This window comes from Trichomycterus rosablanca, chromosome 2 (genome assembly GCF_030014385.1).
Source record: "Trichomycterus rosablanca isolate fTriRos1 chromosome 2, fTriRos1.hap1, whole genome shotgun sequence".
In the NCBI taxonomy this organism is placed as follows: Eukaryota; Metazoa; Chordata; class Actinopteri; order Siluriformes; family Trichomycteridae; genus Trichomycterus; species Trichomycterus rosablanca.
In genome coordinates, this window is record NC_085989.1 from 14015421 (window position 1) to 14087509 (window position 72089).

The following is a 72089-nucleotide window of genomic DNA, read 5'->3' on the forward strand; positions in this document are numbered from 1 at the left end:
TGTGTTTTCCTAGCCGTACCTGCTGTGTCCTATTTGTCAGAAAGTCCATGATCCACCGGCAGATGGCATCCGGCACTGACAGCTGGGACAGTTTGACCTGCAGCAGCTCTGGCACTATGGTGTTAAAAGCCGAGCTGAAGTCCACAAACAGAACTCGAACGTAGGTTCCAGGACTGTCGAGATGCTGTAGCATGAAGTGCAGGGCCACGTTGACTGCATCATCGACAGATCTATTTGCTCTGTATGCAAACTGCAGGGGATCCAGTAAAGAATTTGTGATGGTCTTCAGGTAGGCTAGGATCAAGTGTTCGAAGACCTTCATGACTACAGATGTCAGGGCTACAGGTCTGTAATCATTCAGTCCAGAAATGTTCGTTTTTTGGGGGACTGGTATGATGGTCGATGTTTTGAAGCATGAAGAAACAGAGCAAAGTTCTAATGATCTGTTAAAAATGTGAGTGAAGGTGGGTGCCAGTTGATTGCTGCAGTGCTTAAGGGTGGATGGAGAGATTCCGTCTGGCCCAGGAGCTTTTCTCACCTTTTGTTTCTTAAACAGTCTGTTAACGTCCCGCTCGTTGATGGTTAAAGGAGCCGGGGACAGAGGTGAGAGAGCCATGGTGGAGGAGGAGGATGAAGAATTGGCTGAGAATTGTCCTTATTGTATTCGAATCTGCAATAGAACTCGTTCAGGTCGTTGGTGAGTTGTCATTCAGGAGAAGGGGGGGTCTTTCGCACCTTGTAGTTAGTGATCTCTTCGAGGCCCCTCCAGACTGAAGTTGGGTCGTTAGCAGCAATCTGGCTTTTCAGCTTTTCTGAATATTACTTTTTTGTTGATCGGATACCTTTCTCCAGCTCTAGATGAGGAGTGCATGATTTTAACAGTACTGTTGCATCTTTACACCAGCATTCATTGATGTAAAAGCACAGTCCTCCTCCTCTTGTTTTGCCACTGAGCTCCGCGTCCCTGTCCGCTCGGTGCAGCTGAAAGCCGGGGAGATGCAGCGCGCTATCCGGGGTCAGCTCCGAAAGCCAGGTCTCCGTAAAGCACAGCGCAGATGTATTTGAAAAGTCCCTGTTAGTTTGGTTGAGCAGGAGTAGTTCTTCCAGTTTGTTGTGCAGAGATCGCAGATTGGAGAGGAACAAAGACGGTAACGGTGTTCGGACTCCACGTCGCCTCATCTTTACGAGCGCTCCGGCTCGTCTGCCTCTCCGCCGCTTTCTTGCCAGGTTGAGTAGAGCCAGCGCGCCAGTTGTGAGGATTTCCAAAAACTCTGAAAGATTTTGAGAAAACTCCGGAATAAAAGTTGGTGAAACATTGTCTCTGAAGGTCAGTAACTGTTCTTTGCTCCAACTGACCAGTGATAGCTCAGTGGTTAAGGTACTAGACTAGTAAAGAGAAGGTTGCCGGTTCAAGCCCCGCCACCACGAAGTTGCCACTGTTGGGTCCCTGAGCAAGGCACTTAACCCTCAATTGCTCATTGTGTAAGTCGCTTTGCTGAAAATGTAAATGTAAAACTGACCGAGTTTGACGCACAATAAATAACAACAAACAAAAACCAACACAAAACATAGAGAGCTCTCACCGAGGCAGCCATCTGCGGCACCATCCTACTACACTATAACATTTAATCCTACTATAACATTTAATATTAAGATTTGTGTCTGTCCTGATAGCTGCATAGTTGAGCCCTTGTTCCTATTATTTTCACTCACTAAATATACATGATGTGAATTAGGGAAATCCACATCCTTAAAGTAAATGACAAATTATTGTCTCCCAATTTATTTCATAACCCAGTATTATTTAGCACACTATTATTTTGCCACACAAAAAAAAAAAAACGTTTAAAGCTATCCATAACATAATTAATTATAAAGCTATATGTTTAGGCTCAGGGTTTCATTTGTTTTCTTTTCTAATTTAATAAAATTCAACACAGGTAAGCAGTTTTCTTTCATGACTTTTTCCCAGTAACATAATTGTGGCCTCTAGTCAAAGAGCCAGGAAGTTTAGCTTTCTGGTGAAAAGTAGTAAAACTAAAAACCTTTCCAAGGAAGCTGTTAGTGTAAGTCCTGGTCTATGCTGTTTTATTCATTTTTATTGTAATGTTCTAGATGTGTGCACTGCCCTTAAATTAAGCAGTAATAAACTTCATTACCTGGGTCTGCCCTGTGGTCTTTGTCCAGAAAGACATGCCTGCATCTCAAGATACTCTTTTCCAAGATAGTACCATAGCCTCAGACTTAAAGGTGCTTAAACTTTTCTGAGCTGCTTTACACTCAGCAGAAAAGCTCTCGTCTAAGGTCTGTCTGCAATGCTGATGGACAGATTCAAAAGGACTAGAAATGGTTTGGACTAGTAACAGTAGTCTCTACATTTACTCACAACATGGGTTCTGGTACTAAACTGCTCGTTGGTGGGTGGTCTCATTCCTTCTCTGAAGTCCACCAAGGACCCCCTAGGTTTGAACCTGAATGTTATTAGACTTACTTGTGGCATTTTCCCAACAATTATGTTTTAATCTGCATATTAAATGGTATTTATGAAACTTTTCAGTCAGGATTTTGACCCAACAATGTCCAGTACTGAAACTGCATTAATTAGGGTCATTAATGATCTATTAGACAAGCTCTGCACTGGTGACTCACTGGTGACTCAATCCAGTAGCTGAGTCCTCTTCAGGAAATGGTCCTGGCACTTGCTGGACTTTCTTGGGTGCACTGAGGCCTTCTTCAAAGCAATTGAACCTCTCTCCTTGAAGTTCTTGATGGTTTAATAAATTAATTTATTTATACTTAATGACCAAGATGGCGGCGCGTGCACAACGCGAGGCTCAGCGTCTCTCCAGACTTTGCATATTAGTAGTTATTAGTCTACTGTTTTTTAGTTTTTGCGTTCCATACTGCCAGGCGAGCATCTCATATAGCCGGCAGACACTGATTAATATTGGTTTAAATAACTTAAACGGTAAATTTGATCTGCAACTTCCTCTGGAAATCTCCGGATCACCGTGGACTACGGAATCGACTCACTCAGCTGAACGAAGCCGGCGCAAGCGCAGAGAACGTAAACAAAGGCGAGGAAAACGCGGAGGGCTACGGGCTAAGCTAACGCTAAACCCGCATCGTACACCGGTTCCCAGCATTTTTCTCACCAATGTACGATCTCTGTCTAACAAAATGGATGAGCTGCGACTCTGGACTACAACACACAAGTGGATCATGGAATGTAACATCATGATTCTGACGGAGACGTGGCTGAATTGTAACATCCCCAGCAGCGCGGTGGAGCTGGATGGACGTAGCATGTTCAGAGCGGACAGAGTGGCAGCAAACTCCGGTAAGAGTAAAGGAGGAGGTCTGTGCATTTATGTGAACAAATCGTGGTGTACAGACTCCATTGTAACTGAAAGTCACTGCTCTGCGAACGTGGAGTATCTGATGATTAAGTGCAGACCTTTTTATCTACCGAGAGAGTTCTCCACTGTTGTTGTTACTGCAGTTTACATCCCACCTGATGCCAATGCCAAGTTAGCTTTGGAAGAACTGAGTACAGCAGTCAGCAAACAACAAACTGCACATCCAGACGGATTATTTATCATTGCGGGGGATTTTAATCACACCAACCTGAGGACAGTTCTACCAAAATTCCATCAGAATGTCTCATTCTCCACTAGAGGAAAGAACACCCTGGACCATGTGTATTCGAACATTGCAAAAGCATACAAAGCCACCCCCCTCCCCCACCTGGGACAGTCTGATCACCTCTCATTGTTCCTGCTTCCCAGGTACAGTGTATCACAAAAGTGAGTACACCCCTCACATTTCTGCAGATATTTAAGTATATCTTTTCATGGGACAACACTGACAAAATGACACTTTGACACAATGAAAAGTAGTTTGTGTGCAGCTTATATAACAGTGTAAATTTATTCTTCCCTCAAAATAACTCAATATACAGCCATTAATGTCTAAACCACCGGCAACAAAAGTGAGTACACCCCTTAGTGAAAGTTCCTGAAGTGTCAATATTTTGTGTGGCCACCATTATTTCCCAGAACTGCCTTAACTCTCCTGGGCATGGAGTTTACCAGAGCTTCACAGGTTGCCACTGGAATGCTTTTCCACTCCTCCATGACGACATCACGGAGCTGGCGGATATTCGAGACTTTGCGCTCCTCCACCTTCCGCTTGAGGATACCCCAAAGATGTTCTATTGGGTTTAGGTCTGGAGACATGCTTGGCCAGTCCATCACCTTTACCCTCAGCCTCTTCAATAAAGCAGTGGTCGTCTTAGAGGTGTGTTTGGGGTCATTATCATGCTGGAACACTGCCCTGCGTCCCAGTTTCCGGAGGGAGGGGATCATGCTCTGCTCAGTATTTCACAGTACATATTGGAGTTCATGTGTCCCTCAATGAAATGTAACTCCCCAACACCTGCTGCACTCATGCAGCCCCAGACCATGGCATTCCCACCACCATGCTTGACTGTAGGCATGACACACTTATCTTTGTACTCCTCACCTGATTGCCGCCACACATGCTTGAGACCATCTGAACCAAACAAATTAATCTTGGTCTCATCAGACCATAGGACATGGTTCCAGTAATCCACTTTGTTGACATGTCTTCAGCAAACTGTTTGTGGGCTTTCTTGTGTAGAGACTTCAGAAGAGGCTTCCTTCTGGGGTGACAGCCATGCAGACCAATTTGATGTAGTGTGCGGCGTATGGTCTGAGCACTGACAGGCTGAAACCCCACCTTTTCAATCTCTGCAGCAATGCTGACAGCACTCCTGCGCCTATCTTTCAAAGACAGCAGTTGGATGTGACGCTGAGCACGTGCACTCAGCTTCTTTGGACGACCAACGCGAGGTCTGTTCTAAGTGGACCCTGCTCTTTTAAAACACTGGATGATCTTGGCCACTGTGCTGCAGCTCAGTTTCAGGGTGTTGGCAATCTTCTTGTAGCCTTGGCCATCTTCATGTAGCGCAACAATTCGTCTTTTAAGATCCTCAGAGAGTTCTTTGCCATGAGGTGCCATGTTGGAACTTTCAGTGACCAGTATGAGAGAGTGTGAGAGCTGTACTACTAAATTGAACACACCTGCTCCCTATGCACACCTGAGACCTAGTAACACTAACAAATCACATGACATTTTGGAGGGACAATGACAAGCAGTGCTCAATTTGGACATTTAGGGGTGTAGTCTCTTAGGGGTGTACTCACTTTTGTTGCCGGTGGTTTAGACATTAATGGCTGTATATTGAGTTATTTTGAGGGAAGAATAAATTTACACTGTTATATAAGCTGCACACAAACTACTTTTCATTGTGTCAAAGTGTCATTTTGTCAGTGTTGTCCCATGAAAAGATATACTTAAATATCTGCAGAAATGTAAGGGGTGTACTCACTTTTGTGATACACTGTATGTGCCACTCATCAAATGTGTGAAAACCACAACAAGGACAGTTAAAGTGTGGCCAGACGGAGCCATCTCCTCCCTACAGCATCAGTTCCATAACACTGATTGGAGCATGTTTTCGTCTGAAGCATCCATGGATATAGACTTGGACACATACACATCATCTGTAGTAAACTACATCAACACGTGTATTGATAATGTCACCTCTGTCAAGCATGTGAAAATCATCCCCAACCAGAAACCCTGGATGAACGCTGAGGTTCGACTTCTACTGAAAGCACGACACGCTGCATTCAGATCGGGTGACACTGAGGCCTACAGCTCAGCCAGGGCAAATCTGAAAAGGGGCATCAGATGAGCCAAACACACCTACAAACTGTCTGTTGAGGAGCACTTTCACAACTCTGACTCCCGTCGTATGTGGAAGGGCATTCAGACACTCACCAGCTACAAACCCTCACATCCAACCCCTCCATCCAACAGTGCGTCCCTCCCAGATGAGCTTAACAGGTTCTACGCTCGCTTTAACTACAATGGACTTCACACCACACAGAGTCGACTACCTGAGGACTGCAACCTCCTTACACTCTCTACAGCTGAGGTGTGTTCAGTACTAAGTAAAGTAAACGCGAGGAAGGCTGCCGGCCCTGACGGCATCCCTGGACGTGTCCTGAGAGCATGCGCTGAACAGCTAGCCCAGGTCTTTACTAACATCTACAACCTGTCACTGGCCCAGGCTACTGTTCCTACGTGCTGGAAGACATCGATCATCATTCCGGTGCCAAAGCGTACTACTGCAGCTTGCCTGAATGACTTTAGACCGGTAGCACTCACACCTATTGCAATGAAGTGCTTTGAGAAACTGGTTCTCTGCCATCTGAAAGCGGCGCTTCCACCAGCACTGGATCCCTACCAGTTTGCCTACCGTGCTAACAGATCAACAGAGGATGCCATTTCCACTGCACTTCACTCCGCTCTCACCCATCTGGACAATAATGACACCTACATACGGATGCTGTTTATTGATTTCAGTTCCGCCTTCAATACGGTAATCCCAACCAAGCTGGTAGCCAAGCTCAGTGACCTGGGAATCAGCACCCCCATGTGTAACTGGGTCTTGAACTTTTTAACAAACAGACCCCAGTCTGTAAGGTTGGGTAGTCAGGTGTCCTGTAGCCTGACTTTGAGCACTGGTGTTCCACAGGGCTGTGTGTTAAGTCCATTGCTTTTCTCCCTGTTCACCCACGACTGTGTGCCGCTGCATAGATCCAACACCCTCATCAAGTTTGCAGACGACACCACAGTGGTTGGCCGCATCAAAGACAACGACGAATCGGCCTACAGGGAGGAGATCCAGCACCTGGTGGCGTGGTGTTCCTCCAACAACCTTCATTTAAACACAGATAAGACCAAAGAGCTCATCGTGGACTTCCGGAAAACCAAGAGCTGCACACATCTCCCTGTCCTTATCAATGGTGACGAGGTGGAGCGTGTCTCCAGTTTTAAGTTTTTGGGCATCCACATCTCTGAGGATCTTTCCTGGACCCACAACACATCCTGTCTGGTGAAGAAAGCGCAGCAGCGCCTTTACTTCTTGAGGAGACTAAAAAAGGACCATCTGTCTCCCCAGATTCTCACAAACTTCTACCGCTGCACCATCGAGAGCGTACTGTCCAACTGTGTGACAGTGTGGTACGGCAGCTCCACTGTGGCTGACAGGAAGGCCCTTCACAAGGTGGTGAGGACTGCTCAACGAATCATCGGTACACAGCTCCCCACCATCGGAGACCTTCACCACCAGCGCTGTGTGCGCAGAGCACACAGTATCATCAGGGACCCCTACCACCCCAGCCACACACTGTATAACCTTCTGCCATCTGGGATAAGATACAGGAGCATACGTGCCAGGACCAGTCGGTTAAAAAACAGTTTTTTTCCCACCTCAATAACTTTATTGAACACCACTATTCGCCGTTAACACACATTCTGGACATTCTGAACTTAACACTGGACCTATTTATTTATTATTTATCATTGCACTGTTTGGATTACACACTGGACTGTTGTGTTGTTATTTATCATTGCACATTTCTCATTGCACAAGTTGCACCTGCACTTTAACATCACCCCGGACTGCACGCTGGACTGTCGTAATTATTTATCATTGCACCTGCACTTTACACAACTGTCATACATATACAGTGTATCACAAAAGTGAGTACACCCCTCACATTTCTGCAAATATTTCATTATATCTTTTCATGGGACAACACTATAGACATGAAACTTGGATATAACTTAGAGTAGTCAGTGTACAACTTGTATAGCAGTGTAGATTTACTGTCTTCTGAAAATAACTCAACACACAGCTATTAATGTCTAAATAGCTGGCAACATAAGTGAGTACACCCCACAGTGAACATGTCCAAATTGTGCCCAAATGTGTCGTTGTCCCTCCCTGGTGTCATGTGTCAAGGTCCCAGGTGTAAATGGGGTGCAGGGCTGTTAAATTTGGTGTTTTGGGTACAATTCTCTCATACTGGCCACTGGATATTCAACATGGCACCTCATGGCAAAGAACTCTCTGAGGATGTGAGAAATAGAATTGTTGCTCTCCACAAAGATGGCCTGGGCTATAAGAAGATTGCTAACACCCTGAAACTGAGCTACAGCATGGTGGCCAAGGTCATACAGCGGTTTTCCAGGACAGGTTCCACTCGGAACAGGCTTCGCCAGGGTCGACCAAAGAAGTTGAGTCCACGTGTTCGGCGTCATATCCAGAGGTTGGCTTTAAAAAATAGACACATGAGTGTTGCTGGCACTGGGGAGCTGCAGTTCATTGAGGGAAACATGAATTCCAACATGTACTGTGACATTCTGAAACAGAGCATGATCCCCTCCCTTCGAAAACTGGGCCTCATGGCAGTTTTCCAACAGGATAACGACCCCAAACACAACCTCCAAGATGACAACTGCCTTGCTGAGGAAGCTGAAGGTAAAGGTGATGGACTAAACCCAATTGAGCACCTGTGGCGCATCCTCAAGTGGAAGGTGGAGGAGTTCATGGTGTCTAACATCCACCAGCTCCGTGATGTCATCATGGAGGAGTGGAAGAGGATTCCAGTAGCAACCTGTGCAGCTCTGGTGAATTCCATGCCCAGGAGGGTTAAGGCAGTGCTGGATAATAATGGTGGTCACACAAAATATTGACACTTTGGGCACAATTTGGACATGTTCACTGTGGGGTGTACTCACTTATGTTGCCAGCCATTTAGACATTAATGGCTGTGTGTTGAGTTATTTTCAGAAGACAGTAAATCTACACTGCTATACAAGTTGTACACTGACTACTCTAAGTTATATCCAAGTTTTATTTCTATAGTGTTGTCCCATGAAAAGATATAATAAAATATTTGCAGAAATGTGAGGGGTGTACTCACTTTTGTGATACACTGTATATGTATAGTTATAGTTATTTTTTTCACCATCCTTATATAGTTATAGTTACAGCTGTATAGTTATTATTTACACATCCTTTAGCCCAGTACTGTTATTACTAATATATACCTAACTAATCTTATTATTATTACTGTTATTATTATAATACATATTCATTTTTACTAATATGCTTATTGTTATTATTGCTATTATGTATATAGTAATATGTACATAGATATAATTTCATATATGTAACTAGCTATAGTTATAACTCTATATTCATATTAATCATAGGTATATGTTACTAATATTCTCTGTCTTTTTGCACAATGCTACTATTTGCACTTCTGGTAGATGCTAACTACATTTCGTTGCCTGTACCTGTACTAAGCAATGACAATAAAGTTGAATCTATCTATCTATCTAATAAATTAATTTATTTAGGTAAAGTCTTACAAGTAGCAATGTACTTGCCTGTAAAGCCCTTTTGCCGCAAAGAATTGAGGACTGCATGTGTTTTTTGGAGGTAAACACATAGTGCCAGCGTATTTATATTTAAGTTAAGTCAAGTCAACTTTATTTACATAGCGCTTTTTACAACAGACATTGTCTCAAAGCAACTTTACAGAATCCAGGACCAACAGATACAAAAACCCCTGTTGAGCAAGCCGAGGGCGACAGTGGCAAGGAAAAAATATCCTTAAAATTACAGGAAGAAACCTTGAGAGGAACCAGACTCAGCAAGGACCCATCCTTCTTGGGTGGCCTGGAGGATACTTTAAATATATAGGATTTACACAATATCATACACACACAAATTAAAATAAACTAAAAGTAATAACTAGCAAAAATAATTGGAGTTATTATTCAGTCCAGTGTGTGATAAAGTCTGTAGTGAGTTCTTGACATTGTTGGTGCAAATACGCCAGGTTTCCGTCACATCTGGCAAGAGCAGCATTGTTGGCATGGCAGTCTCAACTTCATTCCTTAACCAGGTGGGTAAACAGGTTTCCATCAGAACCACCTCGGAGTAAAACAACAGGAAATGTAGTTAAAAATGTGAATTAAGTAAAATATCAGTTTTACAGAGAGTAGCTTTAGACTCCGGCACCCCTAATTATTACAACATAACTAAAAGGGAGAGCGAGCAGGTAACAAGGTCATGAAGGCCAACCTCCCCACCGTCATCAAACCTGAGTGATCGGACAAGAGAGGCATAACGACAGCAACCCAACATCCCTGATCACAAGAAGTTTCTATGACCATGAACCCCCAAGCTCTGCGCCTTTGTCTATATTCGGGGTGGACAGCTCCGGCCCCAGAGTCCAGAAGCCAACACGCAGCGCCAGCAAATCTGACAAAACATGCGAGCAACATACCCCAGATCTCCAGGACCGGAGCCACACACCCCTAGTCTGGAAAAAAAATATTCAAAAGCCTGAGTAATTAAATATGTTTTCAGTCTAGACTTAAATATTGAGACTGTGTCCAAATCCCGAACAGAGACAGGAAGACAACAGGAAGTTGTGGAGCATTGTAAGAAAATGCTCTTCCACCAGCGGTGATCTTTTTAATTCTAGGAACTATAAGTAACCCTGCATCTTGTGAGTGAAGTGGACGTTCTGGGTTGTAGTGATCAATAAGTTCACTCAGATACTGTGGAGCCAGACCATGTAGCGCTTTATAAGTTGGTAAAAGTATTTTGTAATCAATGCAGAATTTAACTGGCAGCCAGTGTCGAGATGACAGAACAGGAGTAATATGATCAAACTTTCTAGTTCTAGTTAGCACTCGAGCTGCTGCATTTTGAACCAACTGGAGTTTGTTTATGGATCTACCAGAGCATCCAGTGAGAAGAGCATTACAGTAATCTACTGTAATCTACGGTGGTACGCACGCTGAGACGCTAGCCTAGTTGTTTGTTTGTAGCCTTTAGCTAAATAACTTTTTATATACGTATGTTTTAAACATATAATTTATACGTTAATCTTCCGTGTGTTGTTGATTTAGTTTTATTTTGTTTATCGTAAAAAAGCGCTTGTGTTTACTAACGTAAATTCATGCTGTGTTGGAAACTAGGAAACTTCTGCTACCGGCATCCGAACGAAGCCGGTTTTGTTTGTTTTTGTACTTCAGCGCATAAACATCATAATTATCCAGAATTAAAACCGTTTTCGGTCCGCACGAAGCGCGTTTGTGTTTGGTTGTGTTCTGTATTTCAGCTCTTAAAACACCTCTGTTTTGTGGGGAGTTATAACCGTTTCTGTTCGTAGGAAGCGCGTTTATTTGTTTTGTACACCAGCGCATAACACCGTTCTCCTTTAGAATTACAGCCGCTTTTGTCCGAACGAAGCGCGTTTGTGTTGGTTTGGTTGGTGGTTTTTGTATTCCAGCTTATCATCGCCTGTTTCATCCGGAATTAAAGCCGTTCTTCTGTGACTACCAGCAGAAGCGCCGGTGAATCCAACATAAACATCATCTCCAACTCATCTTGTAAAGCTAAGTATATTTCTTTGTTACTATGGCCCCAGCAGGAGCTTTGTATCCATGTTCCGAGTGTAATATGTTCAGTTATTCCTTCTCCGTGTTTAGTGATAACTTTACATGTGATAAGTGTAGATTAGTTGTTAGTCTGACGGAGAAGATCTCAGTGTTAGAAGGGCGCATTCGGGCTTTAGAACAGACTACTACTAGTGAGAGCTTAGATTTAGCTGTAGCAGTCCCGAATGCCAGCAGTTCAGGTACAGAACCCCAGACTCCGGCATTAGAGCCCTCACAGCGGGGCGACTGGGTGACGTCTCGGCGACATAGTCGTAGGGAAAAGCACCGACCATCTCAGTTGCACGTGTCCAACAGGTTTTCCCCACTCAGTGAGCCACCCGCTGAGAAGCCTGTTAATGTAAGTGCTCTGGTTATAGGAGATTCTCAGCTCCGACACGTGCGTATTGCAACCCCCATAGAGACACCAGCAACCATAGTCACTTGTATTCCGGGGGCCAGGGCGCCTGACATCAGAGCAAACCTGAAAGTGCTGGCTAATGCTAATCGTAGATTTTCGAAGATTGTTATCCACGTCGGCACTAATGATGTTCGTTTACGGCAGTCTGAGGTTACTAAGAGTAATGTTAAAGAGGTGTGTGAGTTAGCTAGGTCGATGTCTGAGGCAGTAGTGTGCTCTGGCCCCTTACCGATTCGACCCAGTGGCGAAACCTACAGCAGGTTGTTGTCGCTGAACCGCTGGATGTCTAAATGGTGCTCAGAAAACTGCATTGATTTTGTAGATAACTGGTCCACCTTTGAGGGAAGGCCTGGTCTTTTGAAGCGGGATGGTGTCCACCCCACGTGGGAGGGTGCTGCTCGCATTTCTTGCAGCATAGGTGACAGGCTTTACCACCGCGTTAGTGTAGCGGCAGATAGTGTTAAATGACTATCCAGAGCCAAGACCAGGCAGCAGACTAACAGGCCTAACCGACTGTCTGCGAGTCGCCATCGGACGTCACCCGGAATCCTTAGGTCACAAACCATTGAGACTGTGTCTGTTTACCGTGGCAGGTGTAAGCCAAAACAAAATCAAAAAGTATGTCATAATAACTTAATTAAAATTAATCTAAATGAGCATCATGAAAACCCTAGTAAAGTTAAACTAAAGTTAGGACTTCTAAACATCAGGTCACTTGCATGCAAAACAGTAATTGTAAATGAAATAATTACAGATAATTGTCTTAGTGCCCTGTGTTTAACCGAGACCTGGGCTAGACCTGATGAGTATCTAGGTTTAAATGAAGCATCTCCTCCGGGTTACAGTTATGAACATAAGCCACGTCTTAGCGGTCGTGGTGGAGGAATAGCCACAATTTATGATAAAGACATAGGTCTTACTGTAAAATCAACTCCCATAACAAACTCGTTTGAAGTTCTTATCTCTGACATAACCAATAAATGTTCATCTGATAAAAATAGTATGTTTAAACTGGTTACTGTTTATCGACCCCCTGGTCCTTACTCAGAATTTCTTAACGAATTTGCCGATTTTCTTTCTAAATTAGTCTTATCAACTAAGAAAGCTCTAATTGTTGGTGACTTTAATATTCATTATGAGGATAAGTGTAATCCACTCAAAATTGCGTTTGACTCTATTTTAGAATCTTTAGGCATCACCCAAAATGTAACAGGACCCACTCACCGCTGTAAACATACCTTAGATTTAATACTTACTTATGGTATAAACATAGACAACCTGGAAATTATACCACAGAATGACTTAATCTCTGATCACTCCCTACTAATATATGAAGTGTCCCTGTCCAATAATATACAGCAACCAAATCGTTTTAAATGTAAGCGCACTATTACATCTGCAACTGCAGCAGCGTTCATAAACTGCCTACCAGAATTACCAAATATATCAGCATCAGAACCTAAAGAACTAGATCAGGCAACTCAAAACCTAGAGACCGTACTGCGCACAACCTTAGATAACGTAGCCCCACTCAAAACTAAACTGATTAGGGAGAAAAAACTTGCTCCATGGTACAATGACCACACATGCGCACTTAAACAAGCAGCACGAAAATTAGAACGTAAGTGGCGTCACACTACACTGGAGGTGTATAAGATTGCTTGGAAAGATGCTCTAACTGAGTATAAACATGCACTTATAAAAGCTAAATCTGTATATTATTCATCCCTAATAGAGAAAAATAAAAACAATCCTAGATTCCTTTTTGAGACAGTGTCCAAATTAACTAAAAACGTCAATGAAACTGAATCTAATATACCACCTGACTGTACCAGCGATGATTTTTTAAAATTCTTTAATGACAAGATAGAAAAAATACGACTTCAGAGTCAGAGTGTGTCACTTGCCAATGTTAAGTATGGACTCACTCCGAGCAGCATTGGTGATAATAGTAACGAGTTAATCCAACTAAATTCCTTTAATCCAATCTCCCAAAATGAACTAACTGTGTTGATTAAATCATCGAAGTCATCATCGTGTATACTCGATCCTGTTCCAACTCGTTTACTTAAAGATTTACTCCCAGCTATTGTAGAGCCCCTGCTTACATTAATCAATGCATCCCTTAGCCTTGGGTATGTACCTAAATTGTTTAAAAGTGCTGTTATTAAACCCCTGATTAAAAAACCTAATCTTGATCCACATGTTTTATCTAATTATAGGCCAATTTCAAACCTTCCTTTTGTCTCAAAGATATTAGAAAAAGTCGTTTCCAAACAGCTATGTTCTTATTTGAATGAAAATTGTATTCATGAAAAATTTCAATCAGGATTTAGACCCAACCATAGTACCGAAACCGCATTAATTAGAGTAGTTAACGAGTTGTTAATGTCTTCTGATAATGGATGTGTCTCTTTTCTTGTTCTATTAGATCTTAGTGCAGCGTTTGATACGGTCGATCATTACATTTTACTGGAGAGGCTAGAAAATACAGTAGGTGTTAAAGGACTCGCACTCTCTTGGTTTCAATCATATTTGACTGACCGCTCTCAATTCGTTTATGTAAATAATAAATGCTCAGAAACTACAAAAGTAAAGTGTGGTGTTCCACAGGGGTCGGTACTTGGACCGCTATTATTTACACTCTATATGCTTCCACTAGGTGAAATTATTCATAAACATGGCATAAACTTTCACTGCTATGCAGATGACACACAGCTGTATATATCAGCCAAACCAAATGATACTGACACAATCAGTAAGATAGAAGATTGTGTAAACGACATAAAAAACTGGATGTCGTGTAATTTTCTTTTACTTAATTCAGATAAAACTGAGGTTTTACTTGTTGGCTCTAAAGCTGCAAGAGACAAGTTGTCTAACCTGGTGCTAAACTTAAACACGTTCTCTGTTACTCCAAGCCCAGATGTAAAAAACTTAGGTGTCACAATAGATTCAGATCTCTCCTTTGATACACACATTAATAATATTACTAGAGTTGCTTTCTATCATTTGCGTAATATCTCTAAAATAAGAAATATACTATCTGTTAATGACGCCGAAAAACTGATCCATGCGTTTATAACTTCTCGGTTAGATTATTGTAATGCTCTTCTAACTGGATGCTCTGGTAGATCCTTAAACAAACTCCAGTTAGTTCAAAATGCAGCAGCTCGAGTGCTAACTAGAACTAAAAAATTTGATCATATCACTCCTGTTCTATCATCTCTACACTGGCTGCCAGTTAAATTTCGCATTGATTACAAAATACTTTTACTAACCTATAAAGCGCTACATGGTCTGGCTCCACAGTATCTGAGTGAGCTTATTAATTACTACAACCCAGCACGTCCACTTCGTTCACAAGATGCAGGGTTACTTACAGTGTATCACAAAAGTGAGTACACCCCTCACATTTCTGCAGATATTTAAGTATATCTTTTCATGGGACAACACTGACAAAATGACACTTTGACACAATGAAAAGTAGTCTGTGTGCAGCTTATATAACAGTGTAAATTTATTCTTCCCTCAAAATAACTCAATATACAGCCATTAATGTCTAAACCACCGGCAACAAAAGTGAGTACACCCCTTAGTGAAAGTTCCTGAAGTGTCAATATTTTGTGTGGCCACCATTATTTCCCAGAACTGCCTTAACTCTCCTGGGCATGGACTTTACCAGAGCTTCACAGGTTGCCACTGGAATGCTTTTCCACTCCTCCATGACGACATCACGGAGCTGGCGGATATTCGAGACTTTGCACTCCTCCACCTTCCGCTTGAGGATGCCCCAAAGATGTTCTATTGGGTTTAGGTCTGGAGACATGCTTGGCCAGTCCATCACCTTTACCCTCAGCCTCTTCAATAAAGCAGTGGTCGTCTTAGAGGTGTGTTTGGGGTCATTATCATGCTGGAACACTGCCCTGCGACCCATTTTCCGGAGGGAGGGGATCATGCTCTGCTTCAGTATTTCACAGTACTTATTGGAGTTCATGTGTCCCTCAATGAAATGTAACTCCCCAACACCTGCTGCACTCATGCAGCCCCAGACCATGGCATTCCCACCACCATGCTTGACTGTAGGCATGACACACTTATCTTTGTACTCCTCACCTGATTGCCGCCACACATGCTTGAGACCATCTGAACCAAACAAATTAATCTTGGTCTCATCAGACCATAGGACATGGTTCCAGTAATCCATGTCCTTTGTTGACATGTCTTCAGCAAACTGTTTGCGGGCTTTCTTGTGTAGAGACTTCAGAAGAGGCTTCTTTCTGGGGTGACAGCCATGCAGACCAATTTGATGTAGTGTGCGGCGTATGGTCTGAGCACTGACAGGCTGACCCCCCACCTTTTCAATCTCTGCAGCAATGCTGACAGCACTCCTGCGCCTATCTTTCAAAGACAGCAGTTGGATGTGACGCTGAGCACGTGCACTCAGCTTCTTTGGACGACCAACGCGAGGTCTGTTCTGAGTGGACCCTGCTCTTTTAAAACGCTGGATGATCTTGGCCACTGTGCTGCAGCTCAGTTTCAGGGTGTTGGCAATCTTCTCGTAGCCTTGGCCATCTTCATGTAGCGCAACAATTCGTCTTTTAAGATCCTCAGAGAGTTCTTTGCCATGAGGTGCCATGTTGGAACTTTCAGTGACCAGTATGAGAGAGTGTGAGAGCTGTACTACTAAATTGAACACACCTGCTCCCTATGCACACCTGAGACCTAGTAACACTAACAAATCACATGACATTTTGGAGGGAAAATGACAAGCAGTGCTCAATTTGGACATTTAGGGGTGTAGTCTCTTAGGGGTGTACTCACTTTTGTTGCCGGTGGTTTAGACATTAATGGCTGTATATTGAGTTATTTTGAGGGAAGAATAAATTTACACTGTTATATAAGCTGCACACAGACTACTTTTCATTGTGTCAAAGTGTCATTTTGTCAGTGTTGTCCCATGAAAAGATATACTTAAATATCTGCAGAAATGTGAGGGGTGTACTCACTTTTGTGATACACTGTATATTTCTTATTTTAGAGATATTACACTAATGAAAGAAAGCAACTCTAGTAATATTATTAACATGTTCCTCAAAGGAGAGATCTGAATCTATTGTGACACCCAAGTTTTTTACATCTGAGCTGGGAGTAACAGAGAAAGTGTTTAGGTTTAGCACCAGGTTACACAACTTGTCTCTTGCAGCTTTAGATCCAACAAGTAAGACCTCTGTTTTATCTGAATTTAGTAAAAGAAAGTTACACGACATCCAGTTTTTTTATGTCGTTTACACAATCTTCAATCTTACCGATTGTGTCAGTATCATTTCGTTTGGCTTGTAACACTGAAAGCCTCTGTGTGCTCTGGTGCTCCTGATGTGCCACACACCCCTCTCCATGAGCACACTCTGTCTCCTGCCACGCCCTAGCCATTGGGAACTATTGGTCTTTGGTTGGGCTTTGTTTGGACTTCTGGACAGGACTCAGTTTGGCTCTGTAGGCTCTGTTAGCTCTGTTAAAAGCTCTTGTTTATGGTCATGTTCCTAGCTCTTGTGTAGAGTCATGTTAATGGCTCTAGTTTATAGTCATGTTCCTAGCTCTTGTGTAGAGTCATGTTCCTAGCTCTTGTGTAGTCATGTTCCTAGCTCTTGTGTAGAGTCATGTTAATAGCTCTTGTTTAGAGTCATGTTCCTAGCTCTTGTGTAGAGTCATGTTAATAGCTCTTGTTTAGAGTCATGTTCCTAGCTCGTGTGTAGAGTCATGTTAATAGCTCTTGTTTAGAGTCATTGTGTTTCTGTTCATGTTTTGGTTTGTTTTAGTTAGCTGTGTTTAGTTTTGTTTCTCCTTGTTTCGTCTTTTGTTATTAATAAATCCTTGGTTTCGTTACATCTCTGCGTGTGTCCGCCCCTTTGTCTTGTCCGTTAGCCCCCTCGTGACATAATAGCTCCCCATATAGGACGCAGCGAGATGTTTCTTGTTCATGTATTCCTGGATTTTAACTCCATGAGGTTTCCTCAAACCTTACCGCTTAGTAGGCCAGCTCTATATGATGGAAGTGACTCATTTGTCGACGGCTTCCTTCTGCAGAACCAGCTCTACCTGCAGCACCTTCTGGACGCCCAGCCGGCTGAAAGCCCAGCCAGCTGAAACCGACAAGGTGCTGTTTATGATGTCTAGACTGAGGGGTGCCGCTCGTGAGTGGGCCAGGCAGCTGTGGTCTGACAGGGGAGCTGTGCTGAACTCGGTTAAGGTGTTTGAGGGCCTCATGAAAGCCAAATTTTCTCGCAGCAAAGCGCCCACTGCAGCTTATACCCGGCATCCAGTGCCCACTGGGGAGGTTGAATTTCCCCCGGTGCTCACTGCTGATGTGGTCCGGGTGCCAGTGCCCGCTACTAATGCTCGTGACCGTCCCACGTCCATGTTAGGAGCCAGTCAGGATCGTTTGTAATGCTCCTTGTAATGACCCCAAGGGCTCCATGGGTCCTCTTGTTTGTTCGTCGGCTTCAGTTCCAGGTACTCAGTTTTGTGTCAGTCCTCTGCCAGTTCGGTTAGGTTCATGTTCGCCAGTGTCAAGCTCGGTCCAGTCCATGTCATGTTCGCTAGTTCAAACTCGTCCAGTTAACTCTGTCAGTCCACCGATCTTGCCTGTTTCTAGTCCGTCTGTCCAAGTCTGTCCTGTGTCTGTCAGGTTCAGTAAGTCCTAGTTTGTCTGGTTATGCTTGTTCGGTCAGTCATGCTGTCCGTCTGTCCAAGTCCATCATGTCTCTAAGTCAGGTTCCATGAGTTCTAGTTTGTCTAGTCCTGTTCCGTGTTCATCTGTCTCTGTCGGTTCTAGGTGTCAGTCAGCAGGTCAGGGTTTCAAAAATGGTCTGTTTGTACGTTCGGGCCCTTCTGCCACCCAGACAGAGTTCAACAGTTCCAAGTCCTCTCCAGTTCTGTTTCCTGTCAAAGTTTCCAGCTTTATGTTCCAGCCTGCAGAGTTCAGGCCACAGTCTACTACAGACAATTCTCCTTCAGCTCTGCTGCTGCCGCCTCCAGGTTCCAAGCAGCTGAGTCAAGAAACCTCTTCAGGTTCCGAGCAGCTGATTCAAGAAGCCTCTCCAGGTTCCAAGCAGCTGAGTCAAGAAACCTCTCCAGGTTCCAAGCAGCTGATTCAAGAAGCCTCTCCAGGTTCCAAGCAGCTGAGTCAAGAAGCCTCTTCAGGTTCCAAGCAGCTGATTCAAGAACCCTCTTCAGGTTCCAAGCAGCTGATTCAAGACATCCCTCCAGGGTTCAAGCAGCTGATTCCAGACACATCTCAAGGGTCTAAGCAGCTGATTCAAGAACTTTCTCCAGTGTTTTCGCAGCTTATTCCGGACGCCTCTTCTCAAGGGTCCTCGCAGCTGACTCCCGAAGCCTCTTCGCCAGGCTCCACGCAGCTGACTCCCGAAGCCTCTTCGCCAGGCTCCACGCAGCTGACTCCCGAAGCCTCTTCGCCAGGCTCCATGCAGCTGACTCCCGAAGCCTCTTCGCCAGGCTCCACGCAGCTGACTCCCGAAGCCTCTTCGCCAGGCTCCACGCAGCTGACTCCCGAAGCCTCTTCGCCAGGCTCCTCACAGCTGACTCCCGAAGGCTCCACGCAGCTGACTCCCGAAGCCTCTTCGCCAGGCTCCATGCAGCTGACCCCCGATGGCGCTCCTGTTTCCGAGTTGGCGCCCCCCGATGGCACTCCTGTTTCCGAGTTGGCGCCTTATGATGGTGCTTCTGTTCCTGAGTTGGCGCCCCCCGATGGTGCTCCTGTTAAGTCAGCACCCCCAGAGGGTGCTTCTGAACTCTCGTTGGCTGGTTTTCCGTCAGCAGCCTGTGTTCTGACGCTTTTGTCATGCCTGCCTCAAGATATACTTAATGACTTCAAATTTGCCCCGCCAGGTCCAGGACCTCCTTGTGTTTTTTGTTTTCTAGGCACTCCAGGAGGAGTGCCTTTAGGGGGGGGGGTTATGTAACACTGACAGCCTCTGTGTGCTCTGGTGCTCCTCATGTTCCACGCCCCCCTCTCCATGAGCACACTCTGTCTCCTGCCACGCCCTAGCTCATGATTGGTTCCCCTGAACTGATTAGCTCCAGCTGCCCTCCATAAAGGAGGAAAGCTGGAGGACTCATTGGGAACTATTGGTCTTTGGTTGGGCTTTGTTTGGACTTCTGGACAGGACTCGGTTTGGCTCTGTAAGCTCTGTTAGCTCTGTTAATAGCTCTTGTTTATGGTCATGTTCCTAGCTCTTGTGTAGAGTCATGTTAATAGCTCTTGTGTAGAGTCATGTTAATGGCTCTAGTTTATAGTCATGTTCCTAGCTCTTGTGTAGAGTCATGTTCCTAGCTCTTGTGTAGAGTCATGTTCCTAGCTTTTGTGTAGAGTCATGTTCCTAGCTTTTGTGTAGAGTCATGTTCCTAGCTCTTGTGTAGAGTCATGTTAATAGCTCTTGTGTAGAGTCATGTTCCTAGCTCTTGTGTAGAGTCATGTTAATAGCTCTTGTTTAGAGTCATGTTGGTTCTGTTCATTAGGGTTAGTTTAGTGGACCTCTATTATTTTTACACTCTTATCTGCTACCACTAGGAGAAATTCTGCATAAACACTGCGCATCCCATTTGTCACTCGCTATGCAGATGACACAACCATATCCTTGGTTTCATTACATCTCTGCGTGTGTGTCTGCCCCTTTGTCTCGTCTGTTAGCCCCCTCGTGACATGGCTGATATATACAGATGTGTGTCATCTGCATAGCAGTGAAAATGTATGCCATGTTTATGCATAATTTCTCCTAGTGGTAGCATATAGAGTGTAAATAATAGAGGTCCCAGTACTGACCCCTGTGGAACACCATACTTTACGTTTGTAGTTTCCGAGCATTTATTATATACATAAACGAATTGAGAGCGGTCAGTCAAATAGGAATTAAACCAAGAGAGAGCAAGTCCTTTAACACCTACTGTATTTTCTAGCCTCTCCAGTAAAATGTTATGATCGACAGTATCAAAAGCTGCACTAAGATCTAATAGAACAAGAAAAGAGACACATCCATTATCAGAGGACATTAATAAATCATTAACTACCCTAATTAATGCAGTTTTTGTACTATGGTTGGGCCTAAATCCTGATTGAAATTTTTCATGAATACAGTTTTCATTCAGATAGGAACAGAACTGTTTAGAAACTACTTTTTCTAGTATCTTAGAGACAAAAGGAAAATTTGAAATTGGCCTAAAATTAGATTGAACATGTAAATCAAGATTAGGTTTTTTAATTTAATAATAGCACTTTTAAACAATTTAGGTATGTACCCAAGGCTATGTGTTGATGTGTTAGAAGCAGGAAAAATGAGCAAGCGTAAAGATTTGAGTGAGTTTGACAAGGGCCAAATTGTGATGGCTAGACTGGGTCAGAGCATCTCCAAAACTGCAGCTCTTGTGGGGTGTTCCCGGTCTGCAGTGGTCAGTATCTATCAAAAGTGGTCCAAGGAAGGAACATAGGTAAATTGGCGACAGGGTCATGGGCGGCCAAGGCTCATTGATGCATGTGGGGAGTGAAGACTGGCCTGTGTGGTTCAATCCAACAGACAAGCTACTGTAGCTCAAACTGCTGAAGAAGTTAATGCTGGTTCTGAGAGAAAGGTGTCAGAATACACAGTGCATTGCCATTGCAGGGCTGTTTTGGGGGACCAACACTATCAGGAAAGTGGTCATAATGTTATGCCTGTAAGTGGCTGCAAGAAGCTGTGGCAGAAAAGCAGTTGGTGCTTCTTGTGGTGGCAACCATAGCGCTTTTTGACCAGAAAAACATGTTCAGGCTTCTTCGTACCTTGGTACTTTTTTCTCTTGGTACTTTTACCATACCACATTTCCACCAGTTTTTGGGAGCCAAGGATGCGTCAAGTATGCTAATCAACTTTGGTTTGATATTGGTCTCTTATTAGATAGCACATATGGATTAAGATTAGATTTCTTAATCTGGGGTTTAATGACTGCACATTTGAAAGATTTTGGTACTTGTCCAAGGCTAATTTATTTATTATTTTAAGCAATGGTTCTGTGATGAGAGCATATTAATTGATAGGAATGTGGTAGACAAATATTATTAGTTAAACTTAGTTTATGTAATAAGAGACAGTGATTCAAAATAAAGCAATCTGTGGTAAAACAACAAGATTGCTAATGTCAATACCAAATGATAATGTTAAGTCTAAGGTATTGTGGCAACTGATCGATTTGCTGTTATATAAGGCGGGGGGGGGGGGGGGGGGGGGGTTCTCTTGCCTGCATCATCGGTTGTGGGTGCATGGCATCCCAGAATGGGCATTAAAAGTGGGTTTTGTGGTTAAAATAGCGTTTTGCTTACATTTACCTAGTTATTTTTTTATTATGTGACTATAGATGTATTTGGTGTTTATGTAGGTAAGTTACCCTTTAATGTTATGTGAGTTACATTTAGTGACCTGTCCTCACGCTCATGGCCCAACGGACAGATGTGCCACTGCTGTGAATGTGAAAGTTACAATGGTTTTAGACTAAATGGAAAAAACGCTGCCCTTAAAGCTCATCATGTTAGTTTAAGTTACCATTCATGTTGTGTGTTACGTTTAGTGACCCTACTGTGCTGTGTACTTGTTAAAGCATAGTAGGAGTGGTCTGTGTATTGCAGATCTAGCCTCTTCTTCATACTTTTGTATTTGCTCAGAAGCATTTGAATAAATAGTGCTGCCTCCAACAGTTTAAAGAGCAAAAATGTTTCCTTCTTTCTCGTCCACGCCACAGTACGCTTATAGAGGGGTGAGTAGATACCATTACATTGTGATACCCATAGATTCTAAGCTACATTCAAATAGGATTTTAATTGGCTAATGAATATTAAAGTCTCCAACAGTTAAAGCCTTATCAGCCATATAAGTTGTTTTTACAGTAAGGCCTATGTCTTTGTCAAAAATTGTGGTTACTCCTTTTTCATGACAGTTATGATGTATCTTATGTACAGTATGTATTCAAAAAGAGCTGCTTCATTTACCCCTTAATGATTATTAGGACTAGTCCAGGTTTTAGTTAGACAAAGTGCATCGGGTACATGTCAGAACCACCTCTAAGATAAAAATTTCAAAGTTAAAATATAACAGCACCAACCTTGCTGGCTCACACAGAGCGAAAACTCTAAGTTCACAATGGTAACCAAAAATCTTTAAACATTTACAGATGTATGGCATAAACAGGTGATTTACCCTCCTAATTGCCTCTAGTTTTATTAACATGCATGTTTTTCCATCTCTCGCCATCCTTCTCCCACTCTGGACCCTTACCTGGAACCCTTGCATCTGACTGGCTTGCACATAAAGGTAAAAAAATGTTAAACTTTTAATTGAAACATTTTTTTTATTCAAAACATTATAAAATTATTTTCATTTTTTTAAAAACTCAAAATATTTAAATATATTATTTATGTCCAAATTTTAATCTGGCTACATCCTCCCCTTTCTAACTTTCTTGATGTCCTCATCAAAGATTAAACATCCTTTTATCACTAAATATGAACTAAATTATGCGTATTTGCCCATCTACTGACAAAAGTCAATTGTTGCCCAATTTGATCATAATGCCTTGTCTGAAACTGTGTAAGAGTTTCATTAAGTGTAATGTCCATGTTTGCCTGAGGTGGAATATAAACGGTGCTGACAATAAATTTTAAAGTAAATCACAGAGGAAGGTAGAAAGGATGAAACTAAAACTTAGGTTGGGTGTGCAGGAACGTGTAACAGTAACAACTTTGGTATTATCGCACCAGCTGCTGTTTACCGTTAGACACAGTCCAACCTCCTCTTCACTTTCACGACTCCATTGTTGTCCCTGGAAAAGATGTCTTCTTGAAGGCAGCATATGCTGCTCTAAAATTGTACTTTTTTGCATTAATGCTGCACAGAAGTATAAATTACCTTTGCTAAGGGTCTGGATGGTCCTCTTTCGTATTTGGTCCAGAGCACACAACACCCATTCTTTCAAAGAAACAGATTCATCTGACTACAATACATGTTACCACTATGCAGAGTTCCAACCCAGATGCCTCCAAGCCCAGAAAACTTGACATGCTTCTAGATGTGTTTTACATTGGCTTGGCATAAAGTTGCATGCAACCTCATATTGCATAGATGCATTCCCATACCATAATAGATGTTAGCATTTTACACCTTTTACATATAAATTGGTCTTTTAGTCTTTGGCATAAAGAACTTACATGCATTTCTAAAAATAAGCTCATGCTGTTCTTGCATAGATGCAGGAAAATATTATTTCTTTAATTATTTCTTTATAGATGCCCAGCCAGTTAATAGCATTGCTAAGATTTTAATCCAGATCCTATCGGTACTGTAGACCAACAGACACAATTTGATATGTCTGAGGAGGGGAGGCCAAAGTCCTTCAATGGTGCCCTTTTTGGTCAGATGTGGTCTGTGCCTTGAAACTCTTTTTATGAATGCCATTTTGCCCAGAATCTTTCCTATTGTGGTATCATGTACATTGACCTTAATGGCAGATGAGGCATGCAGTTCTTTAGATCTTTGTGTCCTTGGAAGGTTCATTACTGTTCCAATGTTTCTCCATTTGTGAATAACGGCTTTCGGTATAGTTTGCTTGAGAACCAGATTCTAAGCAATGACTTTCTAACCCTTTCCTGGGAGATTTCAGTGACTGTTTAAGACCTAGCCTGCTTTATGTTGCCAGACAGGTTGTGTTTATTTTTAGATTCAACTAGCCTGGCATTATTCATGACTTCCCAATGTCATGCCCTCCTTTTTGGGATCTGATCTCATTTTTTGGGGTTATGCAAGAGGCTAATTACCAACTGAAACCTGCTTTTTGATAAAAGCATTTTCTTTCAGTAAAGATTAAAAAATAATAAAATAAACTGCATTGTAAAATGCTTTTGGTTGATTTCTAATGATGTATGTCTTTAAATTAACTTCATTTCTTTTAAAAGCCTTTTGGCACGTTACTTGAAATTGATGTTCTGTCACTTTAAATCGACCAGCGAATAGCGGGTTTGCGATGGCGTTGGGAGAGGAGACCGTATAGCAAGTGAACTGTTTATATAGCACGCTAACAGCTTTGGACAAACACAGAAAAGTAATCACGGCGATGGGGATCAAGTTATATTACACGACTGTCACCGCTTCCAGAGAGGTTAGCATGAAGCTAATTATTTTTACTGTCATGTCGTTGTTTTGGAAATCCGTCAAACAAAACATAAGAATTAGACACACCCATCCTTTTACTAATAGCTCCAAGTTATCTTTTTCAAATTTATTGTTACATTTAGACAGTCCTAGTTTTAAACGTTTTAATTAGTCTGAAAATACTCATTTTTGAGCATTATCAATATTTTTTCACAAAATATTGAAAGTCAAAGAAATGCAGCTTCATTGTGTATTAGTCCGGAAGTCATAATGGCCGAAGCATATCTGTAAATTTCTAGAGTTAAATTGGTTTAGACATTACGTCTGAATTATGATAAACAGAACTCTTAAACAGCCTCATCGGTTTCACAGCCTTACGCTTAAGCCCATTAATACACATAGCTCCATTATCTATATCTCATGTTTCAATTGTAAGGTTTAGTACATTATTCGTTACCGATATAAGTTTACCATTGCAAATTAAACACATTAACTGATGCCTTTTTATGAAGCAGTGACTTTTACTTATGCATGCATCAGAAAAAAGACATTTAAGCCAACTCTACGAGTCACACAAGTATTTAAGGATTGATTCTTTCCCTAATCCTTATTAAACTTGGCTTATCGTTCATTATTAGTTGGCATACATGGGTTTTATTGCCAAAAGTAAGTCATAATATTTCGCAGCTACATGTAGTACAGAAGGCGCACATTCTTAAGCAAGGCCGTAGCCATTAATATGGGGGGAGGGGCAACTCCTCGACGAGGGGACTTCTTGCTATTCAATAGTATTTGAAAATTCACTAAAGCTTACTTTTTATTTTATTTATTTATTTATTTATTTTTTTAACTTTTTACAATTATGACTAATAGTTGACACATAGTGTTTTGTAATGGCAGAGATAAGGGATTAATATAGCACAACTATAACCTGTATGGTATAAATCTACAACCCCAAATCAGAAAAAGTTGGGACAGCATGGAAAATGCAAATAATAAAAAAACATTATTACATTTACTTTGACTTTTATTTGATTTCATACAGGATGAACATGAGATATTTCATGTTTTGTCTGGCCAACGTTTTGGCACTGAGGATACCAAGCAATTTAGTGTTTCAGGTTTTATTTTGTCCCATTCTTCCTGCAAACACGCTTGAAGATGTGCAACAGTATGGGGTAGTTGTCACATTTTTTGTTTCAAAATTCTCCACTCATTCTCTGTTGGGGTACGGTCAGGACTGCAGTCCAGTACCCGTACCCTCTTGTTCCACAGCCATGCCTTTGTAATGTGTGCGGCATGTGGTTTTGCATTGTCTTGTTGAAAAATGCATGGACATCCCTGGAAAAGATGACTTCTTGAAGGCAGCATATGTTGCTCTAAGATCTCAATGTACTTTTCTGCATTTATGCTGCCATCACAGAAGTGTAAATGACAAGGGCACTGACACAGCCCCATACCATGACAGACCCTGGCTTTTGGACTTGTTGCTAATAACAGTCTGGATGGTCCTTGTCATCTTTGGTTCGGAGTATTAACAACATACAAAGGAAACTAATAGCACACAGAACGAACTGACTAACCCAGAGGTGGGCAGTTTTTCCTTTTTCCTTTCCTTAAATTTTCCAAGGGCCCACATGAGAAATTGGGACTGTTGTTAGAGGTCCTGAACAATAGACTGAACTTAATTCTGCTCAATATTATTGTACCTCAATATTATTGTAAGCTGTTACTGTTAAGAATAGATGTTACAATCAGGTAATGAAAATGAAAAGCAGGCAGAGTAAAAACATCAACATTATATCACTATTTAATCGACTTTCACCTAAACAATTGTGAACAAAATGTGCAGGTTTTTTAAATGAACTTTACACAAAGTCCTATTGCTACTTTGTTTGGAGTCTAATTACATAATTTGCTGTTTTTCAGCCCTTTGTTCTTGTTGGATATTTTTGCAAGTCTTGATTGCACTAGTGCTGGATGTGTAAAACTTAACAAAAAGTCCTTGTTGCTTTTGCAGTTTGGCAAGCAAAGCTTTAGATGCGACCACTCTGTATCATTAAAGTTCTGGTGTTTCTCTGTGTGTTTAGCACCGTAATGGCGATTGTAATCCCTAAACATGGCTTTCTGTTCACAATAAATTAAACACATGGCTTTACATCTGACTTCAGTTAATAAATACTTGGACCACCTTTTTTGAAAAACATAGAGACTGGCTATTATACACAAGATGCTGCATCATACACACTCGACTCAATAGTACTTGATAAGGGGGGAAAAGGCCCCTCTATAGCCTCTGTCGAACTCCAATAAGGCATGCCCAACACCGTAAGACATATTGTGACAATTACCTAAATACAATAGACAAAGACCACAACTAGCTATGACCAACTCAATGTGATATATATACACCAATCAGCCATAACATTAAAACCACCTCTTTGTTTCTACACACATTGTCCATTTTATCGGCTTCACTTACCATATAGAAGCACTTTCTAGCTTTACAATTACTTACTGTAGGCCATCTGTTTCTCTGAATGCTTTGTTAGCCCCCTTTCATGCTGTTTTTCAATGGTCAGGACCACCACAGAGCAGGTATTATTTGGGTGGTGGGTCATTCTTAGCACTGTAGTGACACTGACATGGTGGTGGTGTGTTAATGTGTGTTGTGCTGGTATGAGTAGATCAGACACAGCAGCGCTGATGGAGTTTTTAAACACCTCACTGTCACTGCTGGACTGAGAATAGTCCACCAACCAAAAACATCCAGCCAACAGCATCCTGTGAACACTGATGAAGGTCTAGAAGATGACACACTCAAACAGCGTCAATAGATGAGCGATCGTCTCTGACTTTACATCTACAAGGTGGACCAACTAGGTAGGAGTGTCAAATAGAGTGGACAGTGAGTGGACACGGTATTTAAAAACTCCAGCAGTGCTGCTGTCTGATCCACTCATAACAGCACAACACACACTTTCACACCACCACCATGTCAGTTTCGCTGCAGTGCTGAGAATCATCCACCACCTATATATATATATATATATATATATATATATATATATATATATATACAGTGTATCACAAAAGTGAGTACACCCCTCACATTTCTGCAGAAATTTAAGTATATCTTTTCATGGGACAACACTGACAAAATGACACTTTGACACAATGAAAAGTCGTCTGTGTGCAGCTTATATAACAGTGTAAATTTATTCTTCCCTCAAAATAACTCAATATACAGCCATTAATGTCTAAACCACCGGCAACAAAAGTGAGTACACCCCTTAGTGAAAGTTCCTGAAGTGTCAATATTTTGTGTGGCCACCATTATTTCCCAGAACTGCCTTAACTCTCCTGGGCATGGAGTTTACCAGAGCTTCACAGGTTGCCACTAGAATGCTTTTCCACTCCTCCATGACGACATCACGGAGCTGGCGGATATTCGAGACTTTGCACTCCTCCACCTTCCGCTTGAGGATGCCCCAAAGATGTTCTATTGGGTTTAGGTCTGGAGACATGCTTGGCCAGTCCATCACCTTTACCCTCAGCCTCTTCAATAAAGCAGTGGTCGTCTTAGAGGTGTGTTTGGGGTCATTATCATGCTGGAACACTGCCCTGCGACCCAGTTTCCGGAGGGAGGGGATCATGCTCTGCTTCAGTATTTCACAGTACATATTGGAGTTCATGTGTCCCTCAATGAAGTTTAACTCCCCAACACCTGCTGCACTCATGCAGCCCCAGACCATGGCATTCCCACCACCATGCTTGACTGTAGGCATGACACACTTATCTTTGTACTCCTCACCTGATTGCCGCCACACATGCTTGAGACCATCTGAACCAAACAAATTAATCTTGGTCTCATCAGACCATAGGACATGGTTCCAGTAATCCATGTCCTTTGTTGACATGTCTTCAGCAAACTGTTTGCGGGCTTTCTTGTGTAGAGACTTCAGAAGAGGCTTCCTTCTGGGGTGACAGCCATGCAGACCAATTTGATGTAGTGTGCGGCGTATGGTCTGAGCACTGACAGGCTGACCCCCCACCTTTTCAATCTCTGCAGCAATGCTGACAGCACTCCTGCGCCTATCTTTTAAAGACAGCAGTTGGATGTGACGCTGAGCACGTGCACTCAGCTTCTTTGGACGACCAATGCGAGGTCTGTTCTGAGTGGACCCTGCTCTTTTAAAACACTGGATGATCTTGGCCACTGTGCTGCAGCTCAGTTTCAGGGTGTTGGCAATCTTCTTGTAGCCTTGGCCATCTTCATGTAGCGCAACAATTCGTCTTTTAAGATCCTCAGAGAGTTCTTTGCCATGAGGTGCCATGTTGGAACTTTCAGTGACCAGTATGAGAGAGTGTGAGAGCTGTACTACTAAATTGAACACACCTGCTCCCTATGCACACCTGAGACCTAGTAACACTAACAAATCACATGACATTTTGGAGGGAAAATGACAAGCAGTGCTCAATTTGGACATTTAGGGGTGTAGTCTCTTAGGGGTGTACTCACTTTTGTTGCCGGTGGTTTAGACATTAATGGCTGTATATTGAGTTATTTTGAGGGAAGAATAAATTTACACTGTTATATAAGCTGCACACAGACTACTTTTCATTGTGTCAAAGTGTCATTTTGTCAGTGTTGTCCCATGAAAAGATATACTTAAATATCTGCAGAAATGTGAGGGGTGTACTCACTTTTGTGATACACTGTATATATACATACATACAAACAATATTTGCCATATTTACTTTTTTTCCCCAATATGCCAATATGGTTGATTGATTTTATTTTTTTTTCAGTTCAATTGTTGTTTAACAAATTGTAGTGTTGATTGAGTTACTAATCTTTTTGGACCAATTAGGCAGTGGTGGGGCTTAAGCCAGTGACCTTCTAAACATTAGCCCAGTACCTTAATTACTGAGCTACCACTGCCCTATTAAGTTGTGTGTATTATATGGCAATTTACTACATAAATAGTTCTGCAAATCATAGATGCTTAAGTCTGTTAGAATTAAGCTAAATAAATGGATATACCAGTTAAATTGTGAAATAATAGATAAAACTACAAATAAATAAATATATGATGAACCACTGCTGTTTTTTAGGTAAAGTCACAGCAAGCTGAAGTGATGCGCATCTTGGAGAGTAAGAACATCCAATTTGAATTGATTGACATTTCGGTGGGTGGGGAACTCAAAGATGAGATGAGAACCAAGTCGTGTAACCCCACTGCAGTCCCACCCCAGATTTTTAATGAAAATCAGTACTGTGGGGTAAGTACAATGACTGAGTTTCACAGAATACCAATGTACCTTTTTGTGAATTAAATTGTGATGTTGCAATTTTGCAGTCTTGTCATGCTAATGTCAAGATATTTTATAGCAAAACTATTTTACACTTATAAAATAGTTTTGCTACAAAATATAAGCCTTTTACAAATCAGTGTGACCACAAAGGGGTTGGTTGAGTGAGGCAGCAATAAAATCTGCAAACCCAATACTAATAAGACCTGGGGTTTAAATCTCTGATGGTTGTCTACACAGAAATGATTAGATATGTCAAAAGGCAAACAGCCTAGCCCTTTTGAGGTGCACTTGTTAGTGCGCTGTCTGTGCTGGACCCAAACTTGGCTAAAATAAAGAGAGCTGCATCAGGAAGGACACCTTGCACCTTGCAATCAGGTATGAGAGCAGCTGAAAGAAAAAAATGTGACCACAAATATGCAATATTTTTTCTCATTCATTTTTACTTAACCGCTTCATCTGGTTGCAGTAGTATAGTCTCACAATTATACTAGACTAGGTAGAAACACATTTATAACTGAGCAGTTCATGACAACATACACATTCACTCACACCTAGAGGCAGTTTAGAATAGGCAATGCATTTTCTAGATGTTTTCATAAGGTCAGGGAAACCCAGAGGAAACCCCAAATCATAAAAGGTTGGGACAGCATGGAAAATTAAAAAAAAAAAAAAAAAACACAGTTTCTTACATTTGCTTTGACTTTTATTTTATTTCAGACAGGATGAACCTGAAATATTTCATGTTTTGTCTGGTCAACTTCATTTCATTTATTAATAAATTGAATTGCTGCATTTCCGGCCTGCAACACATAAAAAAAGTTGGGACAATAAAGCATTTACCACTTTGTTATGTTGCCATTTCTTTTCACCACACTTAAAAGACATTTTGGCACTGAGGATACCAAGTGATTTAGTGTTTCAGGTTTTATTTTGTCCTATTCTTCCTGCAAACACGCCTTAAGAGTACGGGGTCGTCGTCGCATTTTTTGTTTAAAAATTCTCCACACATTCTCTATTGGGGAGACAGGTCAGGACTGCAGGCAGGCCAGTCCAGTACCCGTACCCTCTTCTTCTGCAGCCATGTGCGGCATGTGGTTTTGCATTGTCTTGTTGAAAAATGCATGGACGTCCCAGGAAAAGATGACTTCTTGAAGGCAGCAAATGTTGCTCTAAGGTCTCAATGTACTTTTCTGCATTAATGCTGCCATCACAGAAGTGTAAATGACCTTTGCCAAGGGCACTGACAAAGCCCCATACTATGACAGACCCTGGCTTTAGGACTTGTTGCTGATAACAGTCTGGATGGTCTTTCTCGGCGTCCATTTTTTCCAAAACAGACCAGGAATGCTGATTTATTTGTTGACACACTGGAGATCCTCTAACCATCTTTGCTCATCAACCGAACCTTGATTACAATCACCTGCTGACATCACCTGTTTGGAATCATTATTATCATTATTTAGTTTTTTCACCTCATTACTAGCCCTAAATTGCCCCCGTCCCAACTTTTTTGGAATGTGTTGCAGGCCTGAAATACAGAAATGGAGGTAAATTAACAAATGAAATAAAGCTGGGCAGACAAAACATGAAATATCTTAGGTTCATACTGTCTGTGATTAAATAAAAGTCAAAGTAAATGTAAGAAACACTGCATTTTTATTTTATTTGCATTTGCCATACTGTCCTAACTTTTTCTGATGTGGGGTTGTAAGACAAACATGCAAAAAATGCCTAGAAATGAGAATCAAGCTCAAGTTTAAGAGATTTTCTTTTGTCATTTGAAGAAACTTCCTGGAGGGAAGTTGTTTCATTTCAATATGTACTCTACATAGAAGTATGTACAGAGTACATATTGAAATGAAACAACTTCCCTCCAGGACCATGGTGCAACACAGAACACAAGTGCAAACAATACAGCATACATAATGGAGATACAAAGCAAAACAATGAACAAACTACACTGAACACAAAGCACATTTTGTAACTTAGGCAGTGAATGGAATGGGACCGAAAGGACTGAAAGACAGGTGTGGCATTGGCCTGTACACACGCCTGTACACACACACACACACACACAGGTATAGGTGTATATAAGTATATATGTACAAATAAAAAAGAAATTCGGCATCTGTAACACACACAGCCAAGCTGGAAAGTCTGCACACCCCTTTCACCTTCCCCACGTTTTATGATGTTACAGACTCATTCTATTATAGATTAAGTTCTTTTTTTGCCTCAAACATCTTTCGTTTATTTAGGGGTTACATATCTGTACACACCCTTAGCCTAATACTTGGTTGATGCATCTTTGGCAGCAATTACAGCTTCAAGGCATCTTGGGAAAGCAGTTACGAGCTTGGCACACTTGTTTCTGGACATTTTTGCCCATTTCTCTTGGCATATCCTTTCAAGCTCTGTCAGGTTGGATGGGGAGCGTCGGTACACAACCATTTTCAGCTCCTTCCACAGATGTTGCCTTGGATTCAGGTCTGGGCTCTTGCTGGGCCACTCAAGCACATTTACAGACTTTCTCCAAAGCCACTCCTTTGTTCTCTTGGCTGTGTGCTTCGGGTTGTTGTTATGTTGTACGATAAACCTTCGCCCCAGTCTGAGGTCCAGAGCGCTCTGGAGCAGGTTTTCTTCAAGGATTTCAGTGTACTTAGCTGTATTCATCTTTCCCTCTATCAGGACTAGTCGCCCTGGTCCCATTGCTAAAAAACACCACCACATCATGATGCTGCCACCGCCATGCTTCACTGTAGGGATGGCATTAACCAGGTGATGAACGGTGCCTGGTTTCCTGCAGACGTCCAGGCCAGAAAGTTCCATTTTGGTTTCATCAGACCAGATAATCTTGTTTCTTGTTGTTTGAGAGTCCTCTAGGTGCCTTTTGGCAAACTCCAAGTGGGCTGTTATGTGCCTTTTACTAAGGAGTGGCTTCCATCTGGCCACTCTACCATAAAGGCGTGATTTGTGGAGTGCTGCCTGGATGGTTGATCTTCTGATGGGTTCTCCTATCTACACAAGGATACGCTGGAGCTCTGTCAGAGTGACCCTCAGGTTCCTGCTCACCTCCAAGGCCCGTCTTCCCCGATCGCTCAGTTTGGCTGGGCAGCCAGGTCTAGGAAGATTTTTGGTGGTTCCAAACCACTGTGCTCTTTGGGACCTGTACAGCTGCAGCAATTTTTCTGTACCCTTCTCCAGATCTATGCCTTGAAACAATCCTGTTTCTGAGGTCTGCCGATAATTCCCTTGACCCCATGGCTTGGAGTTCGCTCTGATATGCACTGTCAACTGTGGGAGCTTATATAGGCAGGTGTTGGCAATCCCCAATCATGTCCAATTCATGATTATTATATTTATTACACTGAACACATGTACATGCATATATGACAAAAAACCATTTCTCTACTAGATTACTATCACTACGTACTTACACAAAAAAAAGACATTCCTCTGCTTGATTACCACTGCCATCTACTTACCAACTTATTTTTAGGAATTAATGTTCATGATGATTTTTTTGTTTTTATCAACAGAACTATGAGATGTTTTCAGAGGCAGTGGAGGCAGACACAGTCGAGCAGTTTCTGAAGATTGCATGAGACATACCTGCTGACATCACTTACCTCTTCCTTCTTGTCCCTTGACCTTCAGCTGTGAAAAGACCTTTTCTCTACCGACTTAGTGTCATAATCCCATGTTAACATGCCAAAAACATTACTCCCTTTTAATGCAGTGATTGGAAAGCACAAGTGTTTACCTACTTTATCAGATTTATTCCAAACACCTTTCTTCATGTTTATTTTGTCTTAAACATATTAACTGGTTTGTATTATAGGTATATTAATGAAGTTCCAGGACTCATAACCATACATTTTTCACTTATTTAATCAACTTTTCAAAAAACATGATTATCTAAATGCTGCAATGGGATCAATTAAAAAAACTGAAACTGTCTTATTGTGCTAGTTGGTTATCTAGATAAAGCATGTAGTATGTGACTGATCAGCATGCTAAACTAATTGTTTGTTGTTACTCTATCAACTTTACAAATATATATACAACAAATGTGTATTTGACTGTTCACACTCTCAAAGAAAATTACAAAATTTTTACTGTTTTTGTGGCATTTTTTGTAGCATTGTGTGGCAGCATTACCAACGTTCTTTAAGTAGCAAGCATTCCATTGTATTAAATTGTGCCAATAAGTTTCCTTAATGTTTTTCATACTTCAGTGCTGTAAAAATGTTTTTGCCCTCACCCAATTTCTTTTATTTTTGCTAATTTGTCACATTTAAAAGTTTCACATCTTCCAACTACTTTTTTATGGAGGATAAAGACATCACACGTAAACACAAAATGCAGCTTTTAAATGATCATTTCATTTCTTAAAAATTCATTTTTATTTAAAACCAATGTGAAAAAGTGATTACATCCTAAACATACAGTGTATCACAAAAGTGAGTACACCCCTCACATTTCTGCAAATATTTTATTATATTTTTTCATGGGACAACACTATAGAAATAAAACTTGGATATAACTTAGAGTAGTCAGTGTACAACTTGTATAGCAGTGTAGATTTACTGTCTTCTGAAAATAACTCGACACACAGCCATTAATGTCTAAATGGCTGGCAACATAAGTGAGTACACCCCACAGTGAACATGTCCAAATTGTGCCCAAAGTGTCAATATTTTGTGTGACCACCATTATTATCCAGCACTGCCTTAACCCTCCTGGGCATGGAATTCACCAGAGCTGCACAGGTTGCTACTGGAATCCTCTTCCACTCCTCCATGATGACATCACGGAGCTGGTGGATGTTAGACACCTTGAACTCCTCCACCTTCCACTTGAGGATGTGCCACAGGTGCTCAATTGGGTTTAGTCCATCACCTTTACCTTCAGCTTCCTCAGCAAGGCAGTTGTCATCTTGGAGGTTGTGTTTGGGGTCATTATCCTGTTTGAAAACTGCCATGAGGCCCAGTTTTCGAAGGGAGGGGATCATGCTCTGTTTCAGAATGTCACAGTACATGTTGGAATTCATGTTTCCCTCAATGAACTGCAGCTCCCCAGTGCAAGCAACACTCATGCAGCCCAAGACCATGATGCTACCACCACCATGCTTGACTGTAGGCAAGATACAGTTGTCTTGGTACTTCTCACCAGGGCGCCGCCACACATGCTGGACACCATCTGAGCCAAACAAGTTTATCTTGGTCTCGTCAGACCACAGGGCATTCCAGTAATCCATGTTCTTGGACTGCTTGTCTTCAGCAAACTGTTTGCGGGCTTTCTTGTGCATCAGCTTCCTTCTGGGATGACGACCATGCAGACCGAGTTGATGCAGTGTGCGGCGTATGGTCTGAGCACTGACAGGCTGACCTCCCACGTCTTCAACCTCTGCAGCAATGCTGGCAGCACTCGTGTCTATTTTTTAAAGCCAACCTCTGGATATGACGCCGAACACGTGGACTCAACTTCTTTGGTCGACCCTGGCGAAGCCTGGGCTATAAGAAGATTGCTAACACCCTGAAACTGAGCTACAGCATGGTGGCCAAGGTCATACAGCGGTTTTCCAGGACAGGTTCCACTCGAACCTGTCCTGGAAAACCGCTGTATGACCTTGGCCACCATGCTGTAGCTCAGTTTCAGGGTGTTAGCAATCTTCTTATAGCCCAGGCCATCTTTGTGGAGAGCAACAATTCTATTTCTCACATCCTCAGAGAGTTCTTTGCCATGAGGTGCCATGTTGAATATCCAGTGGCCAGTATGAGAGAATTGTACCCAAAACACCAAATTTAACAGCCCTGCTCCCCATTTACACCTGGGACCTTGACACATGACACCAGGGAGGGACAACGACACATTTGGGCACAATTTGGACATGTTCACTGTGGGGTGTACTCACTTATGTTGCCAGCTATTTAGACATTAATGGCTGTGTGTTGAGTTATTTTCAGAAGACAGTAAATCTACACTGCTATACAAGCTGTACACTGACTACTCTAAGTTATATCCAAGTTTCATGTCTATAGTGTTGTCCCATGAAAAGATATAATGAAATATTTGCAGAAATGTGAGGGGTGTACTCACTTTTGTGATACACTGTAACTGGTTGTATCAAATGCAGACAGTGTTTGCAATAAGTTACATTTAAAGATTTTCAGGTATAATCTTCCTGTTTAAGGTCTTACTATATCATCTCAGTAGGATTCAAGTCATGATTTTGACTTTCTTTTGAGCCATTCAATGGTGTACTTGCTGGTATGCAGCGGATCATTGTCCTGCTGCATAATTTAACTGCACTTAAGCTTTAGGCCACAAACTGATGGTGGATATTCTTTTTAAGGATTTTCTGATAGAGAGCAAGATTTGTGGTTCCATCAATCATGACAAGTTGTCCATTATGTTCGACTGTTGGTATAATGTTCTTATGGTGGAATTCAGTGTTAGCTTTATGCCAGATGTAACAGCACCCATGTCTTCCAAAAAGTTCCACCAATGACCCACCAGTCCACAGAATATTATAATAGTCTTGGGGATCATCTAGATGTTTCTAGGCAAATGCAAGATAAGTTTTTGTGTTCTTTTGGGTTAGCAGTGGTTTTTGCTTTGCAACTCTCCTATGGATGCCGTTTTTGCCCAGTGTCTTTCTTATTGTGGAATTGACCTTAGCAGTAGGGCTGCAGTTCTTCAGATGTTTGTTTGGGTTATCTTGTAACAGTCTGGATAAGATGTTAATGTCGTTTTTGTGAAATTTTAATGAGCTGGCCACTCCTGGGATGGAATGTTGCAAGTTTTCTCCATTTGTGGAGAAGTAACCCTTTCTAGACAGGTAGATTTTGATGACTTTGTTTTACATCTATATTTGAATCTTTTTGGAATGTTACATTGTGCTGTATTTTGAGACATTTTAGTCTGCTTCACATTGCCAGACAGGTTCTGTTTATGTGATGTCTGGATTCAACTGGTCTGGCATTAACCATGCCCGAGTCTGGCTAGTAAAATTGAACCCAATTGGCAGTTGAATTTGGTTAAATGGTTAATTTAGTAGCTAACAGGGCCATTACTACACATATGTCCAGGTAAGGCAGAAAAGCGTTTACCAGGTTATTTTTGTCTAATATTAAAGTTTGTTTAATATTTAGCTTGATAAATTATAATGGAAGTGTGACTGATGAAAAAATAGAAGAAATTGGAAAGGGAAATGCTCTTTCAGCAGGAAAATGTCCTGTTGTAAGAAATGAAGTTGGGCAGTATATTATTGTGTTATAGATCTGGCTTATTCCTACATTTTTGTAAATGTGTATAATGTCATTCTGTCTCTGCAGAAGGTTTTTTGTCAATATTTTAAACTGTATGTCACTATGTCCATATGAATGTCTATTTCATTCCTTTTGTCAGAATACCAAGAAATGTTAACAAATTGTTTTTGGCTGAAAGCTCTTCATGCCACAGTGTTTTTGTAACTTGTATGTGTGATTGTTTGACACCACAAGCATTCTCCAGTTGGTACATCTGATGTTATAATTGTTACCTTTTGTCACCATTCAGCAGTTGTGTTTAAAATGATTCCTAACATGTTTAAAGTAATGTTTCAGGACATTTAAGGTATTTTTGGTTCAAACACACTACATTACACTGTTGATAAGCATCTGGCTATTCTGTGGCATGCTTGTTAAGTTTAAGTAAACATTTCTAATTTGTAATTATGCTTTAAAAAATGCCAGTATAAGAAATAATGCAATTGGTTAGACCATGTTGATTCAACATAGTAAACCCATAATTTTTCAATGAGTTGTGGGATGTTTATCTTGTACTGCAGGGCCAGTGCCTGTTGTTGACCAAAACATGAACTATGTATGGAAATGCTTTTTTTTTTGCTTTTTCTTACTTAGTAAAAAATACAAAAGTAAACAATTAAAAAACAAAAGTAAAGCAAAAGCTAGTAATGTTTTCCATGTTTTTTTCTTGCCTACAACACTCAAAGTTGGGACGGCTGCAAAAAAAGAGTGAAAGGCTAATATAATATTTAAGTCATGCTGAAATGTAAACAGTGCATAAATTCAGTACCTTTTTGTCTGTGGCTATATCAACATAAATTCACCAGTTAGAAGATGCTTACCAGTCAGACGAAGTTAAACAGATAGTAGTTCAGAGAAATGTATACATCAATTCAATGCAGAAACACAGCTGAGCTTGGGCCCAAGCTCATATTGAAAGATTAATTAGACAATGGATACTGTGGTCATGTTTCAGTCCATGTTTCAGCTTGTTTTCAGGAAAAACAAACACTGAGTTCTCTGTAGCAAAGACGCCACAAATTAAACTTATCAGCAAAAGGTGCAAAATCCAACATCTGTCATGATATGAGGGTGCATCAGTGCCCATGGCACTACAACATCATGGATTCACAAAGTGTGTGTGCTTGACCGGACTGTCTGTAGTCCAGGGCAGTCGTAGCTCATTGGTTATGGTAATCTAAAGGTTTCTGGTTTAAGCACCACCACTGCCATGTTACTGTTGGGTCCCTGAGCAAGGCCCTTAACCCTCAATTGCATACATTGTATTCAGTCATAATTGTATGAGTCACTCTGGATAAAAGTGTCTGCTAAATGCCACATATGTCAATGAAAATCTAATCTAAAAAAATGTATGCCGATCATAAAGAGGAGAATCAGAGAACTGCAATCCCAGATTTTTAAGTAGTTGAAGTTTAGTGGTAAATATACCAACACATCTTCGAGTGTGTTGCAGGTGTCAAATTCTAAATGTGATATATTTACAAAATAAGTTTACAACCCCTAATCACAAAAAGTTGGGACAGTATGGAAAATGCAAAAGAAAAACTCAGTGTTTCTTACATTTCCTTTTATTTCATTGCAGACAGGATGAAACTAAGGTTTGTCTGTTCAACTTCCTTATATTTTTAACAAACATCCAATTCTTGCATTTCATGCCTGCAACACATTCGAGACGGTAAAGCATGTACCACTTTGTAATGTTGCCATTATTTTTTACAACACTTGTTTTGGCATTTGATACCAAATGGATGCCAAATGAAGTGTTTTGTCACTTTTTACCATTTTTTCTGCAAACGTCTTAATGTATGGGGTTGTGTTTTTTGTTTCAAAACTCTCCACACATTCTATATTAAGAACAGGTCAGGACTGCAGTCCAGTCCAGTACCTGTACCCTCTTTCTCTGCAGCCATGCCATTGTGATGTTTGCAGCATTGTTAAAAAAGAATGGACGTCCCTAAAAAAGATGTTGTCTTAGAAGCAGCATATGTTGTGTTAAAATCTCAATGTACTTTTCTGCATTAATGTTGCCATCAGAAACGTGTAAATTACCTTTGCCAATGGCACTGTCCTAGCCTACACTGTAAAAAATTTCCCTGTAAAATCACAGTACAATACTGGCAGCAGGGTTTCCAGATGTTTACTGTAATTTTTACAGTTTCTATACTGTATTCTGAATTACAGTTTCTTACCGTTGTATTAAAAACATTAAAATACCGTGAATTTTAATTAATACAGTAAAATACTGGCAGCAGGGTTTCCAGCTATTTACCGTAATTTTTAGTTTCTATACTGTATTCTGAATTATAGTTTCTTACCGTTGTATTAAAAAAACATTAAAATACAGTGAATTTGAATTAATACAGTAAAATACTGGCAGCAGGGTTTCCAGCTATTTACCGTAATTTTTTGTTTCTATACTGTATTCTGAATTACAGTTTTTTCATGACAGCTGCCCACTGGAAGTATGAAATTTGATGAAACTACTTCACTGGCATACAAATTAGATTTTTAAAAATTAGGCTTAATTGAATAAACACAAAAACAGGATTAACAAATGTTCAAGTACATTATTTATTAAATAAAGAGAAAACGAAATCACAACAGTAGTTATTGTTTCATTTAAAAACAAAAATACAAAAGCCTTTTAAACAACCAAATTTTTTTTTACAAAATCCAGTATGTGCACACAAACTACCAGTAAGTGCATTAGTGTGAGTGTGTGAAAACTTGCTTGCCTAAATGAAGTCCCACTAAAAGTCCAAGAGATTCTTTAGGAGTGTGGAGACACAAGGATTGACTGCGAGAGATTTTTTGTTGACTATTCTACCTGTCTTCTTTGAGACCACTTTGCCCCGACTAGTCTTTGAACCCCTCTCTGGGTTAATCCCAATGAAGCACCTGGAAACACAACAGTACACAATAGCAATTAGTTGGTGACTTTTAGAGTGATTTAGGAAATCAGGCAATGCACAAGAACAAAAAAACTGATTTAAGAAAGTGTCTTACCTCTGAATGAACTCTAAAGTACAAGAGGCCTCCTCCTGGTACTGCAAGTTGAACACGTAGTACATTGCAAACAAAGTTGCAAGCCCAGTCAGGAATGTAGGTAGGATGCCCTCGCAAATGACATGACCCTCAAGACTATTCATCCAGCCTTGAATGACCAGCTCCGTTCCTTGTATAAAAAACATTGTTTAAGGAACAAGGACACACCATCCGTAATTTTGTCATTAACGCAAAGCATTCACACTCCTTTGGATTTAGTCTGCTAAACATTGAGTGAGTGTCTGCGAGTGAGTGTGAGAGAATGAGTGCATGTGCATGAGTGTTAGTGTGAGTTAGGGGTTGCACAGACTAGTCGACTTTACTGCTCGGTGATGATGCTTTAAGTTTGATGTTGATTAGTCGCTGATCATGTGATTAAGACAACAGGTAAGGAGCCTGGTGATTTTGGAATCTATACCTCCGGTTTCCTGAAGGCTAATATAATCCCAGGCTCGTTGGAAAGGGCACATCACCCTCTACTGACTTGTGGAGTTTGGCTTTGTTCTGACGTTTCTCCGGCAACCTACAGTGCTTCAAAGATCAGATACTGAACATCCTTATCTCCAGTTTCCCAAAGACTACAATAAAAAGTCATGTGTCATTGGAGTGGGCTCTCCAGACCTCCGCCGCAGGCGAGCATCCCAGCAAGGCCACCTAGGGTGCACCTAAGTCAGATACAAAGTGCATGAATTTTTAAAGTTGGATATTTTAAACATTTAAGTTGCTTGTTGCAAAGCATTCCCTTCTCCTGTGGTTTTGTTCATGACATCAGCAATTAGTCAACATCTACTCGACTTTCATCACATACGTAACTGTCGACTTAAAAAAATCTGAATTTGTGCAAGCCCTAATGTGAGCGAGTGAGTGTGAGTGAGTGAGTGAGGGAGAGTGAGTGTAAATGAGAGTTTGTGAGTGAGTGTGAATGTGTGAGTGAGAGTGAGTGTAAATGAGAGTTTGTGAGCGAGTGTGAATTAGTGTGAGTGAGAGTGAGTGTAAATGAGAGTTTGTGAGCGAGTGTGAGTGAGAGTGAGTGTAAATGAGAGTTTGTGAGCGAGTGTGAATGTGTGAGTGAGAGTGAGTGTAAATGAGAGTTTGTGAGCGAGTGTGAATGTGTGAGTGGGAGTGAGTGTAAATGAGAGTTTGTGAGCGAGTGTGAATGAGAGTGAGTGTAAATGAGAGTTTGTGAGCGAGTGTGAGTGAGTGTAAATGAGAGTTTGTGAGCGAGTGTGAATGAGTGTGAGTGAGAGTGAGTGTAAATGAGAGTTTGTGAGCGAGTGTGAGTGAGTGAGAGAGTGTAAGGAAGAGTGAGTGAGCGTGAGTGAGAGTGAGTAAGTGAGAGCAGGTGTGAGGGAGAGTGAGTGTAAATGAGAGTTTGTGAGCGAGTGTGAGTGAGTGTAAGTTAGTGAGAGTGAGTGTTAGTGTGTGAGTGAGTGAATGTGAGATTGAGTGTAAGGGAGAGTGAGTGAGAGTGAGTAAGTGAGAGCAGGTGTGAGGGAGAGTGAGTAAGAGTAAGTGACAGTAAGTTAAGTGAATGAGTATGAGTGAGTGAGATTGAATGTGAGAGCAAGTAACTTGTCCAGGTACATAAAGTATTTTGCATTTAAAAAGATTAAATGTTTTCTACAATCACTTAATTTTACTGAAGTATTACATTATTTAATGGATAACATTGCTTTGTTGAGTAAAACAAGTATAGTAATATGTAAAAGTCTTAAGCAGTCAAGAGTGTTCTTCTCAAACACAAATGGTATTGTATACTTACCCAGAAGTATCAGAGGAGGACTTGCAGAGAGTGTGAGGGTCCTCTCAACATCTGCTGCAGTGGCACTTGCCTGAAGAAAACAAAAAGATTTATATCCTTAGCATAACACTGAGATTAAACATAACTTATAACAAAAGAAGACAAAAAGTAAACTCACATCTGCATGAAACAAGAGCCCGTTGGTATTCTCTCGAAAGTGCACCATAAGTAGCTGTACAAAAAAATCATTTTAAAATTAGGACGTCGCACATCCAAAAGAAAACACTAAGAACACTTCATAAACAGAAGACATGAACAATTTACACAGAGCATACGAACACAGAATTAAATGATCTAAAAGTTATAACTGGTAATAAATAGATAAATAATAATAGAGTTGTTCTTCGCTGTAGTCTTCAATAATGTCTGTAGTGATTTCTTGTCATTCTTGGTGCAATTACTCCAGACCAGTCACATCCGGCAGGAGCAGCATAGTTGTCACGGCAGTCTCGACTTTAATCCTTAACCTCGGCGGGTAAACAGGTTTCCATCAGAACGCCTTTGGAGTAAAACAACAAAGAATGTAGTTAATAATGTACAATGCGAGTTGAGTAAAACAGTTTTACAGAGAGTTTAAGACTCCGGCAGCCCTAATTATTACAGCATAACTAAAAGGGAGAGCGAGCAGGTAACAAGGTCATGAAGGCTTTCACAGGACATCAGCGCCCACCTCTCCTACCCAAACCGGAGTGATCGGACAAGAGAGGCAGAACGACAGCAACCCAACATCCCTGATCACCACAAGTTTCTATGACCAAGAACCCCCAAGCTCTGCGCCTTTGTCTATACTAATCAAAAGCCTGAGAAAATAAATATGTTTTCAGTCTAGACTTAAAGAGTTGTGGAGCTTTGTAAGAAAATGCTCTTCCACCAGCTGTGGTCTTTTTAATTCTAGGAACTATAAGTAACCCTGCATCTTGTGAACGAAGTGGACGCGCTGGGCTGTAGTGATTAATAAGTTCACTCAGATACTGTGGAGCCAGACCATGTAGCGCTTTATAGGTTAGTAAAAGTATTTTGTAATCAATGCGGAATTTAACTGGCAGCCGGTGTAGCGATGATAGAACAGGACTGATATGATCAAATTTTTTAGTTCTAGTTAGCACTCGAGCTGCTGCATTTTGAACTAACTGGAGTTTGTTTATGGATCTACCAGAGCATCCAGTTAGAAGAGCATTACAATAATCTAACCGAGAAGTTATAAACGCATGGATCAGTTTTTCAGCGTCATTAACAGATAGTATATTTCTTATTTTAGAGATATTACGCAAATGATAGAAAGCAACTCTAGTAATATTATTAATGTGTGTATCAAAGGAAAGATCTGAATCTATTGTGACACCCAAGTTTTTTACATCTGGGCTGGGAGTAACAGAGAAAGTGTTTAGGTTTAGCACCAGGTTAGACAACTTGTCTCTTGCAGCTTTAGAGCCAACAAGTAAAACCTCAGTTTTATCTGAATTAAGTAAAAGAAAATTACACGACATCCAGTTTTTTATGTCGTTTACACAATCTTCTATCTTACTGATTGTGTCAGTATCATTTGGTTTGGCTGATATATACAGCTGTGTGTCATCTGCATAGCAGTGAAATTTTATGCCATGTTTATGAATAATTTCACCTAGTAGAAGCATATAGAGTGTAAATAATAGCGGTCCAAGTACCGACCCCTGTGGAACACCACACTTTACTTTTGTAGTTTCCGAGCATTTATTATTTACATAAACAAATTGCGAGCGGTCAGTCAGATATGATTGAAACCAAGAGAGTGCGAGTCCTTTAACACCTACTGTATTTTCTAGCCTCTCCAGTAAAATGTTATGATCGACCGTATCAAACGCTGCGCTAAGATCTAATAGAACAAGAAAAGAGACACATCCATTATTAGAAGACATTAACAACTCGTTAACTACTCTAATTAATGCGGTTTCGGTACTATGATTGGGTCTAAATCCTGATTGAAATTTTTCATGAATACAATTTTCATTCAAATAAGAGCATAACTGTTTGGAAACGACTTTTTCTAATATTTTAGAGACAAAAGGAAGGTTTGAAATTGGCCTATAATTAGCTAGTACATGTGGATCAAGATTAGGTTTTTTAATCAGGGGTTTAATAACGGCACTTTTAAACAATTTAGGTACATACCCAAGGCTAAGGGATGCATTGATTAATGTAAGCAGGGGCTCTACAATAGCTGGGAGTAAATCTTTAAGTAAACGAGTTGGAACAGGATCGAGTATACACGATGATGACTTTGATGATTTAATCAACGCAGTTAGTTCATTTTGGGAGATTGGATTAAAGGAATTTAGTTGGATTAACTCGTTACTATTATCACCAATGCTGCTCGGAGTGAGTCCATACTTAACATTGGCAAGTGACACACTTTGACTCTGAAGTCGTATTTTTTCTATCTTGTCATTAAAGAATTTTACAAAATCATCGCTGGTACAGTCAGGCGGTATATTAGATTCAGTTTCATTGACGTTTGTAGTTAATTTGGACACTGTCTCGAAAAGGAATCTGGGATTGTTTTTATTTTTCTCTATTAGGGACGAATAATATAAAGATTTAGCTATTATAAGTGCATGTTTATACTCAGTTAGAGCATCTTTCCAAGCAATCTTATACACCTCCAGTGTAGTGTGACGCCACTTGCGTTCTAATTTCCGTGCTGCTTGTTTAAGTGCGCATGTGTGGTCCTTGTACCAAGGAGCAAGTTTTTTCTCCCTAATCAGTTTAGTTTTGAGTGGGGCTACGTTATCTAAGGTTGTGCGCAGTACGGTCTCTAGGTTTTGAGTTGCCTGATCTAGTTCTTTAGGTTCTGATGCTGGTATATTTGGTAATTCTGGTAGGCAGTTTATGAACGCTGCTGCAGTTGCAGATGTAATAGTGCGCTTACATTTAAAACGATGTGGTTGCTGTATATTATTGGACAGGGACACTTCATATATTAGTAGGGAGTGGTCAGAAATTAAGTCATTCTGTGGTACAATTTCCAGGTTGTCTATGTTTATACCATAAGTAAGTATTAAATCTAAGGTATGTTTACAGCGGTGAGTGGGTCCTGTTACATTTTGGGTGATGCCTAAGGACTCTAAAATAGAATCAAACGCAATTTTGAGTGGATTACACTTATCCTCATAATGAATATTAAAGTCACCAACAATTAAAGCTTTCTTAGTTGATAAGACTAGTCTAGAAAGAAAATCGGCAAATTCGTTAAGAAATTCTGAGTAAGGACCAGGAGGTCGATAAACAGTAACCAGTTTAAACATACTAGTTTTATCAGATGAACATTTATTGGTTATGTCAGAGATAAGAACTTCAAACGAGTTTGTTATGGGAGATGATTTTACAGTAAGACCTACAGTATGTCTTTATCATAAATTGTGGCTATTCCTCCACCACGACTGCTAAGACGTGGCTTATGTTCATAACTGTAACCCGGAGGAGATGCTTCATTTAAACTTAGATACTCATCAGGTCTAGCCCAGGTCTCGGTTAAACAAAGTGCACTAAGACTATTATCTGTAATTATTTCATTTACAATTACTGTTTTGCATGCAAGTGACCTGATGTTTAGAAGTCCTAACTTTAGTTTAGCCTTACTAGGGTTTTCATGATGCTCATTTAGATTAATTTTAATGAAGTTATTATGACATACTTTTTGATTTTGTTTTGGCTTACACCTGCCACGGTAAACAGACACAGTCTCAATGGTTTGTGACCTAAGGATTCCGGGTGACGTCCGATGGCGACTCGCAGACAGTCGGTTAGGCCTGTTTGTCTGCTGCCTGGTCTTGGCTCTGGATAGTCATTTAACACTATCTGCCGCTACACTAACGCGGTGGTAAAGCCTGTCACCTATGCTGCAAGAAATGCGAGCAGCACCCTCCCACGTGGGGTGGACACCATCCCGCTTCAAAAGACCAGGCCTTCCCTCAAAGGTGGACCAGTTATCTACAAAATCAATGCAGTTTTCTGAGCACCATTTAGACATCCAGCGGTTCATCGACAACAACGTGCTGTAGGTTTCGCCACTGGGTCGAATCGGTAAGGGGCCAAAGCACACTACTGCCTCAGACATCGACCTAGCTAACTCACACACCTCTTTAACATTACTCTTAGTAACCTCAGACTGCCGTAAACGAACATCATTAGTGCCGACGTGGATAACAATCTTCGAAAATCTACGATTAGCATTAGCCAGCACTTTCAGATTTGCTCTGATGTCAGGCGCCCTGGCCCCCGGAATACAAGTGACTATGGTTGCTGGTGTCTCTATGGGGGTTGCAATACGCACGTGTCGGAGCTGAGAATCTCCTATAACCAGAGCACTTACATTAACAGGCTTCTCAGCGGGTGGGTCACTGAGTGGGGAAAACCTGTTGGACACGTGCAACTGAGATGGTCGGTGCTTTGCCCTACGACTATGTCGCCGAGATGTCACCCAGTCGCCCCGCTGTGAGGACTCTAATGCCGGAGTCTGGGGTTCTGTACCTGAACTGCTGGCATTCGGGACTGCTACAGCTGAATCTAAGCACTCACTAGTAGTATTCTGTTCTAAAGCCCGAATGCGCCCTTCTAACACTGAGATCTTCTCCGTCAGACTAACAACTAATCTACACTTATCACATATAAAGTTATCACTAAACACGGAGAAGGAATAACTGAACATGTTGCACTCGGAACAGGGATATAAAGCTCTTGCTGGGGCCATAATAACAGTACTTGGCTTTAGAGGATGAGTTGAAGTTGATGTTTATGTTGGTTTCACCGGCGCTTCTGCTGGTAGTCACAGAAAAACGGCTTTAATTCCGGACGAAACAGGCGATGATGAGCTGAAATACAAAAACCAACAACCAAACAACACAAACGCGCTTCGTTCGGACAAAACGGCTGTAATTCTAAAGGAAAACGGTGTTTATGTGCTGGTGTACAAAATAAATAAACAGAACGCGGCTCCTACAGACAGAAAACGGTTTTAACTCCCCGCAAAACAAAGGTGTTTAAGCGCTGAACTACAAAAACAAACACAAACGCGCTTTGTTTCCGACAAAACCGGCTGTAATTCTAACGGAAAACGATGTTTATGTGCCGGTGTACAAAACAAATAAACAGAACACGGTTCCTACGAACAGAAAACGGCTTTAACTCTCCACAAAGCAAATATGTTTAAGCGCTAAAATACAAAACCAAACAAACACAAACGTGCTTCGTGCGGACCGAAAGCGGTTTTAATTCTGGATGAATAAAATGTTTATGCGCTGAATTACAAAACAAACAAACTAAAACCGGCTTCGTTCGGATGCCGGTAGCAGAAGTTTTCACAAGCACGAATTTACATTAGTAAACAAGCGTAAACACAAGCGCTTTTTTACGATAGACAAAATAACACTCTATATCAACTACGCGCGAAAGATTAACGTTTAAAACATACGTATATAAAAAGTTATTTAGCTAATGGCTACAAACAAACAAACAACTAGGCTACAGTCTCAACGTGCGCTACAATAAGCAAACATTAGACTACCTAAGTTAGCTAAGTGATCTATCAATGATTAATGACTCCCATACAAGGCAAAACAAAAGCAACTTATCACTGCAAGCATACTTTTTTGGCTATGGTAAAACAAGTGGTGACCAGGGGCTTTCAAAGTAATGAGGTATACCAGATGGACACTGAAAATCGCTTAAAGAAAATGCTGTATTATACCGTAATTTTAAACCGTGACGACTCAGTTATAAAATCAGGATTAGCATTAGCTGGCAAAATAGCTAGCTATTCAACTTACACTATCAAGCAGCTAACATTTGGTTAGGTTCAGTCTACAGTACATATAACTTACTTTCTTAGCTTTGTGATTTTTCTTTTCTATTTGTCAAGGACACTTTTAACAGGTAGCAAAACATTAAAATGAATTAAGGTAACAATTATATTCTTAATGATGAACCACATGAGAATTAATGCAGAATTAATGCAGACAAGCAGCTTTCAATGACAGTTGAGCAATTATTGAAAAAAAAATATTGTACTAACTTAACGTAACAGCTAACACCTGTTGGTTTGCGTTACTAAACAAGGATTAACATTAGCAAACCAGCCAGCTCTCACATTCAAAGCCAGCTAAAACTTAATCGTGTAGTACTGGTTTTCTTAGCTAGACATCTAATCTGTTAATCAATCCAAAATTCCCCACACATCAAAACATTCATTTATTTTTACAGAGGCAGCTTACCTGATAGACAGTGAAGGAGTGATCCTGATGGGTTTTGAAGACAGGGGCATCTGACCGTAGGCGGGGCTGAAGACGGCTTTGAGAAAATACTGTTCTGTACTGTAAAAAGCTTTACTGGTATTCTACATCGTCAAAATACGGTAATACTGTGAATAAAAGCGTTGTTATTCACAGTATTACCGTATTTAACAAAAAACATTATCTTACTGTTGCAATTTGCCTGTATTTTTACAGGAATTTTTTACAGTGAATGACAGACCTTGGCTTTTGGACCTGTTGCTGATTACAAGCAGATCTGAGATCATGGATGTTCAGCTTACACTTGCGACCTTACCCTTCATGCACTGAAATTTCTTCAGATTCCTTACACCAATTAATGATATTATGCACTGTTGAGGGAGAAATATGCAGCCCCTTTCTGATCTTTTTTGAGAAACATTAGTTTTTAAATGATTTTTCACACAATTGTTGACAAACTGGAGATCCTCTGCCCATGTTTATTCCTCAAAGACTCAGCCTTTTGTAGATAGTTATTCTGTCCCAAATCATGAATACAATCGACAGTTTGATATCATATTTCTATTTATTTTTTCACCTCATTACCTAGACCTAAATTCCCTTTTTCCCAACTTTTTGTAATGTATTGCAGGTAGGGCTGCCACTAATGACTATTTTTATTTTTATCTATTGACTATTTGACCAATTAGTCAATTAATCTAAACAATTTATTTTCTCCAAAAAATCACATTCAGCATCTAATTTAAGCTTTTTTTAAATTTATTTTAACAACAAACTGTATGGCATAATAATATGGCCCAAAACGTAAACATGGTTTATATGTAACAGTGTAAAAAAGATGCTTATGGTTATGTGTATAGTTATGAAATTCTTGCAAATGAGTTTAGCGCCATCTTTTGGTCACATGCCGTCAGCACGTTTTTCTATATAACCAGTTGAATGCTGGGAGATCCACAGCAGATAGACGGAGCAGTGCTGTGGGTAAGTTCGTCTAAGCAAAGCTCCCGAGATACTGCTAAATATATACTTTTATTAAGTTAGTGATTATTCAGCTCTGCTATATTTTGTTTAATAGCAATATGTAGATTACTATTTGTGAGCTGGTAGTTAAAATAAGCTATTTTACATCTTTTTAATTGAAGTTGTAAATCGCACGTGCTCAGTTACTAATGAGCCTGTTCTGTTTAGACTGGCTGGCTGATCATTCTTTGTAATATCTATGTGGTTGCTGAACTCATTGCAGGCAGATGAATAAAGAAACCCTTCATCCACCAACCAGTGTCATGTGATAAAGGACAGGACGAGACACTAAAGGTCACATTGGTGCCGTGACTTGTGACTTCATTCAAGAACTGGAGGTCGTCCTGTCATCACTTCAGGTGGAAGCCAAGCAAAACATTAAGTGGCCTGTCACGTACAGTTCTCTTCTATTTTTATTTGGGTGTTTGTTGTTACCATATTTGTCTTAAGTCAGAAAGATGTTTTCTAGTCCTGGTAACCAGCCTATTTTAAATACACCAGCGCCATCTGTTGGTAGAGGGAAGGGAAAATTTACAACGATACCTTTTTCTGTTGGTAACTCTGTCAACCATATTGATGTACCTGATCTTGATCAAGTGCCTGTAGCAAGCAATGTTAGCATACCCTCTGCATCTCACCAAAGTAGTGTTCCACATACTTTAGACCCTGTAACTGCATCCACACCAAACTTAATGCATGAGTACTCCGGTTTGGTTGATAGCATGAGCAGCATAATACAACAGCTTGGTCAACAGTTAGCTGATAGCATAATAGCTCACATTCCAGCTCCTAGCCCAACAGCTTCTCATTCGGACAATGCACAAGTAGACACTAGTCTTAAGTTTCAGTCCACAAACAGCCAGGTTATGGATCTGTCTCAGGTTCATTTAGTCACACCTAGGAAAATTAAAGAACCTCCTACTTTTAAAGGAGATGGCTCAGACGCTGTTTCTATACAAGAATGGGAGGATCTTATGAAAACCTTCATTAAAAGAACCAATATAAGTTTGGGGGAGCAGGCAGAAGAAATCCTTGTGCACCTGCAGGGGAAAGCAAAAGATGTTGTAAGGTTTGGAATTCGTAACAGCAATCTTAACATTCAGAGTAACCCCGATGTAATTTATAGTGTCCTGAGGAAACACTTTAGCTGCACTAAGTATTCTTCTGTTCCTCTGGCTGACTTCTACACAACATTGCCTAAGGACAAGGAAAACCCCTTTGACTACTGGTTAAGACTGAACAAAGCTGCTGACACTGCCACAGAATGTCTGAGTGAACAGGGTAAGACACTAGATAACCCTGCATTAGAAGTGACGCGCATGTTTATCAGAAACTGCCCAAGCAAAGACTTAACCCTTACTTTTAGATCCAAGCCCATTGATAAGTGGTCAGCAGAAGAAGTACAGGAAGTGTTGAATGAATATCATGCCGAAACTAGCTTTTTAGCTGCTGCACCTGTGTTCACTGGAGGGAAGGTGAGCGTTGCTGTAAACAAGGTAGAGGTGGGTCCTAACCCAGTCAATAATTCAAGTGATCAGATTTCACAACAGACGCCAAGCCCAGACCATGCCAGTTTAGCTCGTGTTGTGGAGATGCTGGAAAAGATTTTGCTTCGTGGCACTGACGTACAGTCTGGCTTTCAGAGAAGGAAATGCCTACAAGCTACCAAGAATTGAAGGCTTTGACAAAACACCTTGTTCAATTTGCAATGATGCCACTCACTCTGCCCTTTCTCACTGCCGTGAAAAGAAACTGTGTTTCCAGTGTCATTCAGCTGGCCATGCACGCCGCAACTGCCCAGTGAAGACCAGCGTTATCCCTCAGCATCAGGAAAACTAACCAGTCTGCACTTCAGGGAGGGCAGCGCAGACAAGCATCCTCCCAATGAAAACACAGGATCCGTTGAGTATCACGATTGTGATTCGCTTTCTGAATTAAGCAGTACTAGTTTAGCTTCATCCAAAACTGTAATTTTCCTTGGTTCTCAAAAAGCTACAGCTGATAGCTTGTTCTACACACAGGTGACTCTGCACAATGGTCCCAATTTCAGAGCTATGATAGACAGTGGATCAATGGCCTGCACCTTAAGTGAAGCTGCTGAGGCAAGCCTTTTGTTACATTGTCCTGACACTGTCAAGAAAGTTTCTGAGGATATTGTCATTGTTGGCTGTGGGGGTCACCATGTAACTCCTAAGGGCTTGTATGATCTTGATGTTACTGTCTATGGGTGTAGAATGGTTATTCCTGCACTAGTTGTACCAGGCCAAACAGAGCAGATGATCTTGGGCAGCAATGCAATTAAGCACCTCTTGACGTCCTTGAAAGACACTGATAGTTATTGGAAGTTAATGTCCTTACCATGCAGTGATCAGAATGATGAGCTCTGTCAATTTATGTCTCTGTTGTCCAATACAGAAAGATGGAGGGGTGGTCCTGTTCCTGATAAGGTGGGCACAATACAGGTTAAAAAATGTGTGATGCTTGAACCACAGAGTGAACATCTTGTCTGGGGCAGGTTACCTAATTCGTCTTCAATGTCTGCAGGCAGCACAGTAATTGTTGAACCTACTCAGTCAAAAGCCAGGCCTAAGCACATCTTTGTTGGGAGGGTTGTTACACCTTTATGGGGTGATAGATGGGTGCCTGTCAAAGTAATCAATCCCACTAATCACGCCGTAGTTTTAAAGAGAAATGCAAAGATTGCTGATGTTTCCCCCTGCATTGCAGTGGAAGATTTATCCATTCCCACTGAAGTCCACTGTGGCACGCAGTGCACGCAAAATTTACAGTTACAGCCCAGGTCAGAAGAGGACATGGCACATGTTTTAGAGACGCTGGGATTAATGGATCTGGACTTGAGATCATGTGAGGTGTCACTAGAGTTCAAGGACAAACTGCTTCGACTCATTGAGCAGTATGAATCAGTGTTTTCCAGACACAAAATGGACTGTGGTGAAGCCAAGGGCTTTGTACATCGCATTCACTTGTTTGATGATAAACCTTTCCGATTGCCATACCGACGCATTCCTCCGAGTCATTACGAAAAGCTGAGAACTGCTTTAAATGAAATGGAAGAAAGAGGTATTATACAATGCTAGCATTGAGCCACCTAAAGTCAGTGCAAATTCTAAGATCACCGTTTTTCTTCCACACCAGAACGAGTGGTGATGCATATTCACTGTGTGACTTTTGTATAATACCTCTTTCTTCCATTTCATTTAAAGCAGTGAAGGACGCCCACCCACTACCTCATAAAGCAGATTCTTTAGCTGCACTTGGTGGGAACGCATTCTTCTCCACCATGGATCTCACATCAGGCTTTTATAACATTCCGCTACATGAGGACGACAGGAAGTATACTGCATTTTCATCTCCCTTTGGGCTGCATGAATATACTCGTCTTTCTCAAGGTCTGTGTAACAGTCCTGCTATGTTCATGCGTATGATGATGTCTATATTCGGTGATCAGAACTTTACAAGCCTGCTTTGTTACTTAGATGATCTTTTGGTGTTTGGTCCAACTGAAGAGATCGCACTTCAGAGATTGCAGATGGTGTTCTCTCGTCTTGCAGAACACAACCTCAAACTTGCACCTAAAAAATGCTCCTTCCTTAGACAATCTGTGAGGTTTCTTGGCCACATCATATGTGAGAATGGTGTTCAAACAGACCCAGATAAGGTTAAGGCCATTAATGACATCCAGGCAACTGACCTCATGGAAGCTGACATGAAAACACCATGTGCAAAGAAAATCAGGTCATTTCTAGGTATGGTCATGTATTATCAGCACTTTATTGAGAGATGCTCTGCAAAGGCCAAGCCCCTTTTCAAGCTCACTGCTGAACCAGGCAAACGTACCTCTGGGAAGGGAGGACACATCAAATTGTCTCCTGATTGGTCTACAGAATGTCAAGAGGCATTCGAGTCTCTGAAACTTGACATCGTGACAAGTGTCACTCTGGCCCATCCTAACTTCAATGAACCTTTCATTTTGGCTGTGGACGCTTCATTTGATGGAATCGGAGCAGTCCTCTCTCAAATGTCACCTGGTGCAAAAATAGCTAGACCCGTGGCTTTTGCAAGCAAAACACTGACCAGATCTCAGATGAACTACCCTGCACATAGGCTTGAATTTCTTGCACTAAAATGGGTGATTTGTGACAAATTTAGCCATTGGCTAAAAGGCAGACACTTCATAGTTTGGACTGACAACAACCCCTTGACATATATTCTGACCAAACCTCGACTTGACGCATGTGAACAAGGGTGGATATCTAAGCTTGCTTCCTACAGCTTTAACCTGAAGTACATACCTGGTCCCAAGAATGTTGTTGCTGATGGCTTAAGTCGGGAACCATTTGTTTAGTCGTGTGTCAGCCATCGCCTGGTATCAGAGCCCTATACTGCTCTTCTCAACCAAGTTAATGGTGTGAGTGGTGGAACTGTCCAAGACGCCTTCAGGTTCTCCAACAACTGTCAAGTGGTTCAGAACTCAAGTGATGATTCAATTGAAGGGATGGTGAATGAACCTACACTGCCTGTCGCAGAGTGCTCAATAGCAGCAGATGAGATTGATGCCTTGTTCAGTGCACAGTGTACTGGTGGTGTGAGTCAAATGATTGAAACAGGCCCAAATGTTCCTACACTTCAGAAGGAAGATCCGAGCACTACTCTTCCACAAAGCCGACTACTCACTATGCAAGAACAAGATGGCACTATAGGCAGAGCCATGTTTTACGTGCAAAGACACAAGCGTCCCGCCAAGCGTGAGCGAGCTGCTGAACCTCGTAGCGTCATCAAGCTTCTTAGACATTGGAAAAAATTTATCATTAGGGATGGTATGTTGTATAAGACAAGAAAAGACCATCGCACAAACAAGAAGCTTTTCCTGTTTGTAGTCCCTGACTCTTTGAAACAAGAGGTTCCTCTTGTGACTCTTTGAAACAAGAGGTCTTTCCCACAATGCATCGGTCACAGGACTTAACATGGTTCATAACATCACGCTCCATGCCACTCCAAAAACATCTTTGCCTGGCTAGGGACAGTGTGCGAGACTGACCTTGGTGACCCGCTGCATCATGTAGGCCATCTACATTGTTATTGTTTACATACCACCATCTGCTGACGCTGACGCGGCATGTGACGTCATCAACACAGTCACTGCCAGACTTCAAACAAGGCACCCAAACGCCTTCCTGGCTATCTCTGGTGACTTTAATCACACCTCACTCTCTGAAACACTCCCTACCTTTCAACAGTTTGTGGAATGCTCCACCAGAGACCATAAAACACTGGACTTACTGTATGCTAATATAAAGAATGCATACAGCTCCACTGCCCTCCCCCCCTTGGGCAAATCAGATCACAACCTTGTTCTTCTTACCCCCACCTACACACCCATTGTTCAGGAGCAACCCACAACGACCCATATTGTAAGGAGGTGGACACAGGAAGCGAATGAGACTCTGCAGGATTGTTTTGAGGCCACTAACTGGGATGCACTCTGTGAGCCCCATGGTGATGACATCAATGCCTTAACTGACTGTATAACAGGGTACATCAATTTCTGTGTGGACAACATCATACCCACCAAGACAGTGCGATGCTTCCCTAATAACAAGCCGTGGATCACCAGTGATCTAAAGGAGCTGTTAAATAGGAAGAAGAAAGCCTTCAGAGATGGTGACATTGAATCACTCAAAAGAATACAGAAGGAACTAAAAGTGAGGCTGAGAGAGAACAAGGAGGTGTACAGACGGAAGCGCGAAAATAAGCTTCAACACAACAACGTGAGGGACGTGTGGTCGGGTATGAGAACAATCACGGGCTTCAAGGCAAGGATGAATCAGACGGAGGGTGACGGAATTAGAGCTAACGAGCTGAACAATTTCTTTAATAGGTTCAGCACTGATCATTCAGCCTTCACTCCCCCACCCCCCCCACCCCCCAACCACACAGACCCATCATCTTTGGGTTCCAGTCACACCTCTCCTGCCACACCTCTCCAGCTATCAGTACCACCTTTGTGTTCCTGTCACACCTCTCCAGTCATCAGTACCAACAATTCACACATCTCCTCTACACCCTTCACTTGTACTTGTACATTGGACTTAAAATCTCTTCAATCTTCACCCCCCTCCACGTCTCACACAACTGAGCCTTGCAGTACACCCTCCCCCTGTCTGTTTGTTTCCAGCAGCCAGGTGAAGAGACAGCTGGAAAGACTACGTTGGAACAAAGCTCCTGGTCCAGATGGCATAAGCCCCAGAGTCCTGAGAACCTGTGCGGACCAGCTATGTGGGGTTCTGCAGCACATCTTTAATCTGAGCCTGCGTCTCATGAAGGTTCCAGTGCTGTGGAAGACATCGTGCCTCGTTCCAGTACCAAAGAAGTCTTCTCCTTCTGCCCTCAACGACTACAGACCGATTGCCTTAACATCACACATTATGAAGGCAATGGAGAGACTTGTTCTGGCCCATCTCAGACCCCAGGTGACAACCTCCCTGGACCCACTGCAGTTCGCCTACCGCCATGAGGTTGGTGTTGAGGACGCCATCATCTACTTGCTACAACGAGCACACTCGCATTTGGATCTAGCTGGCAGCTCTGTGAGGATTATATTCTTTGATTTCTCCAGTGCTTTTAACACCATCCAGCCTTTGATGCTTAAAGAGAAGCTTCAATTAATGCAAGTGGACACCTTCACTTCCTCTTGGATTACTGACTACCTGACAGACAGACCGCAGTTTGTGCGACTGAAAGGAGGTGTTTCTGATCAGGTGGTTAGCAGCATAGGAGCACCGCAGGGGACTGTTCTCTCACCTTTTCTCTTTACCCTGTATACCTCAGATTTCCAGTACAACTCTGAGTCCTGTCATCTACAAAAGTTCTCAGATGACTCAGCAGTGGTGGGATGTATCAGGGGTGGAGATGAGAGTGAGTACAGGGATCTGGTTGACCGCTTTGTCTCGTGGTCAAGGAACAACCACCTTCTTTTAAATGTGACCAAGACAAAAGAGATGGTCCTAGACTTCAGGAAGACCAGGGCTGCTTTGAAACCCCTCTGTATCCTGGGGGAGGATGTGGAGGTGGTGGAAAGTTACAAATACCTTGGTGTCCATCTTGACAACAGACTGGACTGGAAGTGCAACACCGAGGCTGTCTACAAAAAAGGCCAGAGCAGACTTTATTTTTTAAGGAGGCTCAGGTCCTTCAATGTATGCAGCAAGATGCTGCACATTTTTTACCAGTCTGTAGTTGAAAGTGCAATTTTCTATGCAGCCATCTGCTGGGGGAGCAGCATTAGAGCCAAAGACTCCAAAAAGCTTAACAAGCTTATCAGGAAGGCTGGTTCTGTGCTGGGTTTTGCTCTGGAGCCCCTAGAGCTGGTTATTGAGCAGAGAATTTTGCACAAGCTGCTCAACGTAATGGACAATACCACACACCCGTTACACGACCTGCTGATTAAACAGCAAAGTGCCTTTAGTGGAAGGTTCCGCCAACTTCGCTGCAACAAAGAGCGCTATAGGAAGTCATTTCTGCCCACAGCGGTGGCAACCTATAATAACTCTCACTGGTGCAAGAGAAGGACGCAGAACCTATAACACCCACGAAAGACAATTAAACTTACAATTTGCACAGGGTACTGTTTTTATTTAAAAATTTCAAATTGCACAACGTCTGTAACTGCACCTTCAGCCCCCCCCCCCCTTTTTAGTTTCTTTTGTTCTTGTCCTGTTAGATGTTTTTATATTATATTATTATTTTTTAATATTATTATTATATTATTTTATTTTATTTTCTTCATATATGTATATTTTTAGATTTTATATCTTACTTGTATTTACATTTGTACAAATTTTTTTATTCTTTATTTACCTCATTGTAATGTCACTGTGTGATGTTTTTTGTCATAATTGTTATTGCTGCTGCAACACCACAATTTCCCTTCGGGGATTAATAAAGTACTCAATCAATCAATCAATCAATGTTTGGGAGGATTCCTAGACTTCCCATTGATGTCATGTTTCAGCATGCCTGCAACAGCAATGGTGACATAGTCAGTCATCTTGAGTTTGTGACTCATCTAAAGAGAGACTTGCATGAGGCAGCTCAAATTGTGCAAAAGAACACCTTCAAAGAGCAGACACGTCATGCTAAGCTGTATGACAAGAAGGTGAAAGGTTCTCCTTTGGCAGTTGGGGATAGAGTGCTTCTTGCCAACAGAGGTGAAAGAGGGAAGCGTAAGATTGCAGACAAATGGGAGTCAACCCCATACGAAGTCATGTCTGTAAGACCAGCCATCAATGTCTACAGAGTTAGAGATTCTCTGACAGGAAAAGAAAAGAGCAGTGCTGTGGGCTGGCTGGCTGATCATTCTTTGTAATATCTATGTGGTAGCTGAACTCATTGCAGGCAGATGAATAAAGAAACCCTTCATCCACCAACCAGTGTCATGTGATAAAGGACAGGACGAGACACTAAAGGTCACATATACATAGTGCAAAACTGTAGTTTTAAAGTGACCACACCATCGTGATCACATTAAAGGCTTCTTATGTTAGAAGTGCAATGCAAAGAAATCCAAGTTTTTATTAAACCTTTTAACAAATTCTAATTAGTGATTCATATTAAACAAAGTGCAACATGTGTTTATGGCATTCCATATGCAAAGCAAGATGCTTAAAATTATAGCAGAAATAAATAGTTAGAAATAGGTATGTCTCGTCAAGTCCAACATTCTGACGTTCAGTAAAGACAGAATGAGGCCAGATTCAAGGCAAGGCAAGGCAAGGCAAGTTTATTTGTATAGCACCTTTCATACACAGTGGCAATTCAAAGTGCTTTACATAAGGAAAAAATAATTAATTAAAAGCATTAAAACATTCCTAAAGTTCTAGAATCTCAGAAAGACTTCTTGCAAACATTTAGTTACAATTAAGAGAGCATGAAATTCAACCAAGAGAGATTAAAAAATTAAGGACGTGAAAAATTAAAAGAAAATATTGTAAAATATACCCTACAATTTAAGAAATATGAAAATAAAACAAGAGAGATAAGCAATTAAAACATGAAAACTAAAAGAAAATATAGTAAAATATACACTACAATTTAGAATGTACACTACTTTATAAAAAGAATTATTAAGAGTATGAAAAACTAAAAGAAATAGGGTAATAGCAAAAATTTCAAGCTCAATCATAGGCACAAGAAAAAAGAAAAGTTTTTAACCTGGATTTAAACACTTCTACATTTGCGGAACATCTAATATCTCCTGGCAGTCTGTTCCAGTTATATGCAGCCCAACAGCTAAATGCTGCTTCACCATGTTTAGTTTGGACTCTATATTCTCTAAACATTTCTGAGATGTATTCTGGGCCGAACCCATTCAGTGATTTATAGACCAGTAGCAGCACTTTAAATTCTATTCTGTAACTTACCGGAAGCCAGTGTAGAGATTTTAGAACTGGAGTGATGTGCTCAGTTCTCTTCATCTTAGTTAAAACTCTAGCAGCAGCGTTCTGAATGAGCTGTAACTGTTTAATGGTCCAGTTAAGAGACCATTACAATAGTCCACCCTACTGGAGATAAAAGCATGGATCAGCTTCTCTAGGTCTTGTTGGCACACTAGACCCATGATTTTGGCTATATTTCTAAGATGGTAGAAGGCTGTTTTGGTGATGGTTTTAATATGGCTGGTGAATGTGAGATCTGAGTCTATTAGAACGCCAAGATTTCGGACTTGGTCTTTGGTTTTTAGAGCCCGGGAACTGAGGTGTTCACTGACACTAATCCTCTTCTCTTTGCTGCCAAACACGACAATCTCTGTTTTGTCCTTATTTAACTGTAAGAAATTCTGGCTCATCCAGTTATTGATGTCCTCCAGACACTGACACAGTGAATCTATTGGGCTGTAATCATCTGGTGAGAGAGCCAGATATATCTGTGTGTCATCTGCGTAACTATGGTAATCAATGTTGTTAGCCTGTAGCATTTGGCTTAATGGCAGCATATAAAGATTGAACAGAAGAGGTCAGAGAACTGATCCCTGTTGGATTCCACATGTCATAGCCACCCTGTCAGATTCACAGCTGCCAATAGTGACGAAGTAACTCAGGTCTTCTAAGTAAGACCTGAACCAATTAAGGAGGGGTTTATTGGCAGCTGTTTTCAGTGACTTTGGGAAAACGCCTGATGCTAGTGAGCCATTAACTATTTGTTGCAAATCAGTTTTTACAGAGTTAAAGATGCTGAACTGTTTTCTCTAGAGTATTTTGGTCTATTGTATTAAATTGTGACAGTCATGTTATTTTTAGGTGTCTGTAGGGGCAGCATGGTTTCATCGTTTGAGTGGCGTTGATGGTCAGTCTAATAGTTTAGATTTTTGAGCAGATTCATTACATTTCTCTGTGGACAGAAGTTCTGGCGTGATCTGTTTTGGAGGATTTGTAAGCTTGTCGACCACGTTGAATAGAGTGCGGGTGTTGTTGATGTTCCTGTTAATGATCTTAGAGAAGTACAGCTGTCTAGCCCTGCATAACTCAGAGTTAAAACTACAAAGGCTTTGCTTATAGAGATCATAGTGGATTTGAAGTTTAGTTTTCCTCCACTTACAGTGGTGTTCAAAAAAATAGCAGTCCAACACCATTAACCTTGATGAATCACTGTTTTTAGTAGAAGTGATACAGTATGTCTACATAGCAAATAATTTACTTGAAAGTGTAGTAGAGTAATGAAAACAAAACAAACCCAACAATTAGGACATGCATGCCGCTCATTCTGAGTAATCGAAGCATTGATTGAAAGGGGGTTGTTCAAAATAATAGCAGTGAGGAGTTCAGATGGTGAAGTCAATTTTCAATTGTCAATTTTGGCCCTTATTTAAGGTAGGAGGGTGGCAAATGTTGCACAGGTTGGTCACAGCGCATTTCCTTCTGAAATACTGGGTAAAATGGGTTGTTCCAGACATTGTTCTGATGAACAGCGTACTTTGATTAAAAAGTTGATTGTAGATGGAAAAAACATACAGAGAAGTGCAGCAAATTATCGGCTGTTCAGCTAAAATGATCTCAAATGCCTTGAAGTGAAAACCAAAACCTGAAAGACGCGGAAGGAAGCGTGGAACTACTGTTCGAAAGGATTGAAGAATAGCCAAAATGGCAAATATTCAGCCAATGATCACCTCCAGAAAGATCAAGGAACATCTGAAGTTACCAGTGAGTACAGAAGATGATTAAGTGAAGCCAATTTACCAGCAAGAACTCCTTGCAGTCCAAGTCCCGTTGTTAAGAAAAAGACACGACCTGAATGGGTTCAAATTTGCCAAGGAACACATTGACTGGTCCAAAGAGAAATGGCTCAACATTTTGTGCACTGGTGAAAGCAAAATTTTTCTTTTTGGGTCTAGTGGCCGTAGACAGTATGTCAGACGACCCTCGAGCACTGAATTCAAGCCAAAGTACACTGTGAAGACAGTAAAGCATGGTGGTACAAGATGATATGGGGATGTTTTTCATACCATGGTGTTACGCCTATTTATGGCATACAAGGGATCATGGATCAGTTTAAATATATCAGAATACTTAAGGAGATCATGTTGCCCTATGTTGAAGAAGAAATGTCCTTAAAATGGGTGTTTCAACATGACAGTGACCCAAAACATCTTGGTTACACCCAAACAAGATTGAGGTAATAGAGTGGCCAGCCCAATCCCCTGACTTCAATCCCAGAGAGAACTTGTGGGCTGATATCTGAAATGCGTTCTTTTGAGGCAAAACCCAAAATTGCAGAAGAACTGTGGAATGTAGTCTAATCATCCTGGACTGGAATACCTGTTCAGAGGTGCCAGAAGTTGGTCGACTCCATACAACACAAATCTTGGAAACAATTGTTATGCCACTAAATATTAGTTCAGTAATTTATAGTAAAGTGAAACCTCAAACATTTTTTTCAGTTTATACATACATTTTTTGAGTTTTTAAAGAAAAATGCTGGCACTGCTATTATTTTGAACAGCCTAATCATTTTTCTTAACTTTCTGTAAAGGATTAACACAAACTGGCTAAATTTTGTTAATGTTTTGATTTAGAATTGAAAGTGTAGTATTTTCAGTGCATTTGCATTTATGGAAATAAAAGTTATTATAATGACTTTGTGCTTTATTCTCTTTTTTAAAATCACTGCTATTTTTTTTAACACTACTGTACGTTCAGCTCTCCTGCATTCTCTTTTCAGAGCTATTACCATCATTGTGTTACGCCATGGTGCTTTCTGTTTGCTCAATGTTTTCATGACTTTTACCGGGGCAACCACATCCATGACAGTCAATATTTTCACGTTAAAGTTATCCAGAAGTTCATCAACTGACTCTGCAATTAAAGTTGGTGATATAGCTATGGCCTCCATAAACCGAGAACTAGTACTTTCATTTATATACCTTTTCTTAACAGAAACGGAGCTAGTTTGAGCATCTGGAGTGATCAGCATTTCAAAGAAGACACAAAAATGATCAGAGAGGGTCAAGTCCTTGACCATAACAGAAAAAATTTTAAGACCTTTGGAATTAACTAGATCCAGAGTGTGCCCTCGAATATGTGTAGGCCCTTTCACATGTTGCAATAGACCAAACGTGTCAAAAAGTCCAAAAAGTTATTTGGTGTTATTGTCCTTGTTATTATCTAAATGGATGTTAAAATCCCCAGTTATGATGAAAAATCTGTACTCAGTGGAGATAACTGACAGTAGTTCAGCAAATTCATCTATAAAATGTGCAGAGTATCTTGGAGGTTTATAAATGGTTAAAAATAAAATTTTGGGAGTACCCTTCAAAATAAAACAGGTATTCAAAAGACATAAAATTGCCAAGCACAGTCTCTTTGCACTGGAATACATCTTTAAATAAGGCAACTACTCCTCCACCTTTCCTACCACTTCGACACACATTCATAGAACTGAAGTTTGCTGGTGCTGTTTAGAATTGTCATTCACTAAAAATGATTTGTTGGCTAGAGATCTAACATTAAGCAGAGCTAGCTTTAAAGGAACCACAGGAGCCCCTGGGGCAGCCCGAGGTTGTCGTGGTACAGGTAAGAGGTTAGACTGGTTGACTTGATATGCTGAATGCGTTCTATTCTTTCTATTTCTAATCAACACAGGAATAGAAAACATTTCAGGCATACTGGGTCCAAGCTTACTCTCCAAACTGTTGTCAGTATCATATCTGCTATAGCAAGGACCCTGAACACATCACAACGTGTTATCATTGTTTTGTATTCTGAAGCCGCTATCAGTAGCACTCGCTGAACATTCTGAACTCTGTACAACCAGAGTAGATGAAGTACAAGGCTGCTGCTGACGGTGCTGAAGTGGCCTCAGAGAACGGGGAGGGGGCTGTGGACAGGGGGGAAGGGGTGCCCTGCACTTTTTGGGTGAAACCTGTGGACTGGCTGAGATGGAGTGTGAGAATTTAGTCCCAACACACACCAGTTTCTCCATTTTCTCTGTGAAATCCATATGTGGAGGTGATGTTGTTGAGAGAGAGAAATTGGAGGATGACTGTGATGTCTCTGCTGTTGACTGCTGTGTCACTGCCTGATGATGAAGGTCGTAATAGCTTTCGTCAAGAGTCAGAAACTCAGCCTGAGCTGTGTTCTCCAGTGATGGGGATTGTATGTTTGATAGTCCTTCATGGTTGAAAGCAGGTGAGGGAGGTTGAGGATGCACGTATTGTGTCGAGTCAGTCCAAGAAGCAGATGGGTGGGGAAGAGCAAAATGGAGGTTGTCCTTTAGTGCCTTCACTCCAGTCTTGCTTAGGTGGGTGCCATCTGGGTAAAAAAATTCTCTGCGTCCCCAGAATAAATTCAAATTGTCAATATAATCCATACCTTTCAAACTGCAGGTTCTGCTTAGCCACGTGTTGAGGTTGAGTAGCCGTGAAAACATATTAGATCCTCGGGCTAGGAGAGGCCCACTGATGAACTTCTGAGCATTCAGCTTCTCAAGTGTATTAAACAGTTCAGTGAAGTTGTTCTTTAAGATTTCTGACTCCTCTCTGCGAATGTCATTTCTGCCCACGTGCAGAATAATTTAGTCGATCACTCCATGCTGGGAGAGGATATTGGGAAGTTCCTCATTTAATTCCGAGACAGTCACATTTGGGAGACAGCATGTTAGCATTGATCTGCTGCCTATATTCTTGATGGCAGAGTCACCGACGATCAGAGTTTTCGGAGCGTTCTCTGCGTCAGGCAAGGGCCTCTGCTTAATCAGCCTCGTGTTTTTGCTAGCCCGCTTTGAGTCCCCTTTTATAGTCAGCTTCGCTGGTTTTGTTTCGTTACCATTACCACTGGGGATAACCTCGATCAGTTTTCTGAGCGGTTCAAAACGATTCAGCAAAGGGATCGGTTTTTGTTGCGACCCTGCTATTTTTCCACGGGGTGCAATTGTGCTAGCTTTTGGAATAGTTTTAGCTTTCTGAGCCCATGATGAACAGTCTGGTGTGGAAGAAATTAAGACAGCCACCTGCTGTTTTTGTGCTTTTGGTTTCGCTCCAAGTTTTTGCCACCGACTTATTCTCTCACATGGTTCGTTTCTGTTCCCCTGTTTTGATTGAATTCTGTCAAGCTTCGGGAAGTCTGTTAAGCTGTTTAGTACGGTGGCCGAGAAGTGCAAAACAAATTTACATTTCAGAAAACAAAATTACAAAAAAACAAAAACAAATTTACAACGAAAGCAAAAACAAATTTACAAGTGTTTGGGTACCCAGTGTTTGTAAATTTGTTTTGGCATATGTAAAAGTGTTTCAGCACTTGTAAATTTGTTTTCGGCATATGTAATTTTGTTTTCTAAAATGTAAATTTGTTTTGCACTTCTCGGCCACACATTTCTGACGGAAAGGGTAGGTACAATAACACCGGAAGTGCGTGTTGCTTACCTGCTGTCAATCAAACTGTTTCTCAGCGGTAAAGTGAACGGAGTTTGTGATGGTAACGATAAACAAGGTTTTGTCTAGTTTGTGGAAATCATTTTATCCAGTTGACCCGCTATTGTTTTTCTTGTGGAAAGTTATTAGATTGTGCAGATGTTTAGACGTGGTGTGTGCATCTCTATCTACTGTCCGCTCTTCTAAACATCTAAGGAATTCCCACAAGGAAAACAAAAGTGAAATAATGAAAGTAATTAACACAAAATGGACAAAACATTGTTTATTAGGGACGGAACATTTGATACCGAGGCTTTAAAGCTTGTTTCACTTTTGTAACACTGGACTCAGTGTATCGGAGCTTATATTAAAGCAGCAGGAATGTGCGGGACTGATGAAGCTTTGGTGCTGTGTTTTATCTCACTGATTATATAAGAGACAATCAAACCAGGGTTACCAACCATCCCGTAAAATACAGAATCCTTCTTTATCTGGAGACTAAACGCCGCGTTCTGTATTGAACTGCTACAGGACGCTTTGTTCTGTATTTTTATCAATGGGAGACAGAGTGATGTGTATAAAAACAGAAGGAAACTGCTGTTTAATTAATTATATTAAGTAGTGTTCACTTTTATTCTTAGTAACGCGCTGTGTGCGCAACATAACCTGTTTAATACACCGCTGTATGAGTGCAGATGAAGCCTCATTTAAGCTTTTGAAGCTTTTTTCCTGATTGTGCTGAAAATACCTGGGGGGAGGGGGGGCACCTTACACAGTCATGAGAACAAAGGTTTTATATATAAGCTCCGATACACTGAGTCCACTGTTACAAAAGTGAAACAAGCTTTAAAGCCTCGGTATCAAATGTTCCGTCCCTAATAAACAATGTTTTGTCCATTTTGTGTTAATTACTTTCATTATTTCGCTTTTGTTTTCCTTGTGGGAATTCCTTAGATGTTTAGAAGAGCGGACAGTAGATAGAGATGCACACGCCACGTCTAAACATCTGCACAATCTAATAACTTTCCACAAGAAAAACAATAGCGGGTCAACTGGATAAAATGATTTCCACAAACTAGACAAAACCTTGTTTATCGTCACCATCACAAACTCCGTTCACTTTACCGCTGAGAAACAGTTTGATTGACAGCAGGTAAGCAACACGCACTTCCGGTTTATTGTACCTACCTTTTCCGTCAGAAATGTGCGGCCGAGAAGTGCAAAACAAATTAACATTTTAGAAAACAAAATTACATATGCCGAAAACAAATTTACAAGTGCTGAAACACTTTTACATATGCCAAAACAAATTTACAAGTGCTGAAACACTTTTACATATGCCAAAACAAATTTACAAACACTGGGTACCCAAGCACTTGTAAATTTGTTTTTGCTTTCGTTGTAAATTTGTTTTTGTTTTTTTGTAATTTTGTTTTCTGAAATGTAAAGTTGTTTTGCACTTCTCGGCCACCGTAGTTTAGCCTTAGTTGTTCTGTGTTAGAGTTTGACTCACCCTCGAGTGATCTGGAACCATTTCTCCTGTCCGTTCCAGGTAGGATTGTGAGCATTTTTGTCTCCAGCACAGCGATTTTCCGTAGGAGTCTGTAGCAGTTGGAGCAGCACGAAGAACCCGCTGTAGTGATAGGAGCCATGGTAGTCCATGGTAGTTCTAGCCAACACATTTACTCAAAACTTAAAACTCGAAACTTAATGAAAATTCTAAGATAGCAGACAGACAACTTTATGTCTTTAATAATGAGTTAATTTAGCAGATACAAGGACAACAGGGTTTAAAATATTTTCCTACTTTTGGTAAAAACATAAACAGACAACAGTGGTTTTTGCTAGTGCTGCTGTGGTTTATATAGATCTATCAAAATGTGCTACCTATAGTGTTTAATAAGATACACATCTAGCTAGATGTGTTATAACCACTAGTTATAATAACATACAGATCTATCAAAATGTGCTACTTTGGGTGTCACAGCTGGTGCCTTTGGGTACCACTAGTTATAATAACATACAGATCTATCAAAATGTGCTACTTTGGGTGTCACAGCTGGTGGAGTGGTTATCACAAAGCAGCATGGGTCCCAAGGGCTTGGGTTTCAATCCATGCCTCTCTGTCATTTTCTTTTCTTAGGGTACTCCATTTATTTCTTCTCTCAAAACATGCAGAAGGTGGATTGGCTTTTCTAAGTGATCTCAAAGGACATGTCATGGTCCTGCCATACCACCACCCTGGCAAAAAAGGCTTGTCGGCGTCTGTATCACATTAGATGCCCGAGCGTCTATATCACCGTAGATGCTATAATTGTTAAATTATAGGAACTTTTAATTAGCCCTGCACCTGGGCTGTATTGTTTAATAACATAAATATTGTGTAGCTACACCATGTAGCTCTTAATAGTGTGGTATGGTAGGGTAAAGGAACTCACAAGAGATGAAAGGGAAAAGGAGAACGGATGGGAGGAACACCCCCTAAATTTGGATTACGCTAAACTATGGTTTGGTGCACTTCAATCCTCACATATAATACACCCCACGCCACACTCTCTGACTTAATATACCAACAATGCCAGTTGGTAGTCAGTACTGTTGCATCAGGATGTTAATATGAATGTCAGTCTACAAATTCCTAATTACATGTTCTCAAACTACTACAAGGTAGACAGCTCAGTTACAAATGTTCTCCACATACATTTATATAACACAATCAATAAAAAAACTTTATATGGGAAAGACAACTGATTAAAACATAATAAAACAGGGAAAAACGGTGGCCTGCAGATAGCCAGGACTCAATCCACTAGTGAGCATGCACTGTTATTACGCACACTTGTACAAGGAACCCGCCAACACTGCAACGCACTCATACCAGCTGCACTCCATAGGTAGCCTGAACACTGAAGTCCATTTAAGGAATGCAAGCACTATACTCATAACATGCAGGGTGGAGATATGTCGCCAATTCTGACGAAGCTAATACTATGTTAATATTTGTTAACCAAACCAATCACCTTGTTCTTCCAGCGGTGACTGCAACCCATGTCAAACAATTCAACTCTCCTTCATGCAGCAAAAGTGGAAGTCAGGTCCATACAAACACCGTGGCTTTTATCTTCTCACTGAATGTGCCACCTGACTACTAATTAATCCTAAGAACCAATAGATGACTGACTAAATGTTTAAACACTTCTTCTGCAGAAGGTATTAGCGTTTGGCAATAAATAAAGGGATAAATAAATATCCCCACCTATTTATAGTTTGCGCATACCCCAAATGCCATAACACAATAGATTAGTAAAGATACTTTGTATTCCGGAATTTCTAAAACCAGTGCAGAGATGATAGAACAGAGTTAATATGATCAAACTTTCTAGTTCTAGTTAGCTCTCAAGCTGCTGCATTTGAACCAGCTGGAGCTTGTTAATGGATCTACCAGAATATCCAGTGACAAATGCATTAATCTAACACAACCAATGCAACCTATTTACATTATTACCAGAAAGTGTATTTCTTTTTAAAGATATAACGCAAATGAAATAGTTATGTTACTTAAATCAAAGAAGAGGTCTGAATCCATTGTGAGGCTCAATATTTTTTTTTAGATTTAACACCAGCTTGGATAACTTATCACTCACGGCCTTGGATCTGACAAGTTATATCTCAGTTTTATCTGAATTTAGTAGAAAAACACATATTGTTACATAACATTTGGTCTTCTATGTCAATTACACAATCCTTAATCTTACTTTCTGAGTGAATATCAAGTGGTTTGGCTAATATATAGATACAGTGTATCACAAAAGTGAGTACACCCCTCACATTTCTGCAGATATTTAAGTATATCTTTTCATGGGACAACACTGACAAAATGACACTTTGACACAATGAAAAGTAGTCTGTGTGCAGCTTATATAACAGTGTAAATTTATTCTTCCCTCAAAATAACTCAATATACAGCCATTAATGTCTAAACCACCGGCAACAAAAGTGAGTACACCCCTTAGTGAAAGTTCCTGAAGTGTCAATATTTTGTGTGGCCACCATTATTTCCCAGAACTGCCTTAACTCTCCTGGGCATGGAGTTTACCAGAGTTTCACAGGTTGCCACTGGAATGCTTTTCCACTCCTCCATGACGACATCACGGAGCTGGCGGATATTCGAGACTTTGCGCTCCTCCACCTTCCACTTGAGGATGCCCCAAAGATGTTCTATTGGGTTTAGGTCTGGAGACATGCTTGGCCAGTCCATCACCTTTACCCTCAGCCTCTTCAATAAAGCAGTAGTCGTCTTAGGGGTGTGTTTGGGGTCATTATCATGCTGGAACACTGCCCTGCGACCCAGTTTCCGGAGGGAGGGGATCATGCTCTGCTTCAGTATTTCACAGTACATATTGGAGTTCATGTGTCCCTCAATGAAATGTAACTCCCCAACACCTGCTGCACTCATGCAGCCCCAGACCATGGCATTCCCACCACCATTCTTGACTGTAGGCATGACACACTTATCTTTGTACTCCTCACCTGATTGCCGCCACACATGCTTGAGACCATCTGAACCAAACAAATTAATCTTGGTCTCATCAGACCATAGGACATGGTTCCAGTAATCCATGTCCTTTGTTGACATGTCTTCAGCAAACTGTTTGCGAGCTTTCTTGTGTAGAGACTTCAGAAGAGGCTTCCTTCTGGGGTGACAGCCATGCAGACCAATTTGATGTAGTGTGCGGCGTATGGTCTGAGCACTGACAGGCTGACCCCCCACCTTTTCAATCTCTGCAGCAATGCTGACAGCACTCCTGCGCCTATCTTTCAAAGACAGCAGTTGGATGTTACGCTGAGCACGTGCACTCAGCTTCTTTGGACTGAGTGGACCCTGCTCTTTTAAAATGCTGGATGATCTTGGCCACTGTGCTGCAGCTCAGTTTCAGGGTGTTGGTAATCTTCTTGTAGCACAACAATTCGTCTTTTAAGATCCTCAGAGAGTTCTTTGCCATGAGGTGCCATGTTGGAACTTTCAGTGACCAGTATGAGAGAGTGTGAGAGCTGTACTACTAAATTGAACACACCTGCTCCCTATGCACACCTGAGACCTAGTAACACTAACAAATCACATGACATTTTGGAGGGAAAATGACAAGCAGTGCTCAATTTGGACATTTAGGGGTGTAGTCTCTTAGGGGTGTACTCACTTTTGTTGCCGGTGGTTTAGACATTAATGGCTGTATATTGAGTTATTTTGAGGGAAGAATAAATTTACACTGTTATATAAGCTGCACACAGACTACTTTTCATTGTGTCAAAGTGTCATTTTGTCAGTGTTGTCCCATGAAAAGATATACTTAAATATCTGCAGAAATGTGAGGGGTGTACTCACTTTTGTGATACACTGTAACTGTGTGTCATCTGCAAAACAGTGGAAAATAATACCATGTTTATGAATAATTATTCTTAATTATAGCATGTAGAGTGTATATAATAAGAGTTCCAACAATTATTCTTAATTATAGCATGTAGAGTGTATATAATAAGAGTTCCAACACTGACCCCAGTGAAACACCACTTCAGAACTATGGTTGTGTCTAAATCCAGAATGAACTGTTTGCCGAATATTGTTTCTGTGCAGACATGACCCTGTTTGTTAGGAGATAGATATAGGCCTATAATTAGACAGCACATGGGTTGTTTAATTATGGTCAGTTGTAGATCAGTGGTTAAAGTACTTGATCAGTTCTATCCCTATCACCACCAAGTTGCCACTGTTGGGCCACTGAGCAAGGCTCATAACCCTCAATAGCTCAAATTCTATTCAGTCATAATTGGATAAAGGTGCATAATTTGCATTTTTATTTTTTGCATTTTCTGTACTGTCCCAAATATTTTGAAACTGGGTTTGTAATTGGATAATATTAGTAGTTCAATACAGTAGATATATTTAGAAATAGTGATCTGAAATTAGGCCATTTGTGGCATTACAGCAAGATTGTCTATGTCAATACCGAGAGTTGAATAAGTCTAAGATACAGTGTATCACAAAAGTGAGTACACCCCTCACATTTCTGCAAATATTTCATTATATCTTTTCATGGGACAACACTATAGACATGAAACTTGGATATAACTTAGAGTAGTCAGTGTACAACTTGTATAGCAGTGTAGATTTACTGTCGTCTGAAAATAACTCAACACACAGCCATTAATGTCTAAATGGCTGGCAACATAAGTATACACCCCACAGTGAACATGTCCAAATTGTGCTCAAAGTGTCAATATTTTGTGTGACCACTATTATTATCCAGCACTGCCTTAACCCTCCTGGGCATGGAATTCACCAGAGCTGCACAGGTTGCTACTGGAATCCTCTTCCACTCCTCCATGATGACATCACGGAGCTGGTGGATGTTAGACACCTTGAACTCCTCCACCTTCCACTTGAGAATGCACCACAGGTGCTCAATTGGGTTTAGTCCATCACCTTTACCTTCAGCTTCCTCAGCAAGGCAGTTGTCATCTTGGAGGTTGTGTTTGGGGTCGTTATCCTGTTGGAAAACTGCCATGAGGCCCAGTTTTCGAAGGGAGGGGATCATGCTCTGTTTCAGAATGTCACAGTACATGTTGGAATTCATGTTTCCCTCAATGAACTGCAGCTCCCCAGTGCCAGCAACACTCATGCAGCCCAAGACCATGATGCTACCACCACCATGCTTGACTGTAGGCAAGATACAGTTGTCTTGGTACTTCTCACCAGGACGCCGCCACACATGCTGGACACCATCTGAGCCAAACAAGTTTATCTTGGTCTCGTCAGACCACAGGGCATTCCAGTAATCCATGTTCTTGGACTGCTTGTCTTCAGCAAACTGTTTGCGGGCTTTCTTGTGCGTCAGCTTCCTTCTGGGATGACGACCATGCAGACCGAGTTGATGCAGTGTGCGGCGTATGGTCTGAGCACTGACAGGCTGACCTCCCACGTCTTCAACTTCTGCAGCAATGCTGGCAGCACTCATGTGTCTATTTTTTAAAGCCAACCTCTGGATATGACGCCGAACACGTGGACTCAACTTCTTTGGTCGACCCTGGCGAAGCCTGTTCCGAGTGGAACCTGTCCTGGAAAACCGCTGTATGACCTTGGCCACCATGCTGTAGCTCAGTTTCAGGGTGTTAGCAATCTTCTTATAGCCCAGGCCATCTTTGTGGAGAGCAACAATTCTATTTCTCACATCCTCAGAGAGTTCTTTGCCATGAGGTGCCATGTTGAATATCCAGTGGCCAGTATGAGAGAATTGTACCCAAAACACCAAATTTAACAGCCCTGCTCCCCATTTACACCTGGGACCTTGACACATGACACCAGGGAGGGACAACGACACATTTGGGCACAATTTGGACATGTT

General features: G+C 41.2%; 1 protein-coding gene across 1 annotated transcript; it reads left to right on the forward strand.

The window, feature by feature from the left end:
* The first annotated feature begins 24871 nt into the window (after positions 1-24871).
* sh3bgrl3 (SH3 domain binding glutamate-rich protein like 3) lies at positions 24872-34442 on the forward strand. Its single transcript, XM_062990163.1, has 3 exons — positions 24872-25015; positions 30127-30294; positions 33867-34442. The coding sequence occupies exons 1-3, from the start codon at positions 24971-24973 to the stop codon at positions 33930-33932; spliced, it is 279 nt and encodes a 92-aa protein (XP_062846233.1). The 5' UTR covers positions 24872-24970; the 3' UTR covers positions 33933-34442.
* Positions 34443-72089: the final 37647 nt, after the last annotated feature.

Bases quoted from the DNA above. Each gene is read 5' to 3' on its own strand.
- sh3bgrl3 (XM_062990163.1), top strand. From the start codon at position 24,971: ATGGGGATCAAGTTATATTACACGACTGTCACCGCTTCCAGAGAG. The intron at 25,016-30,126 runs GTTAGCATGAAG...GCTGTTTTTTAG, and splicing joins CTGTCACCGCTTCCAGAGAG to GTAAAGTCACAGCAAGCTGA. The intron at 30,295-33,866 runs GTAAGTACAATG...TTTTATCAACAG, and splicing joins ATGAAAATCAGTACTGTGGG to AACTATGAGATGTTTTCAGA.